The sequence below is a fragment of the Pleurodeles waltl genome, chromosome 5, assembly GCF_031143425.1.
Source record: "Pleurodeles waltl isolate 20211129_DDA chromosome 5, aPleWal1.hap1.20221129, whole genome shotgun sequence".
In the NCBI taxonomy this organism is placed as follows: Eukaryota; Metazoa; Chordata; class Amphibia; order Caudata; family Salamandridae; genus Pleurodeles; species Pleurodeles waltl.
Window position 1 is genome coordinate 1,021,171,055 of NC_090444.1, and position 72,089 is coordinate 1,021,243,143.

Sequence of the window (72,089 nt, forward strand, 5' to 3'; positions counted from 1 at the left end):
ATATCCTTGCTTAAATGGTACTGGTTTTTGTAGCGTCCTCCCCAGCCTCCAATAACTACGCCACACACGGAGCTGTAAAATACACATCTTACATTCCTCTGTGTGTATCTGTGAACCCCCACATTTTAAACCAATCTTTCATTACATTCTATTTTAGTACTTACTTCACACTACAATGGAATCTGTTCGAAGCCAAAAGGGCTCCGTCCTAAAACTTGCAAGGCAGGTCGCTCCACTCACCGCTGCCCCATGCCGCCTCCACTCTGCTGCAACTGGTCTTGCCCGTTCTCCTGAGCGCTTCCGAGCATCCTGCCGCTGAGCCCCGCGGCCCCACCCTCCTCCTCGATTCTCTTTCTTTTTGGCTATTTCCCACCGCTGAGCCCCGCGGCCCCACCCCCTACCTCCTCCTTGATTCTCTTTCATTTTGGCTATTTCCCGCCGCTGAGCCCCACAGCCCCACCCCCCTCCCTCCTCCTCAATTCTCTTTTCTATTGGCTATCTCCCACCGCTGAGCCCCACAGCCCCCCCCTGCCTTCCCATTCGCTGATCCCTCCCTCCTCCCAGCTGCTACTCCCTCCCACCTCCCCTCTTATGGCATCCGCGTTGCGGTGAACAATGCAACCATTGACCCTGCTTCTAGCAGGCAGTTCGCTCCACTCACCACTGCCCCGTGCCGCCTCCACTCTGCTGCCACTGGTCTTGCCCGTTCTCCTGAACACTTCCTGAGCGCTTCTGAGCATCCAGCCGCTGCGTCCCGTGGCCCCACCCCCCTCCCTCCTCCTCGATTCTCTTTCTTTTTGGCTATTTCCCGCTGCTGAGCCCCGCGGCCCTGCCCCCCCTCGTCAATTCTCTTTATTTTTTGGCTATTTCCCACTGCTGAGCCCCGCGGCCCCGCCCCTCTCCCTCCTTCTTGATTCTCTTTTCTTTTGGCTATTTTCTGCCGCTGAGCCCCACGGCCCGCCCCCTCCCTCCTCCTTGATTCTCTTTTCTTTTGGCTATCTCCCGCCGCTGAGCCCCACGGCCATGCCCCGCCTTCCCATTCTCTAATCCCTCCCTCCTCCCAGCTGCCACTCCCTCCCACCTCCCCTCTTATGGCAGCCACGGTGCGGTGAACTAAGCGACCCTTGACCCTGCTTCTAGCAGGCAGGTCGCTCTACTCACCGCTGCCCCGTGCCGCCTCCACTCTGCTGCCACTGGTCTTCCCCGTTCTCCTGAGCGCTTCCAAACATCCAGCCGCTGAGCCCCGCGGCCCCACACCCCTCCCTCCTCCTCGATTCTCTTTTCTTTTGGCTATTTCCCGCACTGAGCCCCGCGGTCCCACCCCCGCCTTCCCATTCACTGATCCCTTCCTCCTCACAGCTGCCACTCCCTCCCATCTCCCCTCTTATGGCAGCCGAGGCGCGGACACGCCGCTGGCGCGCCAAAGGCAAGCCTGTCTGCGCCTGTCCGTGCCTGGACTGCATCCCCCTGGCCCACAAGGCCCCCACACCTCCCCTAGCCGCTATTCTGCCAGTGACCTCCACGCCCTCAATCCAGGACGCCCCACCACCTGCTTTCAGTCCTCCCCCAAAAAACACCAAGGAACCTTTCTCCTGCCAAGCTTGCCGCTTCACCTGCACCCTAAAGCTCCACAACAGACCTGCCAACAACCACCTCAGCTGCATCCTACTCAACACCCGCTCCATCCACAAACACGCAATTGAACTATGGGACCTACTAACCTCAACCTCACCTGACATCGCCTTCCTCACCGAAACATGGACAAACTCAGCCTCAAAACCTGACATAGCCATCCCTGAAAGCTACAAAATCACCAGAAGAGACCGCACCAAAAAACCAGGAGGAGGAATCGCCATAGTCCACAAAAGCACCATCAAAGTCTTGAGTAGCACCCATGACACCCTCAAACTCGCCGAGCACCTCCACTTCAAAATCCACATCAACGCCAACACCAACCTCAAAGGAACCCTGATCTACAGACCCCCCAGGCCCTCGTTCTCAATTCTGTGATGCCATAGCCGACAACGTAAGTGCCAACTACCTCAACTCCACAGAATACATCCTCCTCAGTGACCTGAACTTTCACCTAGAAAACAACAACACCACCAACCTGCTGGACAACCTCGGCCTCAAACAACTCGTCACCTCACCCACCCACTCCGCATGCCACACACTCGATCCCGTCTTCTCAGCCAGCAACCACGTTTCCTTCAGCCACACCACCGAACTCAGCTGGACAGACCACCACTGCATCCACTTCTCCTACCAGAAACCACCACCGCACACAACTCCCCAAACGCAACTGGAGCAAAATACCAATGGATCAACTGATTTCCACGCTCGCCCGGGCCCCAACCCCTGGGACCCCGGACCCCAACACAGCCGCCACCAACCTGCATCGCTGGATAGAAGACTGCCCGAACACCCTCGCACTGCTAAAAAAAAAAAAAAACACCCTCCACAGAATCAAGGCCAGCTGGTTCACCCCAGACCTACAGGAATCCAAACGGCTATGTCGCAGAATGGAAAAAACCTGCACCTTGAACCTACCAAGTCCAACCACATCGCTTTCAAGGATGCCATACCCAAACACCACCAACTGATCCGCATCACTAAAAGGTCCCACTTCAAAAACCGCATTGACACTAACGCTCACAACAGTAAAGAGCTCTTCGGCATCATCAAACAGCTCTCCACTCCCAGAACCTGCTCCAACCAACCTCCGCCATCACAGGAGTTCTGCAACTCACTTGCAACCCACTTCAGTCAAAAGATAGAAGAAATCCACAACAGCTTCAACCCCCAGACCCACCAGCTGACTACAAACACCAACGAACCCAACGCCCCAAGCAACACCCACCTCCTCCATACCTGGACCCCCATCAACATAGAAGATACCACCAACACCATGGCCTCCATCTACTCCGGATCATCATCGGACCCCTGCCCACACAATCTCTTCAATAAAGCAAACATTATCATTGCTCCCCACCTCTGCAACACCATCAACAGCTCCTTCGAGTCAGCCACCTTCCCAGAAAGATGGAAGCATGCAGAAGTCAACGCCCTGCTTAAGAAACCAAAGTCAGACCCAGATGACCCCAAGAACTACCGGCCAATCTCCCTCCTCCTCTTCCCAGCCAAGGTCATCAAAAAAATCGTGAACAGCCAACTATCCTGGATCCTGGAAGACAGCAAGGCGCTCGACACCTCCCAATCTGGATTCCGCAAAAACCACAGCACCGAGACCGCACTCATTGCTGCCATAGATGACATCAAGGCCATGCTTGACGAAGGAGAAACAGCAGCTCTCATCCTCCTTGACCTCGACGCAGCCTTCGACACGGTATGCCATCACACTCTCCTCACAAGGCACTCAACTGGATCTCGTCATTTCTCGCAGGCAGAACCCAGAGAGTCCGCCTCCCACCGTTCCTGTCAGAAGCCTCCAGAATCATCTGTAGTGTCCCCCAAGGATCATCGCTCAGCCCCACGCTATTCAACGTTTACATGGCCCCACTCGCCAACATTGCATGAACCCACCACATCAACATAGTTTCCTACGCAGACAACACTCAGCTCATCCTCTCCCACACGAAAGACCCTACAACTGCAAAGAACAACCTCCACAACGGACTTCACGCCATCGCCAGCTGGATGGAATCAAGCCGCCTCAACAAAGCTGCAAAGAATACAGAACGCATCCGCCCGCCTCATTCTTGATGTCCCACGCCGCAACCACACCTCCCCCACCTCAGAGATCTACACTGGCTACCAATATCAAAGAGGATCACCTTCAAGCTCCTCATCCACGCACACAAGGCCCTCTACGACACAGGTCCAGCCTACCTCAATGACAGACTCACCTTCCACACCCCCACCCACGATCTTCGTCCCGCCAGCCTCGCCCTCGCCTCCGTTCCCCGCATCCGCCGCACCACTGCCGGAGGAAGATCCTTCTCTTACCTAGCCGCCAAGACCTGGAACTCCCTACCACTCCACCTTCGCCAGACCGGAGACCTCTTGACGTTCAGGAAACGCCTCAAGACATGGCTTTATGACCAGTAGCAACTCCCCAGCGCCGTGAGACCCTAATGGGTGAGTAGTGCGCTTTATAAATCCTTTGATTGATTGGTTGATTGATAGACACTACAGTTTACTCATTCCCATTGACACAACTCAGTGCAGCAACTCAGGTAGCTGTGCAGCATTGCACCAAACATATTTTTCACTAGTTGCTATGAAAATGGCTTGGTACGAGATGGGATTGTTGTTTGTGGTTGTGTCTGGTACTATTTTGAAAGTTGCACTGCGTGTTGACTTGAATTGCGGGTTGCTGACCTTTGGGGGGAACTGTGTTTAGCAAAAACGTAGAAACTTGCGATTTAAAAGCACCCACTGAAAAGTTCCTTGTGCGCCCAGCCTCCAGAAAGCAATTAAAATGTCAAGATACCTCTTGTGATTAATGTTCCTGCTATGGAGAGAGATGGGGGTTTTGTCTAGCAGCAGCTTTCACTCGCCATAAAGTAGCATAAAGGGTTAATATGCCTGCTGCAAAGAACAGGACTACATTTTATGCAAATACTTGGGTGGAAAGACCAGCACTTTGAAACAAATGAAAGTATGTGAAAGGGGGGCTATGGAGAGATGAGGGGCACAAATGCTGGGTGGTAGTGAGGGAATCCGGGAAGGTGGTCATGGGGTGGAGGGGCACCAAAAAAGACTGTTGCAGAGGGTGCCACCAGCGCTAAAACCTGCCCTGGGTCTGCACACCTAATGCAGGGTTCAGTGGGGGCTCTCTCCTCAAGCCAATATTTGGAAACAAATTAGTCAATGAGTGCATTCTACAGCACAGTTTTCACTTATTTTTGATGATAATCCATAGGCACAGAAATGATAGTCATGAAGTATTTCAGTACTTTCATACTTGTAACAGAGTTCCAGACTATAAATGGATGACTATAGATGTTATTTGTTTTATGTTTTGAAAGACTTAGAGCCTCATTATGAGTTTTGCGGTTGGATGAGCCGACCACCAAACTCACTGGGGTGAGACAGCTTTCAACCCGGTGGCCTCGCCCTCCAGTCATATTTTAATGTTCCCACCAGGCTGACCGGCGGGATCATCATATTAGGATGTTTCCACTTGTCAGCCTGGCTGGAACAGTGCTACAGGATAGGTTTCAGCTCCCTTAAGGGAGCAAAGGCCAATACCGTAGCACAACAGCACTTCGTGGGTGCTGAGCAGGGGGACCCACGCACTGCCCATAACATGGTTGTGGGCAGTGAGGGTCCACCCTGTTGCCCCCATCACTTACTTTCCACCAGCCTTTTCATGACGGTTAAACTGTCCCAAATTTTTTTTCAGAAAGAGGACTTGTGTTCAGAACAGAGGTGCTGAATGCAGCGCTGCCGTGGCTGACCCAGAGTCTAACCAGTCAGGAACCATGTTCCTGGCAGGGACGGCTGTCCCCTGGTGGTCCGACCGCCAGTGTCATAATGTAGTCTTAGTATTTGCTGTTCAAGTTTCATACAACTGCAAACTGGCCATCAAATAACAAATGTTTCACAACTAGTGATTTTCCAAATTTTAATGAACATTCACTGTGCACTCCGGCCATCCCTGAACAACTCTGTGCAAAGAACTCTGGGCGAAACTGCCTCGAAATATGCCAGGTTGTATAGACCCCATAGGGATACATGACTCCGTCTTCCACCACAATGTACATGGACACTCTTATGAGCCCTCCACTCCAGTGTAGAGAACGCACTCCGAGCCATGACCTCAATTTCAGGAGCATTGTACCCACCATATACTACACAGTACAGTACACTCAGTGACCCAGCCCGTCACAAAGGTAACTTTGAGACACCACTGTTTGTAGTCAACAGTACTAAGAATATATGACCTGTAGGCCCAATGGATGATTTTGGGATATTGAATAAGGGGAAATTCACAAAATTCTTGGTAAAGTAAGTTAAAAAGTCAGGATCTGCTCACTCATTGCATAGATAGGTATAACTTACGCTAGCCACCACTGTATCGTACACAACAACAAGGGGCACCACAGTTTATTACACATGCCTACAGGCACCATATTGCACATGCTCAACCTGGGTATCTTGCCTTGTCCCCAAATACAATGTACAGAGAACACGGGGTGACCAGTGTTACTCATCAAACTTGTGACAGAGCACATAGGGTTTACTGCCTCTCCCTGTTTCTTTGCTGCTCCACAGAGCACACAGGAGTAACATACCTTGTCCTCAAATATGTTATATGCCATCCCTTGTGAACCACATTGCAGATTCCTGAATGGGAACGCTATCTTTCATCTCATGACATACAGTGCTTCTGGACTACTTCAGCTCTAACCAAACTTAAATAAAAATACCCAAAACTAAAAGGAGAATTATCCACACCCAAGGGTACCTTGCTGATCTGGAAAAGACCCCCCTACTGTTGCACCAGAAGAGACCACAAGGAAAGATGTATAGTCAATCAAGTTAAAGTATGATGAATGGAATGCCATACTTGAAGAGATGCCTCAAGTATTATTTGCCTAACGTGCGCAAAGGATGACCAGGAACAATAAAAGTGCCATGTCAACGATTAAAGAGACAAGTGAATGCCATTGAAAAAATTATTGTAATGCGCAACTGCATCATTTATGAAGGAATAGATAAAGACCACAGTAGAGAAACTTGCCTATATAGTTGCATGAGAAAATGTCAGGAATAAAAATATAGTGATACATTCTTAATGCCAAAAAATATTGTGAACCAAAATATCATGTTTACATACTTTGTGTGTATATATATATTTATTACAAACATTTCAAAACAAACATTTATAGCATTACATTTAATTAAATTTAGATAGTAACATTTGAAATACTATAATTAAGCTAAATAAAAGATAAAAATATTATATAGCATTAAAAATATAAAAAACATATTTTGAACTGGTATTTCAACAATTCATAAATATACATTAAAATGATTATTGATAGGAAAACATAATAAACATATATAGAAAAACGTACAGCAATTTATAAAAAAAAAAAAACTGAGGGCCAGATTTACAGTTTGGCAGATGGGTTTCTCTGTCACAAACGTGACGAATACTCTGTCTGCTGTACTAGAATATCCATAAGACATAATGGAATCATAATACAGCAGATAGGATATTTGTCATGTTTCTGATAGAGTAATCCCATCTACCAGACTGTAAATCAGGCCCTGAATATTATTAGAAACAAATAAATTGTATAATAAAAAATACAAAATATGTAATTTTATAAACCTTTTAAAAGTATATAGAAAAAATATTAACATTCCTAAATAAGGAATAGTAGGGAAAGTGTTGGGCTTAGAAATGGTTGGATTTACCATTCCTACTCCTATCTTAGTCTTGGACTTTTGAGGGATCCAATTTATTATTTACACTCCAACCTGAGAAACATTCGGGAAAGGGGTGAAATTTAATATTCTCACATTTCTTTAATTAGTAAAGTGTCAAAAATGTTTAAAAAAAGCCTATTATCTATCACAATTCATTAGCAATTCAATTGTACTATTGGCATGTAAACAAATATAATAAAGGCAAAAAATATGAAAACCTTTCATTTATCATACATGCAATAATATAATAAAATATGAAATGTCTGTACAGCATTACACCCCTTACTCCATGTACTAGTCAATACACTTTAAATCACATTTTCACCATGAGGATTGTACATAGTGAACTGTTTGCTAAGTGGAGCCCAAATGTATGTACGTTTTCTGCATCTTTGATTATTATTAATGATTTCCTTTTCAAGGCCATATTAAAAAATAAACTTCTGACACCATTGCATTCTATTCAGGTGCTTCCTTTGTAGCCATGCTCGTGCAACCTGCAAGCAAGCCACTAAATTAGCAACAAAAATATACCCCTAGCAAATGGGATGGTATATCAGTGAAGTATCCTAGCAAACTAATTGTAGGTTCTACTAGGATATTAACTTTTAGAATGCTATTGTGTTCATCAAACACCTTTGTTTAGTGGGGTAGTATAACGAGCCATGCAAAAATATAGTTGGTATCCACATCAGGATTTTGGCAGCAATAGCAGTGCACGATCTCCCTATGGTCCCGTTTGTGCAACCTGTATGGTGTATATAGATTGTGGAGGATTTTGAAAAAAAAATGAACCTTAAACGTTGAAATGTTAAGCATGCCTAGTGATAATTGAATTCGCTGAGTGACATCAACCAGGAAAACTTATGATCCAATATTTAAATTCCCTTTGCCAGCCAAATGACCAATATTACCATGTGGATGATTAAAGCCCATTAAGACTTTAAAAAATATATCAATAGAGCCACAACTCAATGTTCTAACACATTTTTCGAGGAACTCATTATTATCTAGTACTACCTCTTTTATTTGCAGGTGTATCAAAAATCCCTCAACTGTAAGTATCTAAAAAAATATCCCCTACTAGACATCACAAACTCTTTAGATGTATGCCCAAATTATCCCATTGTTACATTTATCCAAAAGTGTTCCAGCCTGTGAAAGCACAAGTCCCTCCAATAGTTTAATTAGCTGTTGTTGACAAAAGGAGGCAGTTTAGGATTATACCCCAGGGAAGTAAAACAACTGAAAGTGTATACTTGACATTTTGTTTTCATGGAAAGTCAGCTCTTATGATAGAACTGCAAAGTCTTGCATTATGTATGTTTAACTATGCTGAATCTACCAGACCTTTTTCTGGCAAACTAGGATGTTCAAATGCTTGTAATTTGGAAATAGCCCAACCAAGTTGCCATTTCTGAAGCCTAACCGCTGCTCAAAGCCTATAAATAGATTCAGCAATAAAATACAGCCAAAGGGAGGGAGGTTACATACTACCTTGTTTAGGTGAAAGCCGTAACATATGGAACACCGTGGTTTGTTCACACTGGCAGACACATTTTTCCTATATTGATTATCCACGATGATTGTGCATAGTAAACTGTTTGCTAAGTGGAGCTCGATGTATCCAAATTTTCTGTATCTTGGGTTAATCCTAATGATTTCCTTTTCAAGGCCATTATAAAAGATGAACTTCTGAAACCAATGCATTCTATTCAGGTGCTTCCTTTGTAGCCATGCTTGTGCAACATGCAAGGGAGCCACTAAAATAGCAAAAAATATACCCCTAGCAAAAGGGATTGTATATCAGTGGTGTATTCTAGAAAAATACTTTTAGGTTCTACTAGGTGTTAGACTTGCCATCCTTGGCTTGGTCTCCCCTAACTTTTTGCCTCTGTTTCCTAGGTTGTGTATTTGTGCTGGACTCTGTTTTTGCTGTTTTTGATACTCTGGGCACTTTACCACTGCTATCCAGTGCTAACGTGCAAGTGCCCCTATGTAAAACGTATGTGTAACTGGCTTTCCATGATTGGAATATTTTATTTCCTAGTAAGTTCCCAGAACTGTGTACTAGAGGTGCCCATGGCCTGTAAATCAAATGCTACTTGTGGGCCTGCAGCACTGGTTGTGCCACCACATTAGTAGCCCTGTACACATGCCTCAGACCTGCCACTGCAGTGTCTGTGTGTGCAGTTTTAAACTGCCAATTCGACTTGGCAAGTGTACCCACTTGCCAGGCCTAAACCTTCCCTTTTCTTACATGTAAGGCACCCCTAAGGTAGGCCCTAGGTAGCCTCATGGGCAGGGTACAGTGTATGTTAAAGGTGGGACATGTACATATGTTTTTTACATGGCCTGACAGTGACATAGTGCCAAATTCGGTTTTCAGTGTTGCAAGGCCTATCTCTCTCACAGATTATCAAAGCCTTTAAGTGCTATTAGAGTGCAGATTCCCTTTGGGAGCAGATAGACATGGAGTTTGGGGGCTCTGAGCTCACAATTTAAAAATACATCTTTTAGTGAATTTGGTTCTTAGATTATGTGTTTGAAAATGCCACTTTTAGAAAGTAGGCATTTTCTTGCTTAAACCAATATGTGACTCTGCCTGTTTGTGGATTCCCTGTCTGGGTCAGTTTGACAGCTGGGCTGTTTGCACCTCTCTTTAGACAGAGACACAAAGGGAGGTGGGTCGTAGCCTGCATATCCTGATGAGCTGTCTGTGCTGGGAGGGAGGGGCCCCACACATTTTACAAAAATAATGATAATAAATGTAGTTTATTATAGTTTTTTAGTAAAAGGATTGCAGCATCTGCTGCTGGCGGGGGGGGGGGGGGCGACACTCCTCCCCCCTAGTGGAGGAGCCACGCCTGACTATGCCCTGCCTTTCTCCTTGGTTTCTCTCTCTAGCAGTAGGCATTATGATGTCCCAACTCGACTATAATACAATATCACATTTGAGAAGCTACATCATTTCATTATTAAAGGTGACTAGATATGTCACAACTTCACTGTAATATATAGATTTATAGTGAATTATGGGGATGTTTTCACAGAGGGTTTCTCAGTGACATCAAACAGACAATGAGAGCTTGAGTTCTCTATGATGTCATTCAGAAAGCAGAGGTGAAAAGCAATCCCAGAATTCACGTTTTACCTATCTATAATTTTATGCTACGTATCATGCCCAAAATCATGGCAGAGGAGTAATGGAGAGCCATAAATAACATGGCATCTCCTCCATTACCCAAAAGTGAAAAAAAATACCATACCTGCTATCCTTATCCAACCCCCGCCACCTTTCCTGCCAGTCTTCCGCCAATTATAGCTATGCTTTCTTCTTTCATTTAAATCAGACAAGCACAGCTTCACTGAACGGCTTTCAGATAGCCCTGTCAGTCTGCCTTGGAAGTCCTTTATGATGCAGCAACAGTAGGTAATTCATTTATCAACTGTTGCTACGTCATAGCAGTTATCAGATTTAGAATTTGGGGTACACAATAGAGTCTGTCTCTGAAAGCCATGCATAACAGAGAAATTATACAGCTATTAGAGGTTCTCTACATCGGGCGCTGCTTTAAAAATTGGACCATATACGTTTAAAGGGTATTTTTTCTCCATACGGCCCGATGATTCTAAAGCTAGCAAACAAAAACAGGGGGAGCTGGATTGGTGGATGGATGAGCTGCATAAATTAGGTGCAAAGGTAACATTACGACAATGCTGCGTATTATGTGGAACAATCCGATGTACAATTACCAGGACCCAGAGGATGTTGATGAGTTGATTGATTCAATTAAGAAGCATGCTAACCCTTGAGGCTCTCTTTTCAATTTTCCAATTCTTTAATACTCACAGCATTTGAGTAGGTAGCCTAGGCACATTGGGCATCCTGGGCAGTGAGGGTGGTGGATAACAGCGGATGGGGGTTCCACTGTAAGGTGGAGAGGGGAGTATAAGCTATGTGAGTCCCTCCAGGGGAGTGGCCCAATGGCATTATATATGCCAGTAAGTAGAGGGAGGGTTCCTCAGGGAGGAGGGCTGGGTAGGAGCAGCGGGTGGGGAGCAAAGGGGGAAAAAAACTAAAAATAAATTGTCCTTATTATTTTCTGAGCTGTCACTATTGTTTTTGGTCTTCTCAATTGTGTACTCTGTATACTCCAAATGCGGATGATCCCTCTCCCCTTGCTACTTTGGAGTGGAATTTGATTGAGTCCCCACTGCCAGTGATACTGGCAGGTGGTGTCAACACTTTAATGGATCCAGTTTTGGATAGATCCATGAAGAGGGACTGTGTCAATACCCCCAGTACTAGGCAAGCACTAAAGAGCATGCTGCAGGACTTGAGGTTGGTTGACATGTGGCACCATATGATGAGGCAAACTAGGGTATACATATTTCATAGTAAGAAATATGGCCATTTTCCAGGCTGGAATATTTCTTTGTTGACAATAACATAATTGATAGGGTTCAGAGGATTTTCATCTACCAGTATCTCTGACCATGCAGCTGTGTGGATTACTGTTGTATGTCCGGTATGGAGGCAGAACATTATCTTTGCAGTCAACCGTGCCATTTTGCAAGATGAGGAAAATGGTATAAAGCTGGAGAAGGCTGTCAGGATTTATTTTTTTTAAGGATAACAAAGAGTCTGCCTCCCCTGTGGTGGTTTGGGATACCTCTAAAGCTTGTTTGGATGGGAAGGTGCATAGTCTGGCTTGTTAGAATCATAGATTAGAAAAGGCAGCTATGGCAGCCATGGATCAAGAAATCGAGCCATTGGAAGGGATTTTGGAGGGCATGGTGGCAAAGTCCTTCTCAGAATAATGTAGCAATTCGTAAGAAATTGGGCGAGGCCCAGCTGAACTTTAAGTTCTTGCTGGGAAAAAAGTGCAGGGAGAGATGGTTGGCCAAGAGTTTCAATATATTTAAGTATGAGGAGTGAGTAGGGGCACTCTTGGCCTCGGAAGCAAAATCAGACAGATCTAGGAATGTCATCACGGATTAATTATCAACCCACAGGGAAATATCTCTGGGAAATTGTGGAAAATGTAGGACCACTTGTTAGCCATGTTTGTGGCATTACATACTGAGGATGTCCATCCAGCCATGGAAGATATGAGCAATTGGTTAAGGGACAGGGACCTTGCAAGTCTTACAGAGATGGGAAGAGAGGCAATTGAGGTGTGAATCACTGATACTGAAATTCGTGAACATCTGAGCCATGCTAGGAGTGGGAAGGATACGGGGCAAGATGATATCTCCTCTGAGCTGTATCAGAGGCCAAACGAAGTGATTGTGCCGATATGTGAGGAACTTTTTAACAGTATATATTTTGACAATGGTCAGATCCCGCAGTCGTTGAAGGAAGCTACGATAGTTTTGATATTGAAACAGGCTAAGGAATCCAGGAAGGTGGATTCCTACTGACCAATCTCTCTTTTAAATGCTGATTATAAGATCTTTGCTAATATTTTAGCTGGCAGACTGGCCAAAGTAGTACCCCAGCTGGTCTATAGGGATCAGAAGGGATTAATCCCTAAGCATCAAATAAATGAGTTTACACAGCAGTTAATTGGTTGTATAGATCTTGCCACGGATGGATCTGTGGGCTCCCTTGACAGAAGCCATTATTGATGCTGCCAAGGCTTTTGACAGGGTCTGTTAGGTTTTCCTCTGGGAGGTCCTGGTGGCATTGGGTTTCAACCCATATTTTATTTCCACTTTATGGAATTTGTATACCAACCCCACTGCTAGAATTCTTCTGAATGGCGAGTTAACTGAAGGTTTTCCGATTTCCCGTAGTACGAGGCAGGGGTGTTCCCTTTCCCCACTTTTGTTCGATGTATATATCGAACCATTCACCCAACTACTTAGAAAGGATCAACAAGTAATTCCCTTTATCACTAACCTATTGGAGATTAAAGTCGCATTGTATGCTGATGAACAGATAATTTATACATCCAATACTCTTCGGACCACCTCCCAGATAGAGGAACTAGCAGGGGAATTTGGGGCCTTGTCGGGGTATTCAGTGAACACTTCAAAATTAGAAATTATGTATTGAAATATAGATAATTGGGAAAGAAAAGTCCTAGAATGTAAGTACTTGAACATTTTAGTTGCCTAGTCCATTGGGACAGTCCTGGCACTCAGTCTAGTGCGATCAGCAAAAGAGACTGATCAGCTAATATGCAGGTGGAGGAATTTGCCATTGACGATTTACGGTAGAGCATACTTAATTGAAATGATAATCCTCCCTAAACTGACATATCTTTTTAATTGTATCTCTCTCAGATTTCTTATGAAAGATATTGCCAGGATACATGGGAATATCCCAAGTTTTCTGAGGGGCAGCGGAGGGGTCAGGCTCTCCAGGAAATAATTTGGAAGGGGGGTGGCTCTCCCTGATTTTAATTTGTACCGTGAGGCACTTCAGTTTACGAACAGTGGGTACTCTTGGGGACCCCGGATGACTCAACATGGGGGGAGATATTCATTCAGAAATGACACCTGAGGTGGGGGCATCAGAATTCCTATATAATTTTGGGGCATCTATGTTTTTTTTTAAAGTCTGTCTTAAGGTCCTTAGTACAGCCCTTAGATTATTGTGTACAGTCAGGAAGTTAATTAGTATAGGCTACTACTCCAGCTATGCTCCTGTGTGGGATTCCCCGGGCACTCCTGAGTGTCTAATGGATGGGTTTAGCCTCCCATTGAGGAGGGTCAGATTAGTAAGGAAGGAGACCTGACTAAGGAGCAAGGGCTGATATTGTGGGAAGGGTTGAAGGATAACAGTGGGAGGCTGTTGTCTAGATTCAACTATTTGCAGCTCTCCTCTTGGTACACTAGTGCCAGGCAGGAATTCAGAGGCGATTGGGAAGTGGAATCACTTATGCAGAGATCATATACTATAAATAAGGAAGTTTAGTCATGTTAGTGGAAATTTCTGGATATAGGGAACATAGCAGTAGCTCAGCCAGGACAGATATGGGAAGGCATTGTGCAGGAATCTGAGCACCCACAGATGTGGCAAACTTCACTATGACTACTGTACTCCACGTTTAGGTTGGCAAACTTAAAGAGAAATCACTTCTTTACCATCAACAGGCTTTACTGGGCTCTGCAGAAGATCGCAAAGTTTTTGCAGGTTGTAGACAATGCAGTCTCCTAAGGGCAAATGATGAACTTGTGTGTTTTTCGTGTCCTGTGCTTTGTAAGTATTGGCGTATGGTGGGTAAAATCATTGCTCGAATCCAGGGACATCAGGTTATGGTGAATCCACTGCTGGTGCTGCTGAGAGTGGATTCCAAGGTAGGTGTCACTCTGGAGGGGTTGCGGCTGTTCCTGTCGTTTCACATGTTGGCTAGGGCCAGCTGCACCTTCTCCTGATTAGTGGCTCAAAGCTCCGCAGTGCAGTGAGCATATAAGATGGATATGGCAAGCCCCTCAGGTCGGGCAGAAGACATATGGGCAGTTTATTTTAGATGGCAAGGTGTGTTGGTAACAGAATCTTAATTGTCCTGTGATTATACCATCTTGCCCAGATTTGGTGGGCTTGGCAACCCAGCCCGGGGGGTCTAATCGCATCAGGTACGAGATCCGTGTTTATGGTATATTGCTTATAACTGAGACTATGGTGATATGAGGACAAAAAAATAAGAGGTTCCCATGTATTATTACCATACACAGTATGTATTTATAATCTGAAATTAAACTTCGAAACAGCATGCAACTAGCTAAATGACTATCCAGCAATCAGTGTGTTACACTTTCCTCACTCAGACCAACTGTTTGGCACCAAGCTTCAGCAATCCCTACTGTGAACAAGCCGTATCAAGGCATAAAAGATTCTAAACATTTGCTCTGCTACAAATTGCTGTCCTCCTAACACCCTTCACAGGTCAATTCTCTCTCACACATTCCCTCCCAGAATTCAAACTTACCTCTCAAGTTTATTACAGTCATTATCAGAAGCTGAATTTTAGAACGCTCACTCTACAGCAGTGGTTCCCAAACATTGGTCCGTGGACACCCAGGGGCCTGTGACACATTCCCAGGGGGTCCGCAGGCATCTCAAGGCCTGGGCCAGCAGGAAGGCACTTCTGCAGATGGGGCCTCCAGAGAGAAACACATGATTTTTTTTTTATATTTGTTACTTCATTTGTGCAGCTGTTTTAAAAGTACTGCAGAGATCCTTGTATAGCTAGCAGTTTTCAGGAAAAAATTTAAGTGTCAAGATAACTCTGGTGATTAATGTACCTGCTGGAGAGAAATAGGAGTTTTGTCTGTTGGCAGTTTTGACTCATGAAAGGTAGCGCAGATGGTTATTATGCCTGCTGCAAACAACGTGTATCATGCATATCAAAGAACAGAATTTTATGTGCATAGCACAGTGGGTTACTGCTTTTGTCACAGAGATTATTTTGCTACTGTACAGTTCATAAGTTACATTAGTGATCTAGCACAGTGAGCTATCTACTGCCATCAAAGAGCTGCATGCAAACTGCATGGTACAAGTTATACAGTTATGCTTTTTATCAGTCTTTCATTGTCCTGCTGCTGCTAAAAAGGTTTTATTTGCATAGAAATAAATTATTTCAATTTATAGTCAATGCTAACCACTGTTTCGAGTTTCTGCTTTTCCAGACCAAGCACTCTTAGAAAATGCCTACCAGTCTGGATGACATGTCCCCTTTGCCTTATGTAACATTTTTATACACTGATTTACACACATATGATTCCTTGTCTCTGTATGTGTGTGATGTAATGTGCTCTGACACCCTGCATTAGTATGTGAGGTAGTGGCATAATGAAACTTATGGGGGCCCATCTGCAAAGCATCTGTAGGGGGGCCCCTTTCCCTCCCGGACCCAATCGGGGGCCTGCCACCCGTGCACATTGTACTGTGCTGAGGGGGCCCCCTGGAGCTCAGGGCCTCCCTGCATCGCAGGGACTGTGAGGGTCTTTGTTACACCACTGATGAGAGGTGCTGTAAAACAAATGACGTACATGTGACAGAGGGGCTATGGAGAGATGAGAGGCACTTAAGGTTTTACTTCCTTTCCCCAGCACATATTTATGTGAAAAAGCTTTCTCAAATCTTATATACCTAAACAATAAATTCAGAAATCACTTGAGAAATGTAGACTGTGACCTAAGGAGTCAACTTTCCGAAATAAAACCAAGCATTAAAAAGCTAGTCATGGAAATTCAGCACTAACCTTCCGATCAAAATGTTTCAAATTTGCATAATTTAAAGTAATGATATCTTTAGTAATTCGCATATTTGTTTGGTATACTTGTTTGATTATTGCTGTTTTAATGTTTGAAATTTAAATCATACAAATTGCTTAGGGGTCCCCGACTTCCAGTAGTGATTCAGTGGGGGTCCTCAGGAGTCAAAAGGTTGGAAACCACTGCTCTGCAGGCTTCATTATTGTGCCCCTAGCTCTTTTACCGAGGATGCAGAGAAACTGCTACAAAGGGCAGCATCTGATTTCTCCTCTATGCATGGAAGAGAAAACACATGACTTAAAGTCAGTGCCCTCCAGGTGCAGAAAGGTATGTGTGGGCAGGGGACAGAGCATAGTGGCAGAGTGGGTAGATAATTGGTGGTGCTAGAATATCACAAACCCACTCTTAACAAGCCAGATCATGATGATGGAAATTCAACTAAGCATAAAGAGATTCGTATTGGCTGAGCTTAACCCAGTAGCGGCCATCTGATTGGCTCCTCTGGTGTCTGTCGGCTCAAGCCATGTAGAGAGTAGACTCAAGACAAAAACATTAGGAGCTGTTTAATAATATTTGTCACTGCATGAGAATTCCCCTCATAAAAACCATTAGGATAAAAATAATGAGGTGGTCTAGTAGTTATGATTTATAAAAGTAGAAGAAAAAGGGTAGAATAGCCTAGTGTGTTTTCTGCTGACATTCATTGTTAGTCAATAATGAGCCTCAGTGTCAGTTCTAACTCCAATTTTTAAGTCTTAAGAACTATTTCATCACAATAATAATCATAAAAAATCATAATAATAATATGTGGCTGGGCTTTACGAGGTGTGTATGGCTTACTGTCCCTTACCAGCCAATGAGAGGCCCGGTACGAGAATGGGAATGGAATAACAGGGAAAAGTCCTAGTAAATTATGAAGGCCTTTTGACATCCACCCCCTGGAGGGACTGTAAGATTTCTGGCCTCGAAACGTGTGTGGTGTAGGTGCCCTGATTTTCTGTGATACTGAAGGACTTTCATACTTTTCAGCAAATGTTATGTATTACTTTTGCCTGGATCCATTTGGATGTTGTTTGAAAACATGTCTCAGTGAGTTAACTTGAGTAAGTATTCACTTCTCAAATTTGAAGTAATCTGATGGTAACAAGATAAAACAGTGGCCTGACAGACTCAGCCATTTATCCTTCTCAGGTCAATTTATTGACCACAATTAAATAGTCTAGTATTACATGTTGATATTTATAGCACTTAGAAACAGTGTGCAGAAGAAAGAAACTTTAAAAACAACAGATCACATAAAACGTGTGTGTACGTTTGGGAAATGCAGTGCAAATGTGTGTAAAAACCTACAGAGATACACCTTATTTGCCTGGGCCACTTTGCTAATAGTCTCCTGGGAAGACCTACTACGGACCTCAATGTATAGCCTGTAAAATGGGGTGATGATATTGGGCCCGAATTTACCAATTCCTGAGTTATTAGCACTCTATTTACGAGCCATTTCATATTTGAGGCCCTGAATGGGGAATAACAGACTATATTCTCCACATTTTTCTTCTCTTTCCGGGTCCTTGTCCACTAACATTTTCAACCTGATTTAAACAGGTGAAAAATGTGAGCATAAAGCAAATTAAATTACTACCTTCACCAGTTCACCACCTGGCAAAACTTCTAATCATCCAGGATGATTATTCAGGACAACACTTGTGGAGTTATCAAAGCACCCTTCTCATTATGAGGGCCTAGATGTCACTCATGATTCCGTAGTGGAATTTGCCAGCATTCCAGGATTAAAGGTCAACTGTGGGAAATTCTGTATTTTCCTTACTGTAGCCATTAAGGGAACAAGACCAATTGAGCCTGCACTCATCTGTAATTTGGTGTACTGCATTTAAACTCTTTGGAGTACAAATTTACCATACAGATGACAATGTTGCCTAGTTTCGTATACTTACTCACTACTATACAAGTCATTGTCCCTCAGACATTCTTTACAAAATTACGTTCCATGATTATACACTTATGGAGTGGGGGAGGGGTGGAGAAAGGCAGGCCATGGAAAAGTACAGTAACTATGGGACAGGGTTGGTCTGGTAGCCCAGATCTATCAAATTTGTATTATTTTGCTGCACAGCTACAATGGTCCACCAGATGGTGCTTAGGTGATGTGAATGTGAAGAAGTGGAGATTTGGGTGGTGAGGTTCCCTCAACTACAGTCTACAGAGTAGTACTTGGTAGCATTGAGATATCCACTGCCTGTTCCAAGTTACTACGCCTAGCAGGACAGTGGTGGTAAAGATGCTTTTAAACTGTAAGGGCCTATGCACCAGAGACTCCAGTATGGTGTTAAATGCAGTTTCAAAAGGTGTTCAAATGGGGACATGGCTGGAGGTCACGCAAGATGGCTGCTGCTCTTTAGAGCTCCCTGAGGCTCCAGCACTTCCTGGAAAGAAGGAGCTGTTTTCACATCAAAATGATTAATTTCTTCAGCATGTTTGAGCACTGGAGCTCTGCCGCTGCATAAATATGCCTTTATCTTACAGAGACATTGAGTTTCGAAGTCATTTCAGAGACTTCATATGAGGGCCTGAGGTAATTATTTATCTGCGTCATTTGCGTTTCACTCCATAAGCCTCTGCACAAACCTAAACTTTCACAGAGATGTTTGTATTTGACTTTTAACTGCTTGCCTGGATGTCAATCTACAAACCTAATTTCCTCTGCAATGGAATATTTATTACCTTCTGACAGCCAGCTGAACTTTTGACCTCTCTCTTCAAACACATTTAACTGAGGTTTTCACTGGCATCTCTTGTTGTCAAGGAGCTCTTTCAAATTGCTCTTCATAACATTGTAAATGCTTTCCTTTGACGGAGGGGATTTTTCCTTTTCAGAAGGTTCCCTTAAAACTAGTCACCAATTGTTTGACTATGTGCAGTAAAGTGCTTTGCTCTTGTGGTATTCTGTCATGCCTGTTATGAGAGAATAATTTAGGATTTTCTATTTATATATTTTTTATTATATTTTGCTCTGTTGTTGGAAACTTCTTGCAGCAGCTTCTCATCGTAATATAATTTCATCAACACCTCACATTGCTGGCTTCCTATTACCAAATTGCTGCTGGCTTTTATGGGGAGACCACATAATTCTCAGAGCAGCCAGTCATCATCTTCCTCCAAGTCTAATATTCCTCTTCAAGTGGTGCGCACACACATAACTAAATCGTCTCTACCATCAGCTTTAACAATGGATAGTGCTTCAGTCCTTTTAAAGGATAGTGCCTCTTCATCTCATGCTGCTGGCGCAATTTCGAAAAAACCATCTAACACCTCCTCCGTCAAGTGCCCCAAAAAAGACCTTGATTCTCCTTCAAAATCACCTACACATCTTACTCTAGATGATGTCATGGAGGAATTGCGTGCATTTAAGCCCTTTATGATGGACACTAATGCCTCTTTGCAACGTATTGAGGAGCAATGGTCCCAACACGAACAACACATTTGTACTCTGGAACAGAGAGTCAGTAACCTTGAAGATTGTAACACTGTCAATCCTCAGATCTCCAAGGACATAGCTCAACTTAAAAGGCTTACTGAAAACTTAGAAAATAGAAATAGGAGAAATAATCTTCGCCTTTTTGGGGTTCCAGAAGGTTCGGAAGGCTCTAACATGATTGCATTCCTTCAAACAGCAATACCTTCAATTCTTTGCTTGCCTTCTACCTCTCCTCTCTCTATCCAACGGGCACATCATTCAGGTCCACAGACTTCAACTGGCACTTGTGCACATCCTAGAGGCATTATTATTCTCTTTCTCCAATTTACTGACTTGATGTGAGTACTCTCGGAAGCCAAAAAGATGGGCTCTTTGCTATGGTCAGGTCATAAAGTGTTTTTCACACAAGACTTCTCTCCTGCTACAGCTGCACGTCGCAAACAGTTTTTGAACTTATGTCCACCATTCAAATCCTTGAATATTCGATATGGTCTTCTTCACCCATGCCTTTTCAAAATTACATTCAAGGACAAATCTTACTTGTTTGAGGAACCTTCAGCACTACAAACATTTATTAATCAACACAAAACTGAAGCAATGGAACTAGGAGCTTCTGCAATTACTTGAAGATATAATGAAATTTAATGTCCTTTCTTTTTTTTTTTTTTTCTGGACAGTTTAATAGTAATGGTTATGTTTAGTATTTATATCCATGGTTTTCCTTCTCTGCATCTTCTTATTTTCTTATATCTTTTTTTTTTAGGTGGTGTTCTTTGTGCAATCCTCATGTTCTTTTCCCAACCGTATCCCTTTCTCATCATCCAAATTGTTCTCCTACACGTTCTACTGGTAAGCTTTGATTTTTATTGTTCTTCATGTCATACTCCTTTACTGTAGTCGTTACGTTATTTGGTCTCCTGAATGGTACATTTTTCGTTTGTATGTTTATTTTTTCTTCCATGAAACTTGCCTTCTTATGTTTTAATATCTAATATCACTTTTCTTGTGCTGAAGCCACTCTTGCCTGTCTTTCCAGGTTCTCCGCTGTCCCTCTACCTTTCGGGGTATTCACTTTCTATCTTGTCTTCTTTAGCTTTCGTGGACTTTAGTCCCTGTATTGCCACATCCATGTGTATATAACTTCTGGACGTCATCTTCCTCCTTTTCTTTTTCTTTACTATCTTGTTTCTTTCCCATTTCTTTGCTTTTGCAAAATTGATATGCCTAGTTTTCCCTTGTTACAGCACTTGTTTATCAATACTTCTTGTTATGCAAATTAGAACTGTTACTTGGATCGTTAAGGGGCTTAAACACCCAATTAAACATCAGCGTGTCTTATCTCACCTAGCTTGTTTGAAATGCCACATTGCTTTGTTGCAAGAGACTCACCTCAACGACGCTGAGGCAATTAAGCTTAAAAACAATGGATTGGGGACATTTTCTACTCCCCTTCCACCACAAATAAAAATGGGGTAGTTATACTCTGTCATAAATCTCTCAAACCTACCGTAATATCACAGCATCAAGATACAGAGGGTCGCTGGGTAGTTGTTACATTTACAATTGACAATATTTCTCTTACTATCCTAAATATATACGGTCCCACACATCCGGATCCACATTTTTGGAAGAATCTTTCATATATTGTCTCTGAACATTCCTCAAACAATTTACTAATAGGTAGTGACTGCAAACAAATTCTCGATCCATTTTTGGACAGACGTTCCACGCCACGTTTCATTCCACATGCTTCCCACAAAGCTGTTAAAAACTTTACAGCATTCTCTCTCTGATTCCTGGAGAATATGCAATCCTGACCTCTTGGAATACTCTTTTTATTCTCCTACCCACCATTCCCATTCTAAGCTTGATTATATCTTTCTGAGTAAAGGTTTATTGCAACATATGGTCAACTCTGAAATCAGTGCTATTTTGATCTCAGATAACGCACCTGTGATTACTGACCTTGATCTTTTTCTTAATGGTTCTAAAACATCTTCATGGAGGTTTAAGAACTCTCTACTTTCAGATGCTACTTTTATCGCTTCCTACAGTAAGTTTGCAGAAGAATACTTCCACATCAATGGTAGTGATCAACTATTTTTTCATTTTGTGTGGGATGCATTCAAAGCAGCATCTAGGGGTTTCATCATCAGTTATGCTCAACAAAAATCGACTTCCATCCTTGAAAACATAAACTCCCTAAAACATGAAAACTATACTCACAAAACTAGTAAATCACATCTTGAAGCACTAGTCTCAGCTAAAATTGAGTTTAATCAATATACCACTGAACAAGCATGCAGCACCCTCCTGAAAATAAATGCCAGATATTATGGTGGTAACAATAAAGCTGCTTCTCTTCTAGCTCGATATTTGAAACAAAGAAAAGAAAGAACAACTATTAAATCTATCACAGATAACAATGGTGTTAAACACTTTAGAGATAAAGATATAGCATTGTGTTTCGCTTCTTACTATAAGGACCTGTACACTCTAGAACACATACCAACAGTTGATTCTCTCAACCAATATTTCTCTAATCTCAACCCAAGAGACCCATTGCAGATTGACCTCTCATCTTTAGACCAACCCCTACAACTTACCGAACTCTATACAGCTTTACAATCTCTCCCCAAGGGTAAGGCTCCAGGCCCAGATGGCTTCACAGTAGAATTCTTTATATGTTGCTAAGTCTCTCTTCTCCAAACTCTTTCAATTACTTAATCACTTTATAATGTCAGGCTCTGCATCTGGCACATTTAAACTGTAAACTTCATACTTGTATAGCGCACTACTCACCCGTTAGGGTCTCAAGGCGCTGTACGCATACCGCTGTGGAACCCCTCCTGGCTTTTCCCTGTGACGTGCCCACTCCTGGGAAACCTCCAAGGTGAAGCCAGGCATCCCAGCGCTGTTGGGGCCGTTGTGGAGAGTAAGCAAGCTATTGCCCAGAGTTACAGAGTGGGACCCATGAATTAGATTAGGCACCGATGCGAGAATTATCAGGTCGGAGGAAATTGAGCCCAAGACCCGCTGAGGTGGGAATTGAACCCTGGTCCCGGGCCAGATTTCTGCATCAGGGTCTGCCGCTCTAACCACTGAGCCACACTTCTCGACTTTTTACGGAGGACATGATTTGTCTTATTCCCAAAAAAGATCGGGATGCGACTGACTGTAAAAATTATAGACCCATATCTTTAATTAATACTGATTGTAAACTCTATGCCAACGTTTTAGCTCTCCGTTTACTCCCATATATACCTGACCTTATTATTTCTCATCAATCTGGTTTTATCCCTAATAGAAATGTAGCAAATAATTCCTGTACTTTTGTAAATATTATTAACAAGGCGTCTAAACTTAAGATTCCTCTGGCAGCTTTATCAGTGGATGCGGAAAAGGCCTTCGATAAGGTCTACTGGGGTTTCTTGTCGAAGGCATTGGAATGGCATGGACTAGGTACTAAGTTCCGACATTTTATATCAATTCTTTATTCCTCACCATGTTCCTCGGTTATAACAAATGGTATCCGATCACCTTTTTCCCCTCTTAAAAGGGGTACTCGTCAGGGATGCCCATTTTCTCCTTTACTATTTATTTTGGCTCTCGAACCTTTTCTATGCCAATTAAAAACGTCTGAACAATTTACGGGGTTTCAAATGAATAATGCACACATCAAATTTAAGGCATATGCTGATGATACTCTTTTGTTCATGTCTCACCTGACACTTCTCTTCCTGCATTCCTGCATGAGCTCAACTTATATTCTGATGTATCTGGCTATAAACTTAACATAGACAAAACAGTGGTCTTACCACTTACTGCTCATTGCACTGGCTCTATATTCCTTGATGCAGGATTATCTTGGAATTCTTCTAAGATTAAATGCCTGGGGGTATGGTACTGCACTACTCTCAAGGATACATTAAAGACTAGTTTAGAAATCTTATCTGCAAAGCTTGTAGATGTCACACAGAAATGGTCTCCGTTATATCTCACGTGATGGGGCCGCTTGGACACCATTAAGATGATGCTTCTCCCTATCATTACCTTCTTCCATATGATGCTTCCTATTAAGATACCTAAACTATTTTTTAGTTCAATTGATAACATTCTATCCAAGTTCCTGTGGAACTGTAAACAATCCCGAATCTCTCTCTCGAAATTAAAACTTCCTAAAGTACAAGGTGGAGTTAATTTTCCTGACTTTTTAACTTATCACAAATCTTTTGGCATTAAGCAAGTACATCCCTATTTCTCTACACTCTATGATGCCCCTCAAAAGCTATGGTTCTCTTTGGAAGAAATATTTATTTCTCCCTTTTCCCATAAACACATTATATTTATGTCTAACCCCCCCAAAGTTCTGGTTGCCCAGCACTATCTCCCATTCAGTCAACTTACTGAAACCTTTTTTTATTTCGCATCTTACCCCCATTAATCAATTCTTTAACAGTCCTATTTGGCACAATAGTTCGATTAGGAAACAAGGTAAAACCTTGTGTTAGAAGGCTTGGCTGACTAAAGGTATTCTTCTCATTTCCCAATTATATCATAAAGACTCTCTCATCCCTTTTACTACTCTCTCAGCAATTTATAATCTCCCTATTCGCATGAAATCCCAATATATCATTCTTTCTACTCTGGTCCAAGAGGCCCTTAATAAACTTATACATCATAATCATTCTTCTCTTGCATCATCTCCACACCCGATCGTAAATTCTAATTATCCTAGGGCAACTGGAATTTATAAACTTTTAAGAACGTCTGTTTCACCTAGACTCAAATCACCCATTGAGACATTGTGTGAATCAGATCTTGGTGTTGTTTGGCCAACTTTTTTTATGGGACAGAATATGGTATAAGATACATTTCACTGCACGCACTGCAAGCCTCACACAGACCCTATATTTTGTTTATAATAGACTTTTCTACATTCCTGTACGCCTTTACAAACTCAAACTTGCACAGAATTACAATTGTTGGCGCTGCCACACTCAGCAGGGTACTGACTTTCACATGTTTTTTTATTGTCCATCCCTGTCTACTTTTTGTTCTTCAATATGGTCTTGCATTTCAGCAATAGCTCAGATCTCCTTACCAATGTCATATGAATTACTGTTTTTGGGTGGCATACACGATATCTGGAGTTCATTCAGGCCTCTTGGAAAATTGGTGGACCTTTTGCTTTCTATTGCAATCTCTATTATTACTTCTAACTGGAAATTTTTGGAGAACATTACTCAAAGCCAGTGGTGGAATTCTGTATGTTATCATCATAGACTTGACAGCTACAAGCTTGATTCAATAGGAACTTTCTTCAAACATCATCAGCTATGGTTGCCACTGCGAAGGAAATGGATTGTTCTCCTCCTTTTTAAAAAATGTCAATATATTTCCTGTTTTTCTTCTTATATATACTTATTTAATCGTACATTCGCTGTAACTAATGTCTATTACCACTCTCTCCACATGGCTATCACTTGATTCCCTTTTCTATCCCTATAGCTCTTCTCCCTCTCCCTCTCTCTTTCTTCTTTCTTTATTCAAACTTGGAGTCGTTGATACTGTATTGCTGTATATGCCTAATTCATTTACATGTTTAATATGCATTTATAAGTACAATATCCTTTATGCATATATATTCACAACTGCATATGTCTGTTGTGGCAATGTTAAGTTAATGTTCTTGAATTTGACTCAGTAAAAAACATCTTAAAAAAAGGTGTTCAGATTGTGAGCTTAATGACCCTGGATTAATGCTGGGGTCAAATGTGTGGCTCAACTGTACAATAATGACACAGTTCACCCATTTGCCTTCTGACCTCTTGTTTTGCTGACTTTCTTGTTTGCTGGCTTTAGGAATCTGGGCACTTTACCACTGCTGACCTGTTCTAAAATGCATGTGCCCTTTCCCTAAAACATGGTAACATTGGCCTATCCACAATTGGTATATCTAATTTACTTGGAAGTGCCTAGTAAAGTACTCTAAGTGTGCCCAGGGCTTGTAACATAAATGCTACCAGTGGGCCTGCCACACTGGTTGCACCATTTCTTCAGTAGCCCTTTAAACATGACTTAGGCCTGCCATTGCAGAGCCTGTGGGTGCAGTTTTAAACTGACGTGTTGACCTGGCAAGTTAACTAACTTGTCAGGCTGAAAACTTACTTTTTAATGCATATAAGACACCCCTAAAAGGCCCTGGACAGCCCTGAGGGCAGGGTACAATGTATTTAAAAAAGTTGAACATGCACTTTTAACTTTTACATGTCACAGTAGTGAAAAACTCTTAGATTAAATGTTCACTACTGCATGACCTATCTCCCCTATAGGATAACATCAGGATTGCCATAGTACATTTTTTAGATGTAATTTCCAATTGGGACCAGAGAGATATTCCGAGTTTGGTGTTTCTGGACTTACAACTTGAAATTCCAACTTATGGTGAAGTTGGATTTTAAGTTGCCAGTATGAAAATACCACTTTTAGAAAGTTCACATTTTCTTGCTTTAATCATTCTGTGCCTCTGCCTGCCTCTGAAAAGATGTCTAGGTGGGTGACAGCTGGGCTCTTGTACATCCTCCCTAGACAGTAACGTACAAAGGAAGCTAAGGTGTGCCATTTACATCCTGATCGGTCTTTCTGAGCTGGATGGGAGGGAGTAGCTGACACTTGCACATGAATAGGGCTGTGCCTGTCTCCACACAAAGAGTTGAATAATTACTTGCAGTGTGCCCGGAGCCAGGGAAGGAAGGACATGGACTTTGTACACTTCAAAGGCTTATTTTCGAAGTCTCTACTACTTCAAAGACACACCTAGGTATAGGAACTGGACACCAAACCCCACCAAATCAGTACACTTTTGGACCTGAGCACATCCTGCCGGAAAGAAGGACTGTTGAAATGCTAAAGGGAACGTCACTCTGCAGGAACTCTGCTGGACTTTGCTGGAAGATTGCTTTGCTGTACCTGCCCTACTGCCTGCTGCCCTCCTGGCTGGTGAATCAGAAGGACAGGACCTGCATCTCTACATCCCTAGAACCAAAGTGAGTCCAAGGGCTTGTTGGCTTGCTGGCTTGCCTATTGTTCTAAAGTCTCAGGGAGACCAAAGACTTCACTCACCCTTGCTACAGCTTCTGGACTCTGCTAAATGTGAGCCCTACCCTGCAAAGTAATACACAATCCAGTCCTGTACCCTTAGAAGTGGGTTCTGCAGCTGTGTTGATTGGAAATTCTTGCATTGCTGTCACTTTGCTAATCGGAACCCCTGCATCTCTCCTTGACATAGACGCTTCGCTGCTGACGAGGAAGACTTCATATTAGCAACTCCACAGCTTCGGATCAACACATCGCCATCAGCCCCAGTGCATCACCTTCATTGAAAGGGGTTCAATGCAGGACCTCAAGGACATTGCATATATGGCTGCACTGCTCAATGATGATGCATCCCAGACTGTGGGAATCAGAATTTATGCATCCCCTTCCCATCAGCCATTCTGCACCTTGCATTGGATCTTTAAAATCGCTGCATTCCTCCATACAAGGTACTTTTTCAGTGGAACAAGGTTGGTCCCTGTAGCTGGCCAGCTCTCCATTGCAGTTGGCCTGAACGTTTGGATTTTGCAATGTCTACTGCAGCCAGATAGCCCTGGTTGGCGCTTTAAGCTTTTAAGCACTACATTTGCAGATATTCTTTAAAAATTCATATCTCGACTTCTACTTATTGGATTTCTGTCTTTGTAGTCTTGTTTTGTTCATTTAATCAAGATCTATTTTCCTAACTTGGTGTGGATTATTTTTGTGTAGTATTGTCACTAATTGTACTCTATTGAGTGTTGCACAAATACTTCACACATTGCCTCCTAGTTTAACTGCTCTGTGCCAAGCTGCCAGAGGGTGAGCACAGGTTAATTTAGGATGTGTATCTGACTTATCCTAACTAGGAATTTGGTCCCTACTTGGACTGGGTACATACCTCTGCCAACTAGAGACCCAATTTCTAAAATAATTTAATTATCTACATCAAACCTACTCAACCACAATCACATTGTGAAGATGTTTGAGAGTACAGATAACTCATGCCCGAGCTCAACATGTCAGTGTGTATTTCAACATACAATGTGGAAGCACCCTAAGATTCAAGAATATTAAGTTAAAATAGGAATTACAACCTCAGATATTTTTGGGAGAATTTTTATATTTTGGCCAGAAGCATGCCTGTTATGCTAACTATCCAGATCCAGGAAGCACAGACCCTCTAGTGTATTTCCTGACCAAGCATATGTCCTGACTAAACGAGTTTGAAGATCTGTGGACCACCATGGCGGTGTTGGCTGTCCAACTGCTATTGGGTTGGTGATCGGATCACCAGATTACAAGTCATACTGGCCTATGAAGCAAAGACCGTTGTGGTCCCACCAGCACTGCCAGGCAGCACAGACCACCACAGTAATGAGGCTGCACAAACAGGCCAGCGAAGCCTGTGTTTCTGCCAGACACATTATGAGGTTCCACACCCTCAATTTGACTGTGGTGGTCCAACCACCATGTCCCAGTAGGCGGAAACAGGGGCTTTAAAAGGAGACACTCACCTGCAGGCAGCCTTACATGTTCAGTGCTGCCATGGAGCCCATCACGTATGTCCTGCTGCTGTTGATGATCATCGAAGGTGCACAAAATCAATGCAGCCGTGGGTGCAACCAACCGTAACTACATATACCTACCTGTGTTATTAACTGCACCAACAGATCATTATGCTGTTGTCCACATAATATGGGGTAACGCTACGGGCACCAAGTACACATCTCATTGTGTCCCAGTTCGGAATTATACAGTCACAATATGCCTCCTTTGGGCAGGTCACTCACTGCACAGCAACACTACACAAAAACACATCTGCCCATCTCAGGCACAGGGACAGTAAAGTGTACACAACATTGTCCCACACAACACCTACAACACACCAACATCACATCTACAAATACAACTCACACACTCACATTCCTCACATGCCATAGACTGTTGTCACATTCAACTCATATATCTATGGATGTGGCATGGAACACAAAAACCACTACCAGTAAACAGCCCTGCAATGGACACACACATCACACTCATTGCAACATAATAGAAGAGCAATGGGATGCCCAATAGTTAGGAAGACAAATATACAAACCTCACTATGCAAACAATAGATGGACAATAGGGATGGGGCAAGCAGGAACACTCAGGGATGGGGGCTACACAGGGACACATATCACCTTGCAACTGCCCATAAAACAACATTTGCACAGGAACTGGCCCTTCCGGTATATATGGGGCAAACAATTCTAGACCCAAATGGCATGCCGATCTGCACAGTGTGGAAGTGCAAGTCAAGAAAGCACATACAACTTGAACTGAATTGGACATACCTCTACATGAACTAGCTGCAAGGTACACACAGCTAAATGGACCCATGCACGGGTAAATGCAAACAAAGCTAGCACAATTGAACACACCCCATGTCTGCACAAACAAAAGTCAAGCTGATACACATCAGATGAACCCATAATCCATATCGAGGAACAAGTCTAACACCATACATGCTCACATTAGACAGCACAAGATGAATTACTTACCATAACAAACAGTACACAATGCTATGGCACCACCAATGCATTTACACCCACATATCCATACACTTAACATATACCCTTGTCTTGGGTGACACCAGCACTGCCCACACAATCAGATACTGCAAACTGCCGAAAATGGATTAGCAAGCAGACTGAAACACACTACTATAGGCAGACAACACAAGCTACTCGGGAACAACATAAACGTAGAAAAGGAATTACAGGACAAATGTATACCCAAAAAAACAACTGTTTGGGTTTATTGAACAATAAATGTCAAAAGTCCGAGGCCATTTTTTCAGTCTCTGGGTGTTGGCAAAGGCACATCATGGTGCCATCACTTGACTCCTAACTGCCAGGGAACCTCTACAGGAAGGAGCATCAAGTGGGCAGGCAGGTGCCTCCGGGGGTGGGGTTTGGGTTTGGGAGGGGGGTTTGGTCTTGGGGTTGGGAGGGGTGGTCTGCTTTTTGGAAGGGGTGGGCTTCTTCTGGAGCGGGATAACTATAGGCGCTTGCAGGGGTGGCAGGGAAGTCCTTGGAGGTGGAAGGGAGGGGCTGGGAGGTGGGAAGGTGCCTCTTGGGTTTGGGATGGGGTGGAGGGAACAGGGGAAATAGACAGGGTCAAACAAACCTTTCCTATGGACACAGGGATGGCCAGCAATAGGGAGTGGGGATTTGGAGGTCGAGGGAGTGATTGTCTGCTGTGTTGGTGAGGATGTTGTGGGTGTGTGCTTCTGGGAGGTATGCTTGTGTTTGGTTGGTGTCTGTTGGGTGGGTAAGTGAGTGTGTTTATGTGTCTTGGGGGTCTGGGAGGTTGAGGAACTGGGTGATAGAGTGGTGGACCTGTGTTTAATGCTGGGAGTGGTGGGGGTGTCTGTGAAGTGGTGACTGTTTTTGTGTCTGTGGGTGTCTGTCATTTGCTTGTGTGCTGGTGCGTTTTGTGGTGCTTTTGTCTGTGTGTGCTGCTGATGTGTGTTGAGGTGGATATGTGTAGATCAGTATGTGTGCTTTGGGTAGGTAGGGGAAGAGGGATTTGGAATGGGTAGAGAGAAGTGGGGGGCGGAAGGTGGGGGGTGACTGGCTGCTGTCAGTGAGGGGGCCAGAGCCTGAAAAGATCTCTGTAGGCTAGCCATTGCAACATGAATGCCTTCCAGGAATGCATTTGTTTGTTGTAGTTGGGTTGCCAAACCCTGGATGGCATTAACAATGGCTGACTGATACACAGACATACTTCTCAGGAGGTCAAAAGCCTGCTCACTCAGGGCAGCAGGGGTAACAAGGGCTGGGGCAGAGGTGCGTGCGGCAAAGGAGACGCCCACCCTCTTGGGTGAGCTAGAATGGCCAACTGGGTGGGGAGCAACAGGGAGGCAGTGTTAGAAGGGGGTGGTGGTCAAAGACAGTACTGGGAGGTGCCCAATGGGTCTGCCACCAAAAGTGAATGTCTGCTGGAGAAAAAATCTGATGATGAAGAAGATGTTCCGGTCTCCCCCGTAGCACTCTTCTCGCCCTCCAGGCCACTGGGTCCATCTGTGTTGGTGGTGTCTTGAACCAAGTTCCCATGACCAGATGCTTCCCCACTTGGCTGTGCCCCATCTCCTTTGCTTGCCAGTGCTGATGCTGCAAATACAAAGAGAAATAGGGTCATCACATATCCATGATCACACTTCAACAACAGCTCAGATTAGAAATATTACCATGATATCAAGTAAGCCCCAGCAACAAACTCCACCAAAGTGGCCCATACATGTTCCATACCAAATGCATGCATGCATGCCATCTGAACTGTCAACAGTTGTCCACAGGCAAAGCAGGATCTCCGCCAACTACAATTGCATGGCTACAGTTGAGCAATCACAATAACCATTCAACAGGTAGGATTCCCCATCACCCTCTAAGCTTTGCCCCATGGAGCATACCTCAGTTACCTGTTGTCATAGAAAGGTAGGCCAATGCCAAATGCATTCCCACTGTCATGCATAAATCTATTTGTCAGATACATAATGATTCAAAAATAAGAAATGATGATCAAATCCCTGCCATGTTTCTGACAAAAGTACAATACAACAGCCTGGATAAGGTGACATGGAAATACTCTAGTCAAACTGGAAGCAGTTCCACAATGCACACTTCACCAAGTGATATTTGTACCACTAGAGTCATGGAGGTAGTATTAATGTTGCTCAGATAGGCCAGGCATGAAAATGGACACTATAGACATCATGTGCAATATGTTGGGGAGAGATGGCCCCAAAATTCACAACACAATGATTCAGCAAGCCCCAGGGAAATCACCACTAATGTCTGGTACCCCTTACAAATACATACTCTGAGTGCATTAGTAGATGCCATTAGTCCCTTGGGTGTTGAAGAGGCCCAGAGATTTGCAAGCACTTGTAGAAGGCCCTCAACATGTTGCCCAATTGCAAGCTACATCATTGCCTCCATTATAATCGTGCAGACGCAAATGTCTGTCTGTGGATGAATGCTTGTACTCAAAAACATGCGATTCCAACATAACTGCAAGTCACTCCATGATGCTGGCCAACAGTCAGGTCACAGACATTACCTACTACACATGTACAGTGCACTTTTCCACATTATGCCATATCATGGGCATACATTTCCACATTGTGGCTCAAAGCTCTAGACCTACCTGTCATGTCCCTCATTGGTACTGCAGTTGTAGATGCCAAATGATATGCTATGATGCATTAGGTAATGTGTCAGCCAATAACCAATGGTGGTACTGCTGTCTGTGGCACAACATGAGATGTACCCTGACTTTAAATGTTTCATTCCACACACAGTTTGCCATGTACATATATGTGGGGGAATACAAACATCATCCAATCAACACAGGTAGATTGTGCATGAAACAGCAGCTTACAAATGTTTTTCAAAAGAGAAAGGGACACATGCTGACATGTAGGCACAATGAATGTTGGAAGGAGTATTGGCAAATAAATCATGTCAATGGACATTCCCTACTTACCAAGGGAAAGTATTGATCTATAGCTAAACCAAAGAACAATGTAAGCCCTGTCACATGTATTTTGGCCATCTTCACATTACAAACTGCAGTGAAGCACCAGCACCCATTATACACTGAAGACAAGTGGCCTCTGGGTTGCAGATGCATACATACTCATTTACCCAGACACATAGCTGAGGACAGTGATCCATCACTTACTTACTTTTGGCCTGTAACATTGAGGAGCAGTGGTCTCTTGCATATAAAGTACACCCACTACAACAACAAACAGTAGTTGATTGCTCAATGTACCCAGCCATTTGTCTTACCTGAAGAGCAATTGGTTTGTGGAGTCTACCTAGTTGTGTCCTAGGTCAATAGGCAAGGCACATCAGTATGCAACACATGACATGTCTACACAAACAATCACTCGTCTACTATGTGACATATGGCTCATCTCTAATTGTCAGGGGGAGCTGTCTGAACCTAAATCATTCACTTGGCAATCTGACAGGCAGGAATATGCCCTATACTCATCCCCTTGTGGCTGCTGTGCTGCACACAAATGCCCATCAAACTCTGGATAGGCCACCTCCAGAATGCGGGCCAGTAGGGGTTCATGGTCTGATACGCACCACACCCATGTTGGGAGGATATCCCCATCTGGTCCACAACAATCTTCTGGGCCCAGTATCTCAGGTTCTCACACCTTTTCCTGCAGTGGGTGCTCCACTGCCTGTGGACCCCAGGGTCTGCCCCTTCAGGGCAATCACTCTCCATAATTCCTTCTTTTGATGGGTGTTGACCTGCATGGATGCAAAAGACAAATCAAGAGATCATGATCACAAGTTTCAGCACAAATGGTTGTGTCAAATACATGTCAGTATTATCAAGCTAGGACCCAAGTGTGACCCATACAAGCCAATAAGTACAGGAACATGACTACAGACATAAATTTGTCCATCTGCAAACTAACACACTACCCGGCTCAGGGACTACACTGACTAAGCAAGCTTACTGACATCAGGTAACCCATGCTCTAGCAACCTGTACTGTAATGTGAGCCACTATGAAACACATCACATGTATGTGGCTTCCGAAGGGTAAACTACTTAGGCATGAATGGACTAAAACATTCATACTCTGTGAGAATGACTCACTACAGGCAACTGCCAGAGTGCAAACTCAAACATTACACATGAGTAACAACGAAGGGACAGGTATGGTGGGTACAAAAAGTGTCTCCCCTGTCCATGTGTGGATATGTACAATAACAAATGCAGACTCATGCCACTTCAGAGGGTGGGGTTCTATGCCAAGTGCCTGTACCACACAAGACACCTTTGAACATATGTGCCAATCCTACAGAAATGGCATCCAACAAACAAAGGCATGTGTTGTACAGTTTCTACTATGTGACCAAGCTACTGAGTCATATATCATGACCTCCCAGGGATCAGCACACTGTCTGCACTGTGGGACTGTCATTTGTGCAATAAGCCTGTACAGGACAAACATGACCTGTGTGAAGGTGACAACAGAGCTGTGGGAGTAAGGGAGTAAGGAACCTGTCATGAGTCAAACACACACATGGACCATGACGCTATGTGCGCATATAGCTTAGATTGATGACTTAGCTCTGTGCCCATTCCTAATCTACTCAAAAGAATGAGGTATTCTGGGCATGATTTGCCACCACAGTCTCATATTTGCCACATGACAGGATCTGCTGAGGTACAGGGAGTGGGCACAGTGCCACAGTTGCACAGCCACAGTGACTCTACCCCAGCATGCACTAGGTCCCATACCAGGAGATACATGTGACAGACTCTGGTCTCTGCAGGCTGAGCTGACAGAACCTACATGACCCGCCCTTTCCATCAGTTCCATGCATGACAGTACATCATGTAGCCAACATCAATTTGGCATGTGGTGAGTGAGTCATGATATGCCTTCCACGCAATAGTTTAGTGAGGGCAGATGTGTTCAGAAATCTGTGGTACTTTACACATTGCTCACATTACTCTCAACTGACTCATACAACATGCATACACAGCTCATGCTGTCATGCACATACATGTTGTCAAACATTTACAACAACCATGAGGAAATAGATTTCAGTGGGTGGCAGTAATGTCTCCTCACCTAGTAATGTGCATCCAACTCAAGGAGGCTTTAGGGGCCCAAAAAACCCACACAACACAATGTGACTGAACTTAAAATATGGCACTAGCCACCAATACCTGCATGTTGTTCTTCCCATTGATGCCACACAGACTGCTACAACAGGCACGAGTAGTCAAACTGGCACACATGGCCACATTCTAGCCTGTGAAGAGGGAAAGTATGGATAAGTGCAGAGATAATTTTGCACATGTGGTACTTACCTGCTCCTCTGGTGAGTCATAGAGCTGCTCATACAGTGGCAGGAGTCAAGCGAATGAATCTGCAGAACATGGTGGTCACGTCAGCAATGTATGTGATAGTCAACGCCGGCATCAACACATGTTTAAGGGGTGAGAGGAACACATTTCTTGTCCTACCTTCCAATATACGAACCGAAAACACACAAAGGACAAGAAATAAACAAAGAGATCCTTGGAGAGATCTCCCCCATAAAGGATACAGCACAGAAGTGTAGAAAAAAACTGCCCTCACCCACCAATAGTGGAATGCTTCATCATAGGGCTATGCTAACACAGTCCCACGAAGACCTACATGAGGAATGGAGCAATGGGGAGGGGACACACAAAACGCGACTGACAAAAGGGGACCATAGCCAAATAGAGCACCTCACTTATTGGTAAAAACTACCTTGAGTCAAACCCATATTAAGTCTTTTTTCTAGATTATACCGGATAGGAATCAAAAAAGGTATGTAGAGATGGTGGTGTTCTGGGGAACCTATCATCCCTTCAACCGAAAAATTATTATATATACAAGGTCAACTTGTTCCGGCTGTTATCTTCGCCCATCAGGGTAATTCGGCCTTCCTCAGGACCATATATCCCATTAGCGTTCCATGCCCTACCTGGCATGTACTCCAATAATGACTACTAATACGTACGGGTTCTATATGCTCCCTTTCTCCAGTACACACACTCAGAATTTCCTATAAGGGAATATAAAGACAAACTTAGATTTAGCAAACACACCTCCACATCCCCATGTACCCCTTGTACACTCCTAACATAATGTCCGTACCAATGTGCTTGAAGCCCCATCATTTTGCATGCACCGTTGGCAGGCACAGCCATTGGCCTGTGACAGCCACTGGCAACAACGTTAGCCTATGACTGTCTCCTGAAGTTGCACCGACTACAGCTGTGATGACTCCCATCGGTAGTCGTGGGTGGTTCCTAGTGTCCAGTGGAGTAGGTCAGGCATATGCTATTTTGGCGGCCTGAAATGCTGTATTCGGCTTTTTAAACTGTGTCACATCTCTGAAATGTATTTTTTAAACATACAGATATGCTTATCCTGTTTTGTCATGTAAGTCCTACTACTCAAACACCATTGTAGTATGTTGCCAGGAAAAGATGGCATTTAACAGTGGGGCACAGTCTACCACGGCTCATGGTCATTTTGGTGGTATGGATATCGAGTCACATTTTGAGGGGCAATTGTGTTGCAAATCTTTGAGTATGGTCTGCATACATGTTGTGGACACGTGTGGAAAACCATGGGGGTCACATTTGACCCCATGTTACTTGCAGCTGTGATGTGTACTGGCTGCCATATCTATCCATTCAGAAATCTCTTGTCACAGGATATCATTGACTTGCATTTTGTATGTTGCTGTGGACACACTGAATAATGTTAGAAATCATGTCTTGTCATTCATAGGTACTCTGAGAGAGGGAGGATGCAACAACCTCTTGTCTACCGTCCACTGCCAAACCTTCAGTTCATAGAAAAGTGACACATAATCCTGCTTTACCTTCTGAATAGGCAAGCAATAGTGGAATTATGTCATCAGTTGGAGCTAGATCTAATGCCAGCTATTAGTTATCCAACCAGCAAACCAACCATTGTACAAGTCATTTCAGTACTCCACTTCCTGGACACAGGGCCTTCCAACATACAGTGGCCCTATCAGCTGTCATGTCCAACCTATGTTCAGTCTGGTGTTGAAGAATGTCCTTTCAACAATATTGAAGCACTTTGGCAGCTATGCCCAGTTTCCCTGATGTGAGGATTTAGCCCACGTGAAGACTGACCTTTGTGGTTTTGCATGCATTCCAGATATGGTGGGGGCCATTGATGGCAACATGTTGGTTTGGTCCCACCGCAGGAAAAATAACAAGTATAGTGCACCAGAAAGAACTTACATTGTATAAATGTACTAGTTGTATGTCAGCCTGATCTCTACATTTCAAAGGTCTGTCCTCTTATCTGGTTCAGCCCATGATTTCCTCATAATGCAGAACATTACCATACCACAGTTAATGTCACAACTGTACCCAGAGATGGCCCGGCTGGTTGGTAAGTTACATCTGTCCTGGGTGTGTGTGTTCAATGTCTGGTGCTACAATCATGAGGTGAGTGACTCATTGTTGCACATATATCCCATGCCTTAACAGGAGACTCTGCATATGCATACCATCCTTGGTTGTTGATGCCGGTAAGGAATCCAACTACACCAGGGGAAGTCCGCTTCAGTGAGGCACATGGAAGAGCAAGGCGGATAATGGAGTGGGGTTTTGGGCTCCTGAAGGCCATATTCCTCTGTCTTGACTGGACTGGTGGAGCCCTCTCTATTCACCCAGAAAAGTGTGTCAAATCACTGTAGCATGCTGCATGCTCCACAACATCGTTCTGTGGAGTAATATCCCATACATCCCAGAAGAGGGGCAGCAGGTAGTGTCATCGGTGAGGATGACAATGGTGAAGAGGAAGGGGCTGACTTGCGGGAAGATCCCCTCAAGCTAGTTTTCATGAGTGCAAGTATGTCATGTGATGTTATGACAGTACAATATATTGTAGGTCTGAGAATGTGTAGAGTTGAGTGTTTTGGCAACAAGTAGGGAGCTGATACTCTGCCATATTCAGCCAAAGGGTGCTTGATGAGTTAGCCTTTGATGATGCTGCTTTGTTTGTGACAGTCTCATTGCAATGTTATTCCATTTCCAGATGCTTGCTAGGTGATGTTTGTAAACAATTTGTTTTCAAGTCTGTACTCCTTGTTTTGTCTTTGTACAGGTACCTTCACCATGACATCCTCATGTGGTCATTTCAAAGTTGTGACATTGGCAGGTATCCAATGCTGTTCTGACATAGGAAGTGGGCATGGATTGTCCTAGGTGATGTAGGTCACAGATTTGGGGTGTATGAGACCTGTGCCAAGGCAGTTTGAACAGTGTTTGGGTAGAAGGTTTAAAGAGCACATTGTACCTATTTAGTGTGCTGTGTTGGGCCAATGCATCATGTGTGCCATAGTGTAGGCTTTAAATCTGTAGTCATCAATTACGTGCAAGGCATTTACCCTTCACATTGGCTAAACACTGTTCTTGTGTGACCTGTATGTAGCTGTAGATGTGTTTTATCATTGCAGACCTCAGTGCCTGTGCCACACAACTAACATATGTGCTATACCACAGGATGCATGGGCATTAGATAATGATGGGCCTGTGGTCAGGGACTGTTGTACTGCCCTCTGTCTGTACCTTGGTTTATGTGAAGGTGGATTGCTCTGGTGTGGTATGTGTTAAGGCTCAAGCTGGTAACACCATCCACTTTTCTGTTTGCCTATTCTACAGGATAGTGTCTGACAGTGCCCCTCCTTCTGTGGTCTGGGGGCTGTACCTTGGTATGTGTAACCTTACTTAATATGAGTCAGCAATTCTTGCCTATGACAGCCGAGACATTTCAACAGTCTATGGCCCTCATTACGACCCTGGCGGTTGGTAGTAAAGCGGCGGTAAGACCGCAAACAGGCCGGCGGAAAAAAAAAATGGAATTGGTCATCCGCCACTTCACCATTCCGACCGCCATGGCGGTGAAGACCGCTGGGCTGGAGATTGCGGTCTCAAGCCCGGCGGTCGTCACTAGACCGCCGACGGGAACAGGATCCTGCATACCTCCATGGATCTCGGGTGATTAGGCACCGCCATGAGATCCATGGTGGTAGGCACTATCAGTGCCAGAGAATTTCTTCCCTGGCACTGATAGGGGTCTCCCCCACCCCCGCTACCCCCCACGAATCCTCCCCCCACACCCCCACCTCCCTGCCACCCCCCAAAGGTGGCACCACCCCCCTCCCCACCCGACCCCAAAAATGCACATATACACACCCCTACATGCACACACCCCGAACATGCACATATACACACCCGTACATGCACACATATACCCGACAACACATATCCGCACACAGACATGTACACCGTCCGACCCGCACACATTTTCCATACACACAACACCCCCCCGCATGCATACACTCACCCACTCACCCCCTCTACACTCCCTCACGCACACCCCCATGCACACACACAACACACAACACCCCCCACTTCCTTCCCTTACGGACGATCAACTTACCTTGTCTGTTGATCCTCCGGGAGAGAACGGGATCCATGGGGGCAGCTCCGCCACCAGAACACCGTCACCAGAACACCGCCACACCGAATCATGGGAAGTGATTCAGTGGGCGGTGTTCTGTTGACGTGGTGGTGGAGGTTGAGCAACCTCCACTTTCCCGATGTCCGCCAGTATGGCTGCTGGTGGCTTTCCGTACGTAAAAGGACGGCGGGCTGCCAGCGGTCATAAGACGCGTGGCGGTCTTCAGCACAGTGGTACCTCGGCGGTCTTGCAAAAAGTCCGCCGAGGTTGTAATGACCCCCTATGTGTTCTACAGTGGAATGAAATGTTTGGTGTGACCAGACACTTGTTGCAATGTGTTTGTGTGTGTTGGTATTACTCCTTAGCAGGACAATGTAACTGTAACATATTCCTCCTTGCATTACTATCTTGTGTATTCCTCATTTGCTTCACATGTTCTTACAGCTCTATATAGCAAAATATGGAACAGAAGCAAGCAGACAATGACATTTGCAGAATATAAACTTGGAAATGATAGAACAGAAAAGTGAAGGGATCAGTCATGGTGGTTGAAATCAATGGAGTAGATGCCACACCATTGGAAGTCCAATGTCCAGTGTACTCCTTCCATTGGAAAAGAAAGGTGGTTTAAGAACAGTCAACAGAGTTACTGTCGTTTTGGGAGCGGTTCCTTGCTGGTAATGGTTGGTGTCTTGCCATCCACACCTCTTGGGTTCTTAGTTGGATGTCCCCACTTGCGTGGTGGGGGGATCTACTGCTACAGAGGCAGGGGTGTCTGGGGTGTGTTCTTCCCCTGAAAAAACCTCACTTCTATTAGCTGGCACTGATGAATGTCCTGGTGTGGATGTGCCAACGGAAGGGGTAGAGTGTTGTTGTCGATCCCTGCTCACGGTGGTTTTAATGTACCTCAGAACCCCCTTTCAGGAGGTCATGTTGGTATTGCGATCCTCCCACTTCACGCATTTTCAGATGAAAGTTCCTCTGCAGCTGCTTCATTTCTCGGTGTTCAGAAAGTACCTGGACCATCATGCATTGGGATTCCTGATAGACCCCCAAGAAGTGGCTGATGGTGTACTGGCCAGTAGCAGCCCCAGTGGCCTCACCCCACTGGCCACAGCATCCCTCCCATGCACCCTACCCCCATGGCCCCAACCACTTGCCTCAGGGTGTCCTCTCCCACTGGTCCATGGACCAACATTGTCAGACGTGTTGTATTGAGACTCAGGACCCTGGACTGGGGGGCACAAGATGATTGAGTCTGTGCTACGGCTACAAGTTGGGGGACACATAGCTGCCCGTGATGTAGAGGCAACTGGGCTGGGAGGTGTTGATGTCGCCACAGTGATGTTCACTGCTGGTGTCTGACCAGGTTGCCCAGATGGGCCAGAGCCATTCTCCACATCCAGACGTCATAGAGTGTCTTTATCACTGAGGGCTTCATTGACGGGTACAGTGGCAGTCTCTTCAGTGGCTTCTGTGTACCCAGTGGCAGCTTGCCCTGTTAATGTAAAAGATACACTTTTTCTGGTTGTATTGTAACATCTACCTCTAAAACTTAAGAGTGACAATTAAAAGACCTTGTACAAATGTGATTTGCTGGTAATCCTATTGTGACAGGTACACATGGTATTGGTTGTATTGACATGAGACCTGTGGAGCATGCCAGATCTCCTTGCCTGAAACAGCTGCTGAGATGAGCAAAATATTGTCCCTTGAGGGGATGGCCTAGGAATATCCTCTTGCTTCCAGTGCAGGCTAAACAGTAGCTAGGCAAGGTCCATTTTGAGGCCTAGTCAAATGTGATGCAGGCAGACCCAGAGGTTTGTTGTATAAGTGACAGGAGTCATCATGTGGTTACTGCAGGGATAATGTGTCTGCTGCCAATACCATTTTGGTGATGCATCTTGAGACCTTTTGGATCATTGTTTTGCACAGTGGGTAAGGTGCCCTTCCTGTCCTCAATAGTTACATCTTGGGTTAGCAGGTCAAGATGGAGCTAGGTAGCCACACACATCTCAGAGTTGGGCAAGATCTGTATCCTGGTCACTCCAAGATGAGTAAACCTCAAATGTGACCTAGCAGTCAAGGGTATTTGATCAAGTGACCACTGGTATGGTGTTTTGATTGGAATTGAGGAAACAGTGCCTCCTGGGAGTTACCATCATGTCACTGTCTCTACTGCACACAATTGACAATTTTCATCCTCCCAGGTATGTGGAGTTCATTTGTGAGATTTCTACTTGATGGAATTAGGCAAGTGAAACAGGTTTTGTTGTTGGAGTTAGGTAAACAGGGCCAATTAGGATTTGAATTCTGGTCACTCCCTCTCCTTCCCACCATTTTCCATATGGTATCCGCCCCTGGGAGTGAACTTCAGTTGGGACTTCACAGACATGGCAATTTTGGCATATGGACACTGTGCTTGTGTCTAGAGTGAGGTATACAGAGCCTCATGGTCTTAGTAGTCAGGTCACTCCCTCTACTACACACACTTTAAAAATTGTATCCTCACATCTGATTAACCTTACGTCGTGATTTGCTGAACTGGACTCTTCGATCTAATGTACACTATTCTGGTGTTTGGAGTCGAAGAAACAGTGCCTCCTATGAGTTGCAGTCAAGTTCTCCTATCTACTTCACACACTTGACCAATATCATTCCCCCAGGTCAGTAAACTTCATTTGTGAGTTGAGAAACAGGGGTATTTGGACAAGGCAACACTATGCTCGTGTTTGGGGGTTATGGAAGCAGTCCCTCCTGGGATTTGCAGTCATGTGACTCCATCTACTCCACACACTATACATATGTCTCCCCCAGGTGAGCAAACTTCATTTGGAATTTACCAAACCACAGTATTTTGAGAGAATAACACAGTGCTGGTGGTTGGGGTAACAGTATCAGAGCCTCTTGGGATTTGCATTCATGTTAGTCCCTTTACTACACACACCATCCATGTGTTTTCCCCCCAGGTGAGTACACTTCATTTCTGAGTTAAGAAATAAGGGTATATGGGCAAGCAGACACTGTGCTGGTGTTTAGAGTTACGGAAACAGTGGCCTTTGGGCTTTGCAGTCATGTCACTCTCTCTACTACACACATTAGACAAATAGTATCACCCCAGGTGAATAAAAGTCATGTGAGAGTTCACAAACAGGTGTATTTGGACAAGGGAACCCTGGGCTGGAGCTTGGTTTAGGGGAAACAGGGTCTATTGGGCTTTATAATCATGTCACTCCCTCTACTTCCCAAAGGATAGCCCATGGCATCCTCCCATCTGAGTACACTTCAATTAAGAGTTCACAAACAAGGGTATTTGGAGAAGAGGCCACTGTGCTGGTAGTTGGATTCACTATAGCAGTTGCTCCTGGGAGTTGTAGTCCTGTCAGTCCCTATACTACACACACTATACAAATGTTATTCTCCCCTGTGAGTACACTTCAATTGTGGATTCACAAACAGATGTATTTGGAGAAGAGGACACTGTGCTGGTGGTTGGGGTCATAATAACAGTGGCTCCTAGGAGCTGTAGTCATGTCAGTTACTGTAAAACACACACTTGACAAGTGGGAGTTAACAAACAAGGGTATTTGGTGAAGGAAACATTGGGCTGGTGGTTTGGGTAACAGTAACAGGGCCTCCTGGAAGATGTAGTCATGTAAGTTCCTGTACTACACACACTATACAAATGTTTTCCCCCTGATTAGTACACTTCAATTGTGAGTTGCCAAACAGAGGTCTTTGGACAGGTGAACACAGGGCTGGTGAGTGGAGTGACAGTAAAAGTGGCAAAAGGTGAGCTATGGGCATGCATGACATATCATTTTGGTGACATTTTTTGTGTTGCGACTTACCAGACTCAACTTCCCCAGGTATTCCTATCAAATCCTCAGGATGCAGGATGGCCAAGGCCTCCTACTCCCAGGAACAGAGATGTAATGGGGCACTGGGACTGCCACCGCCAGTCTTCTTGGCTTGCAGCTGGTGCCGGCAGACCAGGGAACGAACCTCGCCCCTGAGGTCATTCCACCTCTTCCTAATGTCCTCCTTTGTGCACAGGTTTGTGCCTACAGCATTGACTCTGTCGACTATCCTGTCCCATGTTTTTCATTTTCCTTCTGAGTGGAGTGTGCTGGGCTTGTGCTCCAAACAATTGTGGCTCTACTCATATGATTTCATCCACCATGACTCTCAACTCATCCTCAGAAAAATGTGAATTTTTAGAACGTGACATGGTGGAAAAAATGTGAATGTGACTTACGAAAGAGGGGAGATGTGAAAGGGTGACTGGACAAAAGTGTGTGCTAGGTGTGAAAAGAGACGATGAGAAAAAAGTGGTGCCTAGTATCTGTGCTGTGTGGTAAATGATTTGCTCTGGCTTCAATGTTTTGCGTTGGAGATGCAAAGGATTGTGGTGAATGAAGGGGTGTGTTTTATAGTGTCCTTTGCAGGTGTGTCCAGTGTGGCAATGTATGTCATCTGTGTTGTTTTCAAATCAATCCAATGTGCTTTTACATATTACTCTGCTGGCTGCGAACCACCGTGGTTCGGACTGCCATTGGCTGACCACCATGGGCATTTTCCACTGCGACTTTGGACTTGCAATATGGTCAGTGGTTGGTCGTGGTGCTGTCAGTGCTGGAGGTCGGACCACCTATTTCCGGGCCTCTGCGCTGCTTCCTGTGTAACTCGTAATAGGGAGATCATTTTTGGACTGCCAACATGGCGGTCTGGTAGTTCGACCACCAAACTCACAATGAGGCCCTTATTAAGGTGGGTAGGAGCAGGACGCAATACCATTACCAAACTACAGCAATGACATAGGGGCAACTTTGGATGGGCAGGACTCCTGAAATAGTAGTTATCAGATTTCACAGTACTGAAATTGTCAGCTCCCTTACCTCATAAGTGCTGCATGTAGAAGTTCACAAGGAAGGCCCCTTTGGTATTCACTTCTTAGATAAACATAAGGAAACCCAAAAGGTATACAATACCATTTGCCCCTAAGAGCCTTGGCTAGTAACTCAGATGATTGTACTACTGAATACCAGCCATTAAAATACTGTGGTTTAAAAATGTCTAATCAACAATTTTGATAAGCACAATATAGGCTTTAAATTAAGTCAACAAAAATGACAGAAATATTGTATGCAACAAAACCGAATATCTAATTATTGACATTAACAAATTATTGATAGAAAAATATGGAAACACATGCTACTGAAACCTCTATCTCAATAATAACAAGCACTGGCAAGGCAAATAGGTCTCGTCTATGAAAGAGCTTTTGGCTTTGCAATGTGTTTTACCCATTTTGTACATCAGTGTGGCTACTGTTCAGCATGGCTAAAGGTTAGTGGCATAGAGGAGACTTGTACTGCGTTCAGAGGAGTGTCATTGAGTGGAGTGGCATAGAGTGGAGAGAAGTGGGAGACGGGGGGAAGTAAAAGGCTGGAAAAAAAAAGCAACATGCCAAAAAAGGTAGGGCGTTTAACGGGAAAAGGAGGAAGCAAAAAAAAAAACAACTAAGAGGGAGAATAAGACTTAATTGCCTGATAAAGAGTTAGGCAAGGAGAGGGGAGGCTAAGAGGAACAAAGAAAAAGAGGTGTGTGGTAAGAGAGAGAGAGACAATGGAGATAGAAGATGAAGAAAAAAGGAAGACAGTAGGAGTGCGTGATGAAATAGAGATGTTGGCAAACCCTCTCATTACACACACTTTTTAGTTTTTGCTTCAAATTGTCCTTCCCACCTCTAACTCTTTCGCGTGTTTGGAATCGTATGATGAGACAGAGATGGGCAGAGAAGGGGCAATCCAGCAAGGGTGAATAGGAGAGATGTAAGAGAAGGAAAGATGAGGAAGAGACAGACCGGGGGTGTGGGTGAAGGGGGTTTCCAAATCACAAAATGTCCCTAAGCCAGTATGTTGTGCCTGGGAGAGGACAAACATATATCTAATGCGTTAGCAGTATTGGATTGACCTTTAAGAGACTCATAGTCACTTGTCCAAATTAACAAGTGTAAAGCTGGAGACCGGGCACACTGAGCACACTTGCAGACTCAAGTGTTCCAAGGGCCTCTATTTGCCCCTTTCTCTCACTGTTTCTGCTGAGGGCATGGAGCTGCTGCAGACAGGACAGGAAACTAGCACCTTCCTGAACAGTCTATGCGCTATGCATAATAAGAAGAAGCGAGGCGAAGACTGTGCTGAGGGTAGTGGAGAGGAGCAGATATAAAAGGTCATATAAAATCTCAAACCATCTCAATATGGCTGTGCATCCTTTCATCACCAGCTCTTTTAGTACCAAGTAGGGCTCAGGACAGGACACAGGCTATTCATGGGTGCATCATTGCACAACATGGGAGAAATGTGTGGTTGGGGAGGGCAGCAGAGAAGTTTTGTCCCCCTACACTATTGTGCAGAAAGCATCAAAAATAAAATGGCATTTAAATGATTTTATTACCATTTTAATTTTGATACTTTCTGCCACCAAACGGAGTGTCAGGGTGCCACTGCTGCAGATGATTGGCAACAGTGACTAGTGACCACTTTAGTTTGATTTGCGTATGTTGGTTTGGCTGGCTACCTTGCTACAGCCAACTCGACATGTGCAATTTAAACCTCTCCAACCTGGCTGTCTTGGACAGCTGGGCTGGAGAGCAGGCACAGGACTATAGTGGGTTTTGGAGTGTAGAGCTGGAGTGCTCCGCCAATCAAAAAGCTTTTTTCATGCTGCTTTGCAGCATGAAAACAGCATCTTGATTGGATGAGGGTGTTGGCTGTAAGCTTCTCACTCGGAGGACTTGCTGCAGAACAACAGGTTTGTGCTGCAGAACATCGAGTAAGGTAAGTTATTTTTTATATTTATATTAGTATATATGTGTAGTTATAGTAATGTGTTATCTGTAGTTGTAGTAGTGTATTTTGTGTAGTTATAGTTGTGTGTTATGTGTAGTTATAGTAGTGTATGTGTAGTTTTTTTTATATGCGCTTTGCACCCTCCAATATAATTTTTCACCAACCCCTACTGGCACCAAGGTGAATGCAATTAAATTCATATTAAATATAATGCTGCTGGAGGGAGGAGGGTGATGTAAATAATAAATATGTTTCACTAAGGGCCAGATGTAGCAAGGTTCCAAATTGCGAGTTGCAATTTGCGAGTCCCAGCGACACGCAAATTGCAGCTCGCAATTTGGAATGCAGAAAGGTGTCTCAGACACCTTCTGTGAGTCGCTATGGGGTCGCAAAGACCCACCTCATTAATATTAATGAGGTGGGTCGCAATTTGCGACCCCATAGCGATTCAGGGCACTCACGGGTATGGTGGCCTGCTGGGAACAGCAGACCACCATGTCCGTGACTGCTTTTAAATAAAGCAGTCTTTTTTTTTTCAAAGTGCAACCCGTTGTCCTTAAAAAAGTAAAACAAGCTGCACTTTGAAAAAAAAAAACGAAACCTTTAGTTTCGGTATTTTTCAGGGCAGGTAGTGGTCCATTGGACCACTGCCTGCCCTGAAAAATTATTTTTTTTGCCAGACACAAAGGGGAAGGGGTCCCATGGGGACCCCTTCCCGTTTGCGCCTGGGTTACCATCCACTTCAAGTGGATGGTAACTGCGCTTTCATTTGCGACCGCGGTCGCAAATGAAAATTAATAGCATTGCGACTCGCAAATAGGAAGGGAACACCCCTTCCTATTTGCGAGTCGGAAAAGCATTTTGGGAGTCGGTTCCGACTCGCAAAATGCATTTCAACATAGCAATGACGCATTTGCGGCTCCTAAACAGCGATTTTTGCCGTTTGCGAGTCGCAAAGTCTTTGCTACATCTTGCCCTAAGTGAGAATGTAAAAACTGTGCTTCTTTCTATGAGAAGTAAAAAGGACCAACTTCAGATGTGCCCCCACTACAAAAGGAGGATGACAGTTGGAAGTCAGAAACTGCTGGCAGTGAAAGTAATTAAAAAGAGACACTCAGTTTACTAATCAAATTACAGGTGCCAGTCACGTGGAATTGGGTTACTTTTGAATTAGGACAGTGGTTCCCAACCTCCATTAATTATCCTTAAGGAGTCCGCAACTGCTTAGAAAATTAAGTAAAATTAACAATTAGTAAAGTGTATATAAACAAAGGGAGAAATTTACATTTGAAAATTTTAAAACATACTGTAAAAGTTAAGGAATTTGAAATTGGAACCTAAAACTTAAATTAGTATTCTCAGATTGATTGTGGAAGCAGTGCAGGTCCATCAAACAGAATATAGGCCCTCATTACAACTTTGGTGGGTGGCAACAGCCACCCGCCAAGTTGTAACCGCTGCGCAGCTGCCAATGCAGCCGCACTTCCAGGGTGGCCATTACAACATCCCCGCTGGGCCGGCGGGCAGAAACTGAGTTTCCACCCACCGGCCCAGCGGGGATGTCGGCCGCAACACGGGAGCCGGCTCCAAATGGAGCCTGCGGTGTTGCGGCTGTGCGGCGGGTGCAGTTGCACCCGTCGCACTTGCTCCATGGGGCTCTGCCAGGGGGCCACTGCACTGCCCATGCCAAAGGCCCCACGACTCCCCTTTCCGCAAGCCTTTTCATGGCGGTTTCTACCACCATGAAAAGGCTGGCAGGAAGGAGGCGGGCTCGTAATCCCCTGGGCAGCGCTGCTAGCAGCGCTGCCCTGGAGGATTAAATCCGCCGGGACAACTGTGGCGGAAAACCGCCGGGCCCGGCAGTGTGACCGCGCGCTTCTGCCGCGGTCATAATACACAGGATTGCGCCGCGGTGCAACCGATGAAACTTCCCTGGCGGTCTATGACCGCAAGGGTTGTAATGAGGGCCTTAGTAAGGATAATGTGTCGCTTTAACTGAATTTAGAAAAGCTCCACCCTGTCTATTAAAATTTCACTTTTTATTTTTTTAATTTGTGTTTGTTTTCAAATTAAATATAATGTGCTATCATTTGTTTATGTGTTTGAATCATCAACAATATTTAGGCTTCTAGTAATGACTCAGTCAGTCAAGAGGTCCCCGGACAGCAATAATGATTCATTAAGGTTCCCCTGCTTCCAGTAATGATAAAGTGGGGGTCATCAAAGTCAAAAGGTTGAAAACCACTGGATTAGAACATTAAAGAAATAAAATAGTTATTATATGGTTGTGCTTGTTATTTTTAGACAATTCCCTCCCCCAATTAAATATAATAATTGTTCTAATTAGGTGTTTTTTCAGATAGGCTGTGGGAAGTAATGAACAATGTGTCATGCATTACTTTGAGAAACACACAATGGGTTGTGTAGTTTGTGCAGTTCATCGACTCCATTGTGTAAATTACATAGAATGCAGACGGATGATGGTCTGAAGTGGCCCTGTCAGGGTTGCCACTTCTTGGCACCTGGCATGTGTTGTTGGGCCTGCAAACCTGGATATGCCCCAGTAATAAAACTTCTGAGTTGCTCCTTTGCCGTTGCAGGGACCAATGCTTGTTTGCAGAGACCAATGCTTGTTGTAATTAATGCACAAGCCTCCAGCATCCCTATGACTCAGAATGGGTGTGGCTGGATGCAGCAGGGAATTAAACCACACCTGGCCTGAGTGAATTGCTTGCTTTAAAGGTCACTGGCTGCAGAGAAGGAATCTCTGCTCCTCCACTTTTGATCTTCATGGTCTGTTCTATCCAGCATCTTGGAGGCCGCTTCTGGAAAAAAGAGACAAAAGGAATTAACCCTTGGAAAGGTGGTAACGTGCTTCCGGCGATCAATGACCATTTATTGCTAAACCTTGATACATGCTGACTTGAAACTTGATAAGCGAATGTTCCTGGATGTGATGCACCTAAAGGGGCACATCTTTGGGTTTTAAGATCATTGGGATGTTTGCCGCTTGTCGTGCTATAAGGCAGATTGTAGTTGCTTGCATTATACCACAGAAAGGAGTTTCTATTGAACAATTGTTGTGAAAAGTATATACTGTGAATACGTTTATTATCGCTGAGTTCAATGAGGCATTACTATTGTTGTTAGCGATACGATATACTATGAATTTGGCTATTATCGCTGAGTTCAAAGTAGCATGTGCATTATATCAAATTCTTGCTGGTGATACGGAACATTCTGTGTTTGGTGCTTAAACGAAGTTAAAGCTTATCTTTGCCATGCTCAAAATTACACTGTGAATTAAGAGTGATAATCTGGTTATTAATGAAGTTGAACGCTATTGATTAACCCTATGTTTTCATAGTAATACAATGTGAAATGCAGTCCTTGATATTATCCCCATGTTTTCAGTGTGATTTAAACATCAAATTGCATTCCTTGCAATACTAGCACAGTGCTATGATTAACCAATGAATATCTGGAGCATCTAATTACCTGAGAGTTTGTTTTTATTATTGTTGCCTATGTAAATGTCTATGAGTCGACTGAGTCAGCGTCTTGGGAAATCTCATCAAGGTGAAACACGCAAGATATCCACTGAATTTCAGGGAACATTTAGGTAGGCTTAATTGAGGTGACCAGGGACTGATCTGGGATCACAGTGGGAGTGGTTATAGAGAGCATAGGAGGTTCAAGGCTCTCATTTAATTACAGGTAATCCACATTGTTTCTGAAAATTCCTCGAAAGAGGGAGAGCCATTAAAAGTAGGAAAGGGGACACGAACAGGTACATTTAGCTTGCACATCATAGTTTAACAATAGAGTATACATGGGTTATGAGGTATTATTTATTTGACTGTTATGTAATTTATCATAGGAAAGGCAACTCTTGAAGAACCATCACTAAGCACCGAATCCAGCCCTGTGACTCCAGCGACTCTCTCCTTTTCTCATCCATCCCTTTTCCCCTGGGACATTGTCGTGCTTATCATGTGTATCTAGGTGGAAAGCATGCAACGTTTAGGTGGAATTGGGAACAAGCAGCTTGATCAACATTGTGTCTCTGTGGGAGGAACAGGTTAGTGCTTGACACTTTTACCCTGCAGTGTGAGCACAGCAATGTTCCCATCTCTGCCACAGAACATGCCTAACTTACATGATTAGAACATGTAACAAGCAAGCTGCATGCTGATCTCCACAGCATGCACATTCACCCTCTGAGCTATTTAAAGCATTTGAAACATGCCTGTTTGTGTTACAAAGAGATCTGTGCAGGAGGTGTTTGGCCCACTGAGCCATCAGTGACAACCCTGTTTGGAACCAAGGAATTCTCACTCTTTCGCTGCAACCCTTCTCTTACTGGCTTATGGGTTTAGAGCTTGATGAGGCTAGGGGAGGGGCTAGAGGAAGCAGTGCTCTTCTTTCCTGCAAGAAGTGGACAAAGGAGGTGCAGGGGTTGGATAAAGCAGAACTTTTTTAGGTAATAATTGAAACCAATGCACATCCATAGAGCTGTTAACATAATGCTTAAGGTCTACAAATGCCATACGTGCCAGGCCTATGCAAGCCCCAGCTATGAATTGCGTGTTCACAGGCCGGTTACTGCAATGAGATATTTAGGAGGACCTGACCTGTGAGCACAAAAGGACAGCCGGTTAGGATCAACAGTGGGAAGATGGGAGTGGAAAATGGTAGTATGAGGACATTCACCAGGGACTATGGGGGAGGGGGTATTTTGCACCTAAAGTTAATGCTCAATGCAGGTAAGTCTGTTACAGTTTGGACAATTGAGATGAATTGTAGTGAGGTAATGTTATTCAGTTAATAATCTAGGCATGGGATACAAATAAAGGGCATCAGGCAGTGAGTAGTTCAGGCCTGCTACTAGCCCCACCCTCTGACTATTATGACACTGAGCCTGAGAGTGGGATTAGTCACTGCCAAACGGGCATGGAAGGGGGTGACCCAGCAACTCAGCCCTACATTAGTCACATGGGAAAAGCGGGCCTTGACTGCCTTTTCTCCTTTACCAAAACTGAAATGACCAGAAGTGGAGTAGCCTATTTCACGATTAGCAGGAGTGGAAAACTGGGGAGATCAGCAAACTCACTAGATCTTCACACATTCCAAGAGCCTACAATATCTTTGCTGGCATCATATATGATGTCATCAGCGGCTTGGTTGATGGTGCATATTTTATTTTCATTGGCTGAATCATGAAATACAGATTACAATAGTGACTGTAGTGTTAACTTAATTCACAAAATAAGCATGTGAATTGTAGTGAGGTAATGTTATTCAGTTAATAATCTAGGCATGGGATACAAATAAAGGGCATCAGAAAAATGCTGTTTGCGAGGCGCAAAAGGCCTCCCGCGATGCAGAATCACATTTTGCGAGTCGGTACCGACTCGCAAAATGTGATTCCGACTCGCAAATAGGAAGGGGTGTTCCCTTCCTATTTGCGACCGCATCACGATGTAGAGTTGATTTGTGACCGCGAAAGCGGTCGCAAATCAACTAGCAGTTACCATCCACTTGAAGTGGATGGTAACTCATTCGCAAAAGGGAAGGGGTCCGCAGGGGACCCCTTCCCCTTTGTGAATGCTCACAAAAATATTTTTCAGAAAAAAAAGGAAACAAAAAGGTTTCGGTATTTTTTCTATTTGCAGCTCGTTTTCCTTTAAGGAAGGTATCTTATTTTCAAAATGTTTTCAGAAACTGTGTAGTATATGTTGCATTCAGTTTTCTAAAATGAATCAAGAGGAAGGTCATATACAAGGTGTAGAAATTAGGCCTATATTAACTAAACTATGCACCAGGTTTGCATTACTTATGCAACACAAACCTGAAGGAACGTGCTATGTTGGTATTTACTATCCTACACACATCAGGATTTGTTTTGAATAGTTTCCCAAAGTAAAGCAAAGTCACTCAATGAGCTGTTTTGAGGTACACTGTGTAAAGGCGGCTTTCCATTGATGGTGCATGGGTTTCCCATGCAAACACCACGAGAATGGAAATCTATATCTGCAAATAATTTTAGATAGGGGTTTGCACCCAAATCCACCCTTAATTCCTCCTCCAGGTAGGAGCAATGAATACAAATGTTTTAATTTCTCCTCGTTTTGCCTACTTTGCATATCTGTTGGATTATACAGAATACATACAACACAGAAAAAGTGTTAAAGGATAGCTTTTGTACTAGACGGATCTCCTTCCAGTATAAAATCTATTGTTTACAGAACTCACACCCCCTTGCACTATGGTGCAAGCGTGTGTTCATTGGTGCATGGCAGCCAAAGGTGTGCCAGCGCTAGGAGAAAAAAAGACAGTGCCATATCATTTTAAATATGAGGCTTTTCTCTTCTCTCGCTTCCATATAACGCAGAGCATGAACTTTAGTTGCTGCGGTGCATTACGTTTTAGTAAATCTGAGCGCTAGAATATAGATATTCATTATCATAAAGGAGTTTGGCCTTTAATACATTGCACAAATTCTTCTGTTAACCCTACTGCACACATCCCGAAAAAGGCACAGCAGTAACTTCAATAACATTTTTTGAAGCACTAAGCAATAAAACTTGTGTTTAAATTGCAGGTCAATGCTGCTGTCCACAATGAAATACATTTTATATGTGAACTAAAATAAAGATATGTTGTTGGTAAAAAGGGTAATATTTTCTATTGAATGAATATGATGACACAGTTTGTCATAATAGAATTTGAGGTGGGCAAAGCTCACGTAATTGTGTGTAGCATAATCACACAGAATTACCCAGGGATTCTTCAAGAGTGTACACAATTATGCAAAAAGAGTAATTCTGCATTTAGTGCTATTTCCTGGAGCAAAATTGTCCCCTCACATCATGTCAAGTATCATGCAAATTATCTTTATTCTGCCACTGTGTATGACTATAAAAGCACAGAATAAAATCCATTGTATATCATACTAATACTAAACACATTTAATATCAACAAATCACATCAGAGCAAATGTTTGTTTTTGAAAAGAAATCATCATAGCAAGACCCATCCAATGAGCAATTAAGCTACATAGGTTATTCTTAATGTATTAACAACAACAATAAAGCTAAGAGCCGCAGTACAGAGTCCAAGGACAATCTTCCAGCAAACAGTTAAATTGCATGTGTTGTTCTTAATTTAATAACAGCATTAATATAGCTAAGGACAACAGTTCACATTTCAGCAGAAAATGAACTTTGCAGGAAAATCTGCCGATTTTTATAAGATGTGAAATGCTCATTTAAGCGAATTAGATGCAGAAAGCGCAGTCTAAGAGAATCATACAGTGTGCAAAAGAACATAGAATGCACAGTGGATTGGGCAGTGACATCATCACAAGGGCAACATGGTAGAGAAGTATGCCAAGTACCTCCTATGGGAAAGGCCACAAGGAAAAGGACTGTGTTCAGTCTCCACCTAGTGAGATAGAATCTGTACTCTATGTTAGTTATCCAGATTAAATAGGGTTCCATGCCTGTAGATATAAAGATTTGCATGTACTTAATAACTGATGGCCTAGTGAGTGATCTCTCAAGTCTGGTTTCCGCTCTATGTTATTCATAAGCCCTTTTGAATATCTGTTTAGAATTAGGAACAATACATTCAGGTCTGTCAAAGAGGTGACTGTAACCAAGGCTGTAGAAAGTATTTCTATATAAGCCAGCCATGGGATAGCGGTCATGTTGTCTAAGCTTAAACAATCAGCTAACACCTGTCTTGAAAATTGAGCCTTAGGGGTATTCCATAACTTTAACCATAAAAGAAGTGGTGCCAAACTGATTTGATCCTCCTTGAATCCTAACCCCAGTTCCATGCGTGCAATAAAGCTCCCAGTGGTTTTAGGAATAGATAAAAGTTGTTATATACTTATGGTTTTAGTTATTTCTCGAATACACGCTCACAAGAGCATTGTATTCTGCCCACGAGCGCTCGGCTTCGTATATGACTTTCAGATTGTTAACCGGCATTCTCTGAGCCGGTTGGAGGTCGTGTCTGAGCACTGGGGACATTGTTCCGCTTCTTCTAACAAAATATACATTTTTCATGAAAATCTACTTCGCTGCGGAAAGCCTAATTTATTACAACACCACATAAATTGGTGACGAGCGGACAACCCATGTGTAAAGAGATGAAGTGTCCCCTAGCGGGCGATCAGTCTTCGGTCGGCTGGATTCAACGGACATTCTGCCTGTTTTTGAAGCAGGATCTGATGTGTTCCGCTTCAATCCCGACACAATTTCACCCTATACATGCAGAGTGTAACTGCAAACTGGTGAGTCCGTTTCATTTCGAGTCGGCAATCATTTTGGCATTTGGGCAATGTCACAACGCACCTCCTCCCTGAATTGAATTAAAGGGACAGGTGCTATCTGACTAGATTTAAAGGGGCGCTGCATTTTAAGGGGAATCTTTGAACTTCACGCTCCCTGCTCCACTACGCCCTCTGCTTGGTTAATTTTACAGTGGCATGCTTTACTATGGCTACTTGAGACTTTGTTTTCACAAGACGATGCTTTGATGAAGCAGCGGTGACACGCACACCTCTACTCCTGCGTTCACCTTCGCCTATCTGGTGATAGGCACACCTTTTCAGAACAGACATTTGCGTGTGCTATACTTTGACTTGGATTCTTGACATTTATAACATTGAGATACATACTGTAACACTGGTTTTGCAGAGAAATTCTTATCTAAAAAAATAGTAATAATAATAATAATTCAAACACGCAGATGGCAAATTTGCCTAGTGCGTTCTTAAGTGAACCAGGTCTGCCCAAAGCCAGGTGGAGTCAATGGTTCAGGTATTTCAATAGTTACTTGATTGCAATTGATGGTGTCAGTTTCTCTGCTGTAAGGAAGAAAGCTTTATTATACAATTGTTTGGATAAAGAGGGGCAGAGAATTTTTGATCATTTACCTGGCATCACTATCAAATACAGTTAAGGATGGTAACTGTGAGGCGGTCCAGAGGCTTGGGAAACATTTTGAGAAGAAACCCAGTATAATTGTGGAGAGGCACACATTTTTTACTCGCAAACAACATGAATATGAGTCAATTGATGATTTAATTGCTGAATTGAGGGTGTTGGCATCTTCATGTGAATTTGCTGGGCCTATAGAACAACACTTGAGAGACCAATTGGTGTTGAATTGCTTTGATCATAAGGTCCAGGAAAGATTACTGTGCAGTCGCAATCCCACGTTAGCAGAGACATCAGATATAGCTAGAGGGATTGAGAGGTCATTGATGGCCTCGAAGGAGTTAAATAAATGCAAGATTTCTTCAAGTGAGAATATTAACTCCATCTCGTGCAAAATGAAACCGTCTAACCAGAATAGGATTGAGGGGAGTAAGTCTGACAAGAGTGGGGTTCGTTTTAAGTGTAGATCAAAGAATCACTTGGTGAATGCTCATAATTGCCCAGCAATTGGCAAATTGTGTTCTAAGTGCAGGAAGGTTGGACATTTTGCACGGGTGTGTAAGAGTGCTTCTAAGGTGATGTTGGTTGGAGGTACAGATGTGCAGGAAGTGTCTTCAGGTAGAGTGGAAGAGGAGTTTTCTAAGAAAGTGGTGTTATCGATTAAGATGGTTAAAACATTTCCAGATAAAGCTTTTGGTGGTGGTGAGCCAGTGTGTGATGTGAAGATGGGCAACTGGTATGTTCGTGTCACAGTTGACTTGGGGTCACCAGTAACTATCATTTCAGTCAGATTTTTCTGGGAGAATTGGAATTATGTGGAGTTAAGTCCTCCAGATATACGTACGATTGCTTTTGGAGGTCAAGAAATAGACTTAAGTGGTTATTTCATGGAGACTTTGCATTATTGGGACAGAACACTTTGTACGAAGATTTTATGTAGCCAAACGTGGATACAACATATTGGGGTGGAGGACCAGGGAAAATTTGGCATATTCCTTAGACCTGGTACCGCTCAACCGATCTCTTTAGTTAATGAGAGGGTTGATGATATTGATTCTTTGGATCAAATCCTGCTGAAACAAAAAGACGTTTTTAAGGATAAGTTGCGAGTTGTGAAGGGATATGAACACAGAATCATTTTGAAACCCAATTCTGTTCCTGTCACTCATCGAGTTAGGCACATACCTCTGTGTTTGAAACAAAAGCTTAAAGACCATTTGAATCAATTGTGTGTGGATGGGGTCATTTAACCTATTGGATCTTATGAATGGATATCTCCCATTGTTGAAGCTGTCAAAAAGTCAGGAGATCTGAGACTTTGTGTTGATTTGCGGTCATTAAACAAAAATATACAGGTTGATTGTTTTCCATTGCCAAGAATTCAGGACATGCTGGCGCAGCTTGGTGGCACAAAATTCTTTTCAACACTTGATTTGAGGGCAGTGTACAATCAAGTTGAACTGGCTAGTGAATCTAAGGATTTGACAGCATTTAGCACACCTTTTGGGGCATTCCGTTTTTTGAGAATGCCGTTCGGACTAGCATCAGCAGCTTTTGTTTTCCAGAAATTGATGTTCCAGCTCTTTGGAGAGGAGGGAGGAGTCTTAACTTATCAGGACGATATTTTAATGTGCTCTGATACGATGCAATCTCACTTAAGCAAACTGGATAGAGTATTGGGCATATTGGAAGAGCATGGTATGACAGTTTCTAAACAAAAGTGCAGGTTTATGTTGAGAGAAGTAGAATATATGGGTCACACGATAAGTGACGAATGGATTAAACCTAAGAATGACTTATTAGCGGCAATAAAGAAATGTTCACAGCCTGAAAACAAGGACCAGTTAAGATTGTTTCTGGAAATGTGTGAGTACTACTCAAGATTTCTTCAGAACTTTGTATTACAAAGTGAGCCTCTCCGGAAACTTTTACAGAAGAATGCAAAATTTGCATGGGAAGAAGAACAAGTGGAGGCATTCGGTGTCCTTAAGAAGTTGATTATTGAAGTACCTGCCATTCAACCTTTCAATGACAAAGCTACATAGGTGGTGACTGTGGAGGCCAGTAATCTGGGGATTGGTGCTGTGCTCACCCAGTTACATGAAGGACTGGAAAGCACGGTGCCGTTTGCTACCAGCAGACTTTCTTCGTCAGAGAGAAATTACAGTACCATTGAAAAAGAAGCCTTGGCTTGTGTGTGGGGTGTTCATCATTTTTTGACTTATTTATGGGGGAGGGAGTTTCTGTTGGTCACGGATCATAAACCTTTAATGTATTTATGGAATGACAAAGGAGTGAGCAACGCTAGTCCCAGGTTGGTTTGATTATTGTCAAAAATGCATGTCTTTAATTTCAAGATGAAGCATATTCAAGGGGGAGAAAATTGCAGAGCTGATTTCTTGTCCAGATGCACAATAAGTGAGAGTGGAATTCCTTCTGGATATGATGAGGAGGAGAAGGAGATGGTGATTGGAATGGTTGATGGTGTTGTTGCATCAGTCGGTGTCATTTCAAGAGAGTGTTGGGAGAGCAATGTTGCAAATGATGTGGTGCTAACACGTTTGAAGGGTTGTGTTGTAAGGGGTTGGCATAGAGAAGGTCAAGTTGTGGATGAACTAAAACCATTCTTCAAAGTTAAAGATGAATTAAGTGTGGAAAGGAATTTGGTCATGAGAGGGACAAAACTGATACCACCATCTGAACTGAGGGGTGGGTTGGTGAAGCTTGCTCATAAGGGGCACATGGGAATCTCAGGCATGAGGAAGAAATTGTGGTTGTATTACTGCTGGCCTGGTATGGATGCGAATGTGGAAGATATGGTTAGAAGTTGTGGTGAGTGTTCTCCTGCTGAGAAGACTGTAAATGTGCGGATTACTCCTTTGTGCCTGGTGGAATTCTGTATGAGACCGTGGGAAAAAATTGCCATGGACTTTATTGGACCCATTGGGGGTTTGAATGAAGGTACGAGATTTGTGTTGGTGTTGGTGGACTATCACTCTAAATGGGTATCGTATTAATTTTTAAGGGAACCAAACACCACAAGTGTGATTTTGTTCTTGAGGAGGCTGTTTCAGTCAGAAGGTATTCCGGCTTTTGTGGTCACAGATAATGGAGTGCAGTTTGTCTCACATCGCATGAATTCATATCTAAGTGACCTGGGGATTAAACATTTGACAACTGCTCTTTATAGTCCTCAAGCGAATGGTATGGTGGAAAGGGTGAATCGCATTATGAAGGAGACAATTCAGCTAGCTATTGATGCTGGTAGGTCAGTTCAAGAGGCTGTGGGAGAGAGAATTTGGTGTTATCATAACACTCCGCATTCTATGACGGGAGTGACTCCTTTTGCGTTGTTGAGGGGAGACACCCAGTTAATGAGTTGTCACAGATGTGGGTAATTGACGAATCTGACCCAGATAAGAATATTGCCAGTTTGGAGTCTATTAAGGACAAGGTGGGGTATTCACAAACAAAGGCCAAAAGCAGGTATGATGAGATTAACAGAGTAAAAGACATTGGTTTCAGAGTCGGAGATTGTGTGAGGGTAAGAAGACCTCACAAACTGCAAGGATCTAAGTATTTTCAGGAGACAAAGGTGGTCCAGGTATCCAAGCATTCAGTGAAAGTTGAGGATGGGAAGTGGTGCAGTAAAAGGAAGGTAGCCATTGTGGACAAAGGTGGGGACAGGGTTACTGAGATGTCAAGCTTTCGGTCACAGGATAAGGATTTATAGACGATGAGTGTGGGGTGGGAGATGTGAATAATTTGCAGGATGGAAGGACGTTTTATGAGCCTGGGGTGTTGGATGGTGAGGAGGTGGTCAGGCGTGATTCATGCGGAACGTTGGGTTATCAGGATGGGATCCAAGATTCTGTTCAGGATGGATCTCTTAATAGATGCCGTTCTAAAAGAGTTAGCATTAAACCCAAATATTTGAATGATTATGTGTTAAAATAATGTAGTTGTTTTTTATGTTGTGAAGAACGGAGATGTGTTATATACATGTGGTTTTAGTTATTTCTCAAATACACACTCACAAGAGCATTGTATTCTGCCCATGAGCGCTTGGCTTCGTATGCGACTTTCAGATTGTTAACTGGCATTCTGTGAGCCGGTTGGAGGTTGTGTCTGAGGCTGAGCGTTGGGGGACATTGTTCTGCTTCTTCTAATAAAATATAAATTTTTCCTGAAAATCTACTTCGCTGCGGAAAGCCTAATTTATTACAACACAACATAAATAAGCCAGCCATGGGATAGTGGTCATGTTGTCTAAGCTTAAACAATCAGCTAACACCTGTCTTGAAAATTGTGCCTTAGGGCTATTCCATAACTTCAACCATAAAAGAAGTGGTGCCAAACTGATTTGATCCTCCTTGAATCCTAACCGCAGTTCCATGCCTGCAATAAAGCTCCCGGTGGTTTTAGGAATAGATAAAAGTCCACACAAAAAACTGTTTTCAGCTACCTGAAGTTTCCCTGAGGCAGCATAGCCCCACTCTTCAGCTCTGTAAGTGTCCAATGATAGGCATTTACTTTTATATCGCTGTTCCATCTCCTGAACCGGCTTTTGGCCTGGCCTTTTGATGAACCTAAATATGGCATAGTCGGCTCTCTCCATTTTGTGCACTCTTTGAGTCATGAATCTATCCTATTGCCCAGTTGCATCCAATAAGATACCTAGTCAATTAAAAGAAGATACTTTCTCAATACGTCTTCCCCCCATAAAAAACGTTTTTGATTTTGTGTTTTTGGTACCACATGACACAATAAAGGACTTTTGCTGATTCACCTTAAGTTTAGGTCTAAACATAAAATCATTCAACCAAAACTTTTGAAAAATGTTTGCTCTCTGCGCTAAAAGAACTGCATCATATGCGAACGGCAATACAGGGACTGTCTGGGTGCCAATTCTGGGAACGGCTCTACTATGTGAGCTTAATACTGTATAGCTAACATGCAGCCCTGCCTAACCCCAATGACCACCTTTATCGGCACTGTGCAATCCCCAGTTCGTGAATAATGCACTCTAGTTGTCGATTCCCTGTGTTAAAGCCTTATGAGATCTAATGAGATCTAATGGGAGAGCATCAATTCCTGCCTGCTACATCAAATCCCACAACAAATACCTGTCTACAAGGTCAGAGGCACAAATGACATATTTACCCAGGCTAAGTGTGAGATTAAGGGCCTGATCTACGGTCTCTAGACCTGGTTGGAAACCATATTGTACTGGACAACAAAATGGAATTAGCCTCTGCCCCAGTCTCCAGTTGATCCATAATGACAAAAGTGGATGCAAAGATGCATTTTGCACTAAGAAATAGCAACAGAACACAAATAGTTAGCACGAGAAGCCGCTCATGCTCGGAAAAATTGCTCTTAGGATGGAACTTTCCCCCAACTTACTCCCAACGTTTAGCACTATTTTCCTAGCGTAAAATCCACTGTCACATGCAAAATGGACAAGAGGATGTATTTCAGCTGGGAAACAATGATAAATGCAGCAGAACACATATAGCGAGCACCAAAAAGTGTGTTCTTGTGGTAAGAAGTTTCCCTGCAAATTACTCTTATTTACGCGAGGAGGATTATTTACCCAATTTCCATGTGTGTCAAAGAGTAACACAGAATTTCTGAAACTACTACGAATACTTTAGCATAATTAAAATTTCAGTGAGGCCTAAAAAATAATATATAAAAAGATAAGAAAACATTTTTGCTCCTCTCCTTGCTCTTTAATCATTGTGTGATATTTAATGTGTTCCATGTCTTCCACACTGTGACAGTACATATCTATGTTCCTCCTTACTGATTTCTCCATAGCAAACGTGAGTCCTATCTCCGTGCTTTCTCCAACAACAACTTTTTTATTCTTGCCCTTCTTAAAATTTTATTCAATTAACTATTCAGGTATATTTGCACTTCATTATAATCTTTCTCCTACATCATATTTTATGTAGTCCACCTTTTGTATATTTCATGAGACATTTCTATCAAATTGTAGTCCTTGTGGAGCTTCTTTTAGTTCATGCACTGATTCCAGATTTTTACTATTTTCTGCTTTCCTTTTGTTAATTTCAGTTCAGAGGACATGAACTCAAACTGTACAAATAAAGAAGTAGTTTTCAACTTTCTGCCTATTGTCATGTATTAGTGGTCTTTTCTTAGGCCTTTCTAAGTGCTGATCTAAATTGGATTGGAATTACAAGTTGTGTGATAATTATCACACCCTCACAGCTTCCCCCTGATAAATTTAATTAGGTCTGACCTGCATAAATTTATCAGGGGAAAAGATCCTTTAAAAAAAGGCAAAACATGATGAATTCATTGGGTTAAAAAAAAATCCACAGGTTGTGCCTCATCTGCAATTTGAAAAGTCAGAATAGGAAGTATTTACCACACATGTCTACTACCTCAGTCCAGAAAAATTGTATTTGCTATGTGTGGTAAATACCTCGCCTATTCCTCTAACGTGTTTTTCCTTTGTGGATAAAATCTTACCCCAAAATGACACCTCAATAATAAACCCATGGGGGAATGGGTCGGGGATGTTGTCCTGCTTGAATTTCATGAGGCAAGGTGTCAAGTGACAAGGCACCACAATGCACATTAAAATTCAGTCAATTCAGTAAGGAAGGATTCAATAAATGAGTTCTAGAGTTCAATGAAACATTAAAAGAGAATGTTTTTAACAAAATCCAAAAGAATACAACACAGAAATTGTAACAGTCATTGCCATGAAGGTTCTCAATAATAAGGCATTAAAAAAATAGTAAACAAAATGAAATATTATTCTCAGGGCCTGATTTAGAAGTGACAGCTATACAGTCTGCTGTATTATTATTTCGGAATAGCCAATGGAAATTGTAATAAGGTGGATGGGATATACGTCATGTTTGTGAAGGAGTAACCCTTGTACCAAACTCTAAATCAGGCCCTAAGTCTAAATGAGCAGCAAAATCAGTACGAATCTGATGGCATCCCTAAGAGCATCAGAAAGCCTTCAGAAGCTCTGTGGCTCAACCACGAATTAAGGAAATCTCATTGAATATAATTAAAACTGCAGACTTAACACAGTGTGGACAAGAGTTACAATATCAACAAGGCAGAGCACCATTTTATTTATCGTCATATTGCATTACCACCTAAGCACTATTCCACTAAATGAATATTGATAATGTCTCTATGCTAATGTCATCTGGAGATGGCAGGACAAACTACATACAAAACACAGCATACTATTGTAAACAACTGCAATACAGTGAGCTAACTGAATACACCTTCTTTTGTCTTGCTACCTCTCTTTGTCTTCCTCTGCCACTCTGTGTCTTTCATTATCTTTTTGCTGTTTCTTGCTTATTTCTCTCTGCTCCTCCTTCTTTATTACTTTTCTACCTCTCTATTTCTCTCTCTGTTTCTCTTTGCACATCTATCAATCTCATCTTCATATCTTTACCTTTATCCCGAGCGCACAACTCTCTAAGTCTCTCTCTTTCTACTTCTGTATCAACCTCACCTCTCTTTCTCTACCACACCTCTGTATTTATAGTAAACAGTTTTTTCTCTTAACACCTCATATCTCATTTTACTGCTTACTCCTTTATCTACCTTTCCTTATGACTCACTACCCTCTTTACCTGACCTGTCTTTCTATATATCTTATCATTTTGCTTGACTCTTAACCTCATGATTTTCTCCATGCAACTCTTGCCACCTCCCCTTTTCAGCTGTCTTTCTCTACCTCCACTCTCTGCCTCTATCCCTCTATTACTCAACTTTTTTCTTCCTTACCTCTTTTACCACCTAGCCTCTCAGTGTATTCCACCCTTCCCCATTTCTCTCTGCATTTCATTTTCCCTCTCTTTAGTTCTCTTTATTTCTCTATCTCAATCTAAAGCCTTACGTATACATCTATGTCCCTTTCTTTACCTACCTTTTCCTACCTCTCTGCATCATTCTTTCTGGCTATTTTACCTTTCTGTTTTTATTTTACTCATCTCCCTGCTTCACTGGTTTCTCATTGCTATCCCTAGCACAGTTCTCCCTCACCTTGACCTTACTCACAATACGATTCTCTTGACCTGTTCATCCTCCTCTTCACTGCCCTTCCCATTCTTCCAATTCAACAGAGGCAGAGGCTACTCTTTAGCTGGAGATTTATACAAATATAAAGTGAAGAGATGAGGCAAGATAGGGGATGAAAATTAAGAAGACAACTATCCAAGTTATGCTGTCAGGAATGGTGAAAATTGTCAAAGAAACACTTCGATTTTCACTGTTGCAACAAGAATGCTTGCTGTGTAGAGGATTTCTTTATTATGAATATCCTGCAATTTAAAGTTAGATTTTAAGCTTCATGGATGGATGTCCCATTTTAATATTATGCAATAGCTTGTTAAATTTCCACCAAGCCAACCTTAGCATGGCTTTCCTATGATGGAATGAACATCCTCTCTAGACACTAAGGACCAGATTTAGGTGTTGGCATTGTTAACACCAAGCCACATTGACGGCACACCATCGAAGACCTTTAAGTTGACGGTGTTCCGCCCACCGTATTTAGATGTTACAGCTCTGCAAGCAGAGGACTGGCAACAGATTTCTGACGGAGGGAGATGGCGGTGGGACCCAATGGACTTTGTAAAATGGCAGGGGCCAAAGGCGGTTTCTCCTTTAGGGCTGAGGGGCTGAGTGACCCTGAAATTCCTACACATTGATAACAAAAAATAATAAATAGATCAATTTGTTCAGAGATGCGATCGTAACAATCGTAACTCGAAACAAATCGATGCATTTAAGTCTGGGCTGTCTGTTACAGGCTCTCTGCCTCACTTTAAAACTGGAGATGGAAGCCAGGAAGTTAATCAGCTTTCTACACTTTGAGGCACGACACAGGACTGACTTCTCTAAAGCCCTTCATTTCCGTTGTGGTCTGTGGCAGTATTCACTATAGGTCAGTGACGCTTTTAGCATCATGATTTCAGGCGTTGAAGTCTTCATCCCTGTGTGAATGCAACCGACTGTCATTCACAGGAATAGGTTCCACCCTTTCCCCATTTGTCATGCAGTAGGAATGAAAACATATGTAACTGTGGGCCAGATGTAGCAAGCAGTTTACAAGTCTCAAACAGCGAATTTCACTGATTGCATCGTGCAAAAAGCACATTGCAATGCACAAACCTCGTTTTGCGATTCGGTAACCTGGTTACCAAATTGCAAAACGGGTTTGCGAGTCGCAATTAGGAAGCGGTGTTCCCTTTGTAATTGCGAGTCGCAGTGGAATGCAGGATTGGTTTGTGACCGCAAACGCTCTGAAAAAATTAAACAAAAACGTTTCATTTTTCGTTTTTGTACTGCATCTCGTTTTCCTTTAAGGGCTGCATTACAAAAAAAAAAAAAAAAGGATTTATTAAAAAGCAGTCACAGACATGGTGGTCTGCTGTCCGGAGCAGGCCACCATCCCTGTGAGGGCCGCAATTCGCAAGGGGGTTATTCATGAGGTGGGCATTTGCGACCCCCTTGCTAATCGCAAATGTTGTCAAGGACACCATCCAACATTCAGAATTGCGACTCGCAAATTGCGAGTCGCTCTGACTCGCAATTTGAGGGTCGCTCTGACTCGCAATTTGCAGGTTGCAATTCTAAATATTGCTACATCTGGCCCTTAGTGCTTTAGCTTCGGTAATGATAATGGTTATAATGCTAATCTTGAGTTATTTTTATTGTATTGGCACCCCTTGTCACAATAGCCTCCCCTGTTGTGAAACCCCAGGCCATGGCTGCACAATCACTGGCTTCTTTAGAAGTGGAGCTGCTGTATTTGTTGCCTCACAAAATGTATCCAAATATCTGAGTCAAGCGCAAAGGGAGAAATATGTGCTTACAGTAAAGGCACTTATCTGCTGTATGCTTTACAACTAGCCCTATTGTCATACACCCAGCATTAATGCCAAAAACACTGATTGATATGCAAACAATGAATGTTAAAAAGTGGCTTAGTTCCTCTCTTATTTCACATTTTACTTAATGTTGCATTCACCAAGAGAGTTAGTTGTTTCATCATGCTCTTTTACTGTATTTCATTTTGTGCATTTTATTACTCTTGCATGGTGCATACTTTGACTTGTGCCAGGTGTTTTTGAGGGGCTGTGATTGAGCACGCTGATGCTGAGGCTGAAGGTAAAGGTAAGTGCCTGTCAGTGGGTTGGCGTCTCTGCAGAGCACACAGAACAATGTTCAGGTATTCCAGTTACAATTTAAATTTAGTGTAAATGCGTGTAAAAGGGGTGCACAGAAGTCAAAATATTTCGAAGACAAACGCAAAAGGAAATAAAGTGCTTAAATGTGAATGAGTGCAGTGTATTTTTGGGGTGGTAAAATGAGGGGGATGCAAGAGAGTGCATTCAGGGGAAAGTGAAAAGAGGGTGCTGGAAAGGAAAGACAGGAGGCTGAAAATGTGCAGATGGATGAGATATGAAGAGAAAAAGGGCATACATATCTAATGTACACATAACTGAAGGCCCTACTCCTTCCGCAGGCCTCACTAATATTTAATTCACAGTCTCAAAGTTTTAGAATTGAAACATTTCCAATGTTATTTATTTATAACTAACCATTGTTGTCACCCATTTATCTTAAGCAGCTAACAAACATTGACAAAGTCAACAGTTCTAACAGGTTTTAGGTGTATGTCAGTTGTTTTGCTATATTTCTGGATGCAAAACATCTCAGAAAGACACCAAAATACAGGTCAGGTGGCACACTATGAAATCTCAGAAATTTATTTTCCATGTTCCCTTTTAGAGAGTCCCACTTTTTTCATCCCGCTTAAAGACCTGTCAGCAATATTTCCGTATGACTGATTGAAGCCAGCAGCTGTGGGTGGTTCTTGATGCCTGCTTAGAGCATTTTCTTCCAAAGTTGATGATGTATGCAGTGCAAGACACTGGGTTAGCACACACTTTAAAGGACCTGAAGTTGTTGCACTCTACAATTCACACATTAAAGTAAAGGGTGAAAATATTAATGAAGTAAGATATTGGGCAGTTTTTAATGTGTATAATATTTCAAGACTATCATTCCCACTGCTTTATAGACCTTGATTTCTCAATAAATGTATTTCCTGTCAAATGCACCATTTGTCAATTTTTTCTTAGGAGGAGGACCCACCCTGGACCCCAAGTTTGTCCATTGATCTTTCTCGCCTCACTCGCCACATAAAAGTCGTACACAGACTTTTATTCCCTACCACTTTCAAATGTCACCAGCCGCCACTGGCAGGGGCTGTGAAATAGAGACAAGTGACACACACACAGTCCCTTAGCCATAGGTGTGCCCCTGCACTACACACTACACAACACACCATCACACATTACAATTCCAGAGGAACACAACCTGTACATGCTGAAAACATTCAGTGACATACATCCATGACACAACATACACACCATTGACACTGCACCCACAAACAACACAACCACAACAACCAACACAACTACACACTCAGCTACACAAACACACCCACACATCACAACTACACACATCAAAACAACAACAGCCACACAACACTCACATGAATGTCGCACGCAGGAGCACCACACACAACATCAATGCCAAATGCAAGTGGCTTCCTTCACCTCAGCCAGCCAATCTCAAAGCACCCACACATGTGTACTGAGTAACACACAGAACTTGAAGCACAACATGATAGGTACAGGTCCCCTTGCAACGAGCACACATGGACACAGTTGACAAGTATGATTGTTCCGACCATTGTGGTGCCAGCATTCATTTGGCAAAATATGATGACACCACAATGACAGTTGTGTGCAATATGCATTTTGTGCTAGTGTGTACCCAGCCAGGTGTGACACCAACCTGTACTCCACATATGCATCTCACAGTAATTTTAACAAATTACTGTGAAATGTTGTCAAATTACTGCAGTTGTCCCGACCACCTGTGCAGTGCCCACCCAACGTACCTTTGCAATTGAGCATTCCTACCTTCGAGTCTGGCAATGGGGAGGGGGTCATGTTTTCTCCATGGGTTGGTGGCAGCAGTGATGGCAGGTGTTGTCCAGTTATGTCCAAAGACAGGGGTGGAATGGGGAAAAAGGTGAGTTGTCACCTGTTCCCACCCGGATCCACCAACTCAGACATGGATGTCAGACACCCACTTTTTCTTGAAGGTAAGACATATCCAAATCTGCACAGCAGTAAGGGCCAGATGTAGGAAAAAGGCAAATTGCGACTTACAATTTGCGAGTCCGTGCGACTCGCAAATTGCAACTCGCAATTTGCCATGCAGAAAGGTGTCTCAGACACCTTCTGCGACTCGCAATGGGGTCGCAAAGACTCACCTCATTAATATTAATGAGGTGGGTCGCAGTTTGCGACCCCATTGCGAGTATGGGCACTCACGGGAATGGTGGCCTGCTGGAGACAGCAGACCACCATGTCCGTGACTGCTTTTTAATAAAGCAGTTTTTTTTTTCTATCTGCAGACCGTTTTCCTTAAAGGAAAACGAGCTGCACTTAGAAAAACAAACCGAAACCTTTTGTTTCGGTATTTTTCAGAGCAGGCAGTGGTCCATAGGACCACTACCTACTCTCAAAAATTGTTTTTGTTATCATTCACAAAGGGGAAGGGGTCCCGTGGGGACCCCTTCCCGTTTGCGAATGAGTTACCATCCACTTCAAGTGGATGGTAACTGCAAGTTCATTTGCGACCGCTTTCGCGGTCGCAAATGAACTTGCATAGCGTTGCGAGTCGCAAATAGGAAGGGAACACCCCTTCCTATTTGCGAGTCGGAAACGCATTTTGCGAGTTGGATCCGACTCGCAAAATGCATTTCTGCATCGCAGAGAGGCTTTTGCGCCTCACAAACAGCATTTTTCGCCATTTGCGAGTCGCAAAACCCTTCCTACATCTGGCCCTTAGTGTGGCTGGAGTTTGCCGGCATCCACTTTTCCCTCATCCGCCATCGACGTGGGCAGTGTTTCTTTGTGGAGATGGCAGTTGGGATGCGGGCTTTCGTCTATGCGACCGCCAACATCTAAATACGGTGGGTGGACACTGATGGCAGCAAATGAGTTGTAGGTCAAAACGTCAACAGCGGAACCGTTACTGCCAAGATGTAAATCAGGTCCTATATCCTTCATGAACGTTGCTAGAAGTCAAGAAACGAGATCCAAGCACAAAAAGAAATACCTTCATCAATGCCCGTTCTAGATTGATTTTGGTGTTATTTGACTGGTAGCCATCAAGCAGCCTTAGCTTCTTGACACACTTTTCTTGCGTTCTGTTCCTCTCTCCTTTCTCTGGCATTTGTTTTTTCCGTCTCCTGCCAGACCAATTCATTGCAGTGTTTCTTTTTTTTTCATTTGAGCCCTGTCGGGACGGAATGCTGCCACAGGGAAGGATGGCTTTAAAAAAAAAAATGTTGAATTCGCATTGTGTGTGCTTGTCTGAATATGTGCACGGAAAACCCCAATAGAGACCTTACAAACATTATCATTCTAGGAACCGGTGCGCTACGAGAAATGGTCCTCGCAGTGTTGAGGTACTCTTGAGTGAGTGTATTGTGTGTGTGTGTGTATCTCGATCTGATGGCTTTTTTTTTCTATTCTCATAGTGTACAGAGTACCGATTGTAGTCTTTATAGCTTGTTTATTGTGCGCAAAAAACAGTTGTCTTAAATGAACCAAAATAGAGGATTGTCCTCTGTTTGAAGACAATACAATTAAAAGTGCTCTAAGGTAATTCTAATCACTGACAGTATAAAAGTTAGGTAACGCAAAGGCACCAACAGATAGTCTAAATTTTCTTTTATACACTTTATACATGGGTCACCATGAACTGTCTTACCAGTTGTGCAATGCCATACTCCGTAAGGTTCTCATTTTCACCCCGATTTTCACTCTTAAATCCAGCAAGCATATCAATTCAAATACATTGGCAAGAAATTGGAAGGTCTGTCTCTCAGTGTTTGTGACCTCCTCAAATCCCATAGAACACACAGAAATTTTGGAAATGTCCTACCAATTAGTGGATGTGAAAAAGCACGCCACAATTGATTCAACGTTACTTATAGCTTTGTATTGGTCACAAAGGCGGACTATCAGACACCATGTTAAATTCCAGCAAGACAGCCTGGCACTTTCAGCCGATGGTGCAGTAGGTTTGGATGCACCAGTAATCCTCGCAAAGCTTGTTTTGTGAAGTACCGCTAGCTGAAATTCAACAAGTAACAACCATGTAAAGATATGTGAAAATTATGAACCATTCATTGTGCTCTAAACTTAGGGTATAAGTGTTAGTAAAAATGTTATCCACTTCTCTATACAGTATGACATGACTCACTTTCAAGGGTTTAATAACTTTATAGACCTGTTCTCCTTTCTCCTACTGGTCATCTACTCACTGGGTTTTATGATCAAGGTCGTGCATGCACAAGGTAGGTTGCTGTCACCTAAAGGAGCACTTCTGAAACTAATCCTATGTGTTTATCGAGGTGTTTCTTTTGTCCTTTTTAAACCATGTTGTCTGCACAGTGACTACATGCCCATGATGAATTATCTTTATTATATCTTTACCTATTCCAAGACGTTTCTACCCCAAATACGACTTGCTTGAACGATAGAGGGACAACCGGTGCATGAGTATTTACACTACAGATTTATCAATATGGATCAGTGATTGGCATCAACTACATAGGCCCCTTGTTTTCTGAAAAACAAACGTATGTTAGCAGTTGATGACAATGTTTAAATTGGTTGTTGAGGCCGGTGCATGGAGAGGTAACCTCTTATTCCATTGCCCCTTCTCTGTCTTACATTGCTGCTAGCACTGCTAGTAACAATAAGAACCATTATCCAGTGGCACTGTGTACAGTATTGGTACTGGCAAAAGTTAACCTGTTGCCGAGTGTTTTGTGGTTTCCAGAATTATGTTGTTACTTGATCTTACTTTTGAAAATGGTGTAATTTAGTAAGTCCAGAATTGTTTAGTTGTAAATTGGTGAAGGTCTTCCCAAAAGCCATAGGTCTAAGGAAGAGTATAGGTCTCAAGACACGCAATGTGCACAAAATGGTCTGTTGGCAAATACGTGTTTTGGAGTACACCTACTTTATTAATACAGTAGTCCACTCCCAGAAAGTAGTATTAAAACTATTGGCAACGAAAGGTTGACTGCTCTTTGTAATGCATAACCAACATGTGATCCAACAAACCGTCCAAAAAAAGGTGGCATCTTTGTGATCCCTAGCCTCAGAGATAACAAACTCAGTGTCAAGAAGTCGCGCTCATCTTCATGGGCATTGGGCACTAATCTCCTTGTATTGTGTCCATTTTTGTATTATACTAATAGTGAAGAAAAGTCTGAATTCACTATTAGGATGATAAAAAGTTGAGCACCAGGAGCTGCAACAGCACCTTTGCTTACACAGGAAGTAAATAAAAAATGCTTTTAAATGCATGTTATGTATGTGCTTGTGGGTGAGTGTGCTTGTGTGAGCATCTGCATTTGTGAGTGTGTGTCTCTAAGTGTGAGCATATTTGTGTGAGTGAGTGAGTGTGATAGAGCGGTCCGTAGTAATAATTTACCTGTGTTCGGACGCTCTTTAGGCCGATGAATCTTTTGACTAAGTGGGAACTCTCTGTACTCTTAATCAATCAATTTCATTAAAATCAATAATCAATAACGAACATAAGCAATACCTTGTTCGACATAACACTTAACAATTAATCCAGAATACATTTCGACAAACCCTGACCTTTCAGTCAGGAATAATCACAACAGTTTATTCAAAGTTAGCGAATTTTATTTCCCTATATTAGCAAAGCTAGCACAATATATATGTGTCTCAACACCAAATGATAAACGTAAATGAACATTAATAGCTGTCCATAACGGCGAAACAGGTGCAATCTATGTAGCATTTGAATCACAAGGCATTCGATAATAGCGATGCAAATCACTAATACGATAATCTGTAATGAACTAATTGCATACATTTAGTCAGCATAACAAGATCTCAAATTGCATCGTGCGATATATGGAATCCTCGTCTAACCTCAAATTAGCATCGGCATGTGGGACTTCATGCAAAATCAATTTAGCCACATTAATTTAGAAAAACTCCTAACTAGGGATCTTATCAAAATCAGCAGTTGGTTACCTAAAGGAAACACAATGCAATTTTACAATTTCCTTTCATATTTACCAATTACGATCAGCAATCAAGGAAGTCTTCGTCTCACAGGTACCGTTCTTCGGTCAGCATGGGTACCGTTTCTCGATCAGCATGGGATGGGGCAAAGGGGCAGGGGTGGACGGGGCAATTGCCTCACAGCGGCAAGGTAAAACTACTACTTCATGCAAGGGATCAAAGTTAAAGTCTCTAGGGCAAGAATCATTTAAAGTCTCTTTCTCTCGATTAGAGAAAGCATCAAAAGTCTCTCAAAATGGCGTCGCAGCAAAGTGGGTCATGATAGCTACGAAGTCAAAAATGGCGTAGTGTCAAGGTGATGGCTGCAATGGATCTGATTTCTTCTCGTGCACCTGATTTTTATAGACAACAGTTCGAATCCAGTAGGGTCTCCATTGGAGGATTCATAGGTTAGCTTCAAATTGACCAATCAAAAACGACAGTTCTCAAGCTTTTACTTAAGCATACATTATCCTTGGAGATGGGTACGCAAGTTGCAACATTGTCTACCAATTAGCTCACTTTCAGAGCCTCCATTGTCCGCACCTGCAAATCGACCTTGAAGTAAAGAGAAAATATGCCAGGCTGGCACGAAACCTTAAGATAAGCATGTGAACAGTTTCTGTGGAAAAGTACAGCTTCAAGCAAAAATACACGTTTATTAGCACAGTGGAAAAATACGAGCATCTAAACCGTGAGACCAGGCCACTAGGCCGAAGCCTGCACTAAAGTAATGCTAAGCTAAAACATTTCAAACAAGCAAATCATAGCACACGTTTACGATTAT